This window comes from Apodemus sylvaticus, chromosome 4 (genome assembly GCF_947179515.1).
Source record: "Apodemus sylvaticus chromosome 4, mApoSyl1.1, whole genome shotgun sequence".
Lineage (NCBI taxonomy): Eukaryota > Metazoa > Chordata > Mammalia > Rodentia > Muridae > Apodemus > Apodemus sylvaticus.
This window is the reverse complement of record NC_067475.1, coordinates 103727751-103790395: the sequence shown is the minus strand read 5'-3', so window position 1 is coordinate 103790395 and position 62645 is coordinate 103727751. Positions and strand designations below refer to the sequence as shown.

The window sequence follows — 62645 nt, the reverse complement described above, 5'->3', positions numbered from 1 at the left end:
ACAGTAATCATCACCTTGTTTCTTAGGAAGAACTCTCTGATCAGTAGGGATTTCAACAGTGCACTTAGTTTCATGTTTCCTGGGTGCTCTTTTTATTAAGGAAAATGTTGAATTGTAAGAGCCAGTGGGGGTAGAAAACAGTGGGGAAACAGTGCCTTGATCATTTTGGAGGCTCCAGTGATATCTTCACAGGTGTCTTTATAGTGAGTGGCAGAAAGGGCTGCTTCACAGGAGTTAACCTAAGTGAGCAAGGCTGGATCAGTGTACAGGGGGTTCACTGATTAGCCACTACTAATGCCATAAATGACTCCCCAAACTTCTAGAAAAGAGCTCAGCTAGCACTTTGGCCTTAACACAGTGGAGCTGAGTTACACTTATGGTTTTCAGACCCACATCAGAATAAGTAGATAGAAAGTAAACAGAAAGATTTCTATAGTGGCAAACCATCAGTGATGATTGCCAAATGAACTAAAATTCAAATATAGGGCTGAAATAACCTGGAAATTCTAAAGTCAGGATAATTACAAATGTCTCGAGGAAACTATTGCTGGTCAAATTTATTTCTCACTTATAGCAATAAGTTAGAAATGGCAATAAAAGAAGCTAAATAATGAAACCTTTGCCCATGGAAAGGCTTGGGTTTTGTAAGAGCTCAAGGAGAATGATATCTTTCTGGATTCTCTGAACACAACAGAAGACGGACTGTTATTTCAACAGATTTTTAAGGATGTTTTTGTGTTTTTACATGTTTGAAGATGAAGTGTATACACCCCTTGTTTATGTTTTGCCATGCTTGAGCTACTGCACATATCATATTAGGATCTCTGGTAATCGTTTTGTGTGTCCTCAGATGCAGTTTGTACCCCAAACTAATCACTTAGATGGTAAGAACTTAAAATATTGAATAAATAAAATTACTGGTAATTAGATGATATTTTATCAAATATTCTGTTGAGTAGTATGAATTTAAAAAGAATGACAGATAGTAAGTTTGAACACCACACACAAAAATTTTTATGGAGTTAAACTATACACATCAGTGTTCCCCTGTGAGTTCAATGTATATGAATTGATAGTTATATCTAGTAATTGCATTCCTTATCTTCATTACAGGAGAAAAGGTCAGAAATTGCTGGCTGTTAGGAACCCAAGACTCATAAGGAACTTCTAATATAAAGGTGCACATTCCGGTCACTATTTTTGTCCAATTTAGCTTTGTGTATTAGTTGTGTATTATTATTTTTCTGTTCACAGCAGGATGAGGGAGAAACAGGTGTCTAGTTTTTTGTCCATGGCTACAAAAAATTCAATAATATTCCTGGTTCTAGAAGGCTCAGATGTCCATTCCCACACTTGCTCCATCACTTCAGTTTTGCAGGCTCTAGTCCTGCCAGTGTGCAAGCATTGAATTTATTTTGAAGAGCACAGCTTCATTCAACTTAAAAAGCTATTCCTGGTGGGAGCACACAACTTGCTCTGGTGGGTCTGCACCACAGAGCTTAGGTTCCAGTGTTGAGGCCTCTGGCGGGAGCCTTCCGATCTCCACTTCGGGATCCAGAACAGCCTGGACTTCAATACCACATCTCCAGGTCCTGCAAGAGGCCAGAGGGGCACTCAGGAGGACGGCTGGGAGGAGTCAGTGTGCTCTGGTGAGTCCAACAGGCCACAAGCAGTAGTCTTCAGGTGTCTGCTTTGGGATCTGACCAGCCTAGGCCACAGCACTCAGTCTCCAGGAAGTACAAGAGGCCCGGTGTGCACTGGGAGGCAGACTGGGAGAACACAGCTTGCTCCGGTGGGTTGGCTCCACAGAGCTTAAGTTCCAGTCCTGAGGCCTCTGGCAGGAGCCTTCAGATCTCTGCTTCGGGATCCAGAACAGCCTGGGCTACAACACCACATCTCCAGGCCCTGCAAGAGGCCAGAGGGGTACCCAGGAGGCCAGCTGGGATGAGTCAGTGTGCTCTGGTGAGTCCAGCAGGCCCTGGGCAGGAGCCTTCAGGTGTCTGCTTCTGGATCTTAACAGCCTGGGCCACAGCACCCTGTCTCAAGGCAGTGCAAGAGGTCAGCTGTGCACCAGAGACCAGCTGGGAAGAGATAGCTTGCATTGGTGAGTCCAGCATTGACAAGACCAACTAACACCAGTGAGAACTAGATGCCAAAAGGCAAACACAGGAACGTCACTAACAGAAATCAAGGCAATATGGCAGCATCTGAACCCAATTCTCCTTTAACAGCATGTCCTAGATACCCCATCACACCAGAAAAACAAGATTTGGATTTAAAATCGCTGGTCATGATGCTGGTAGAGGAACACATGAAGGACATACTTAAAGAAATTCAGTAGAAAATGGATCAAAAGTTAGAACCCCTTACAAGGGAAACACAAAAATCATTGAAAGAAATCCAGGAGAATACAAAAGCCAATAAGGAGGAAACGGAAAAATCACTTAATGAAATACAGGAGAACTTTGGTCACCAGGCTGAGGTCATGAAAGAGGAAACACAAAAATCTCTTAAAGAATTACAGGAAAAAACAAACAAGAAAGTGAAGGAGATAAGCAAAACCATCCAGGATCTAAAACCAGAAGTAGAAACAACTACGAAAACTCAAAGGGAGACAAGTTTGGAAATAGAAAACCTTGGGAAGAAATCAGGGGACATAGATGCAAATATCAGCAACAGAATAACAAGAGATATAAGAAAGAATCTCAGATGCTGAAGATACCATAGAAACCATGGACTAAACAGTTAAAGAAAATGCAAAATGCAAAAAGCTTGTAACCCAAAACATCCAGGAAATCCAGGACACAATGAGAAGGCCAAACCTAAGGATTATAGGCATAGATGAGAGTGAAGATTTACAACTTAAAGGGCCAGCAAATATCTTCAATAAAATTATGGAAGAAAACTTCCCTAACCTAAAGAGAGAGATGCCCATGAATATACAAGAAGCCTACAGAACTCCAAACAGACAGGACCAGAACAGAAATACCTCATGTCACATAATAATCAAAACCCCAAATATACTAAACAAAGAAAGAATATTAAAGGCAGTAAGAGAAAAAGGCCAAGTAACATATAAAGGAAGACCTATCAGAATCACACCAGACTTCTGACCTGAGACTATGAAAACTAGAAGATCCTGGGCAGATCTCATGCAGGCTCTAAGAGAACACAAATGCCAGCCAAAACTACTATACCCAGCAAAACTCTCAATCACCATAGATGGAGAAACTAAGATATTCCATGACAAAACCAAGTTTACCCAATATCTATCCACAAACCCAGCCCTACAAAGGATAATAGGAGGAAAACACCAATACAAGGAGGGAAACTTCACCCTGGAAAAAGCAAGATAGTAACCTGCTTTCATCAAACCCAAAAGAAGATAACCAATCAAATTTAAAAAATAACATCAAAAATGACAGGAAGTAATAATCACTATTCCTTAATATCTCTTAACATCAATGGGCTCAATGCCCCAATAAAAAGACATAGACTAACCGACTGGATACGTAAACAGGACCCTACATTTTGCTGCATACAGGAAACACACCTCAGTGTCTAAGACAAACACTACCTTAGAGTAAAAGGCTGGAAGACAATTTTACAAGCAAATGATGTCAGGAAACAAGCTGGAGTAGCCATTCTAATATAAGCTAAAACTGACTTTCAACCCAAAGTCATCAAAAGAGACTCTGAGGGATACTTCTTTCTGGTCAAAGGAAAAATACAACAAGAAGAACTCTCAATCCTGAACATCTATGCTCCAAATGCAAGGGTACCCTCATTCATAAAAGAAACTTTACTAAAGCTCAAAGCACACATTGCACCTAACACAATAATTGTGGGTGACTTCAATACTGCACTTTCCTCAATGGACTGATCAGGAAAACAGAAACTGAACAGAGACACAGTAAAACTAATTGAAGCTTTGGACCAATTAGATTTAACATATATAGAACATTCTATCCTAAAGCAAAATAATATACCTTTTTCTCAGCACCTCATGGTACCTTCTCCAAAATCGACCATATAATTGGTCACAAGACAGACCTCAACAAATATAAGAAGATTGAAATAATCCCATGCCTCCTATCAGATTCACTATGGAGTAAAAGTGGTCTTCAATAGCAATAAAAACAACAGAAAACCCACATACACGTGGAAACTGAACAATATTCTACTCAATGATACCTTGGTCAAGGAAGAAATAAAAAAAGAAATTAAAGACTTTTTAGAACTTAATGAAAATGAAGACACAACATATCCAAATCTATGGGACACAATGAAAGCAGTGCTAAGAGGAAAACTCATAGCCCTGAGTGCCTCCAAAAAGAAAAATGGAGAGAGCATACACTAAAATCTTAATGACACACCTGAAAGCCCAGGAAAAAAAAAAGATGCTATTTCACCCAGGAGGAGTAGAAGGCAGGAAATCATCAAACTCAGGGCCGAAATCAATCAAGTAGAAACAAAGAGAACCATACAAAGAATCAACAAAACCAGGAGCTGGTTCTTTGAGAAAATCAACAAGATAGATAAACCCTTAGGCAGACTAACCAAAGGGCACAGAGACAGTACTTAGAAATTGAACTTAGATTAACAAACTTAGAAATGAAAAGGGAGATATAACAACAGAAACTGAGGAAATTCAAAAAATCATTAGATCCTAATACAAAAGCCTATACTCAACACAACTGGAGAATCTGGAGGAAATGGAAAGTTTCCTAGACAGATATCAGACACCCAAACTAAATCAGGATCAAATAGATCATCTAAACAGTCCCATCACACCTGAAGAAATAAAAAGGGTCATAGAAAGTCTCCCAACCAAAAAAAGCACAGGACCAGAAGGCTTCAGTGCAGAATTCTATCAGACCTTCATAGAAGACATAACACCAATACTCTTCAAACTATTCCACAAAATAGAAACAGAAGGAACTCTACCCAACTCGTTCTATGAAGCCACAATTACGCTGATACCAAAACCACACAAAGATCCAACAAAGAAAGAGAACTTCAGGCCAATTTCTCTTATGAATATTGATGCAAAAATACTTGATGAAATTCTTGCCAACCGAATCCAAGAACACATCAAAATGATCATCCACCATGATCAAGTAGGCTTCATCCCAGGGATGCAGGGATGGTTCAATATAAGGAAATCCATCAATGCTATCCACTACATAAACAAACTCAAAGAAAAAAACCATATGATCATCTCATTAGATGCAGAAAAAGCATTTGACAAAATTCAACATCCTTTCATGCTAAAAGTCTTGGAAAGAAAAGGAATTCAAGGCCCATACCTAAACATCATTAAAGCAATATACAGCAAACTGGTAGCCAACATTAAACTAAACGGAGAGAAACTTGAAGCAATCCCACTAAAATCAGGGACTAGACAAGGCTGGCCTCTCTCTCCATATCTTTTCAATATAGTACTTGAAGTTCTAGCTAGAGCAATTAGACAACATAAGGAGGTCAAGGGGATACACATTGGAAAGGAAGAAGTCAAATTATCACTATTTGAAGATGACATGATAGTCTACTTAAGTGACCCAAAAACCTCCACCAGAGAACTCCTACAGTTGATAAACAACTTCAGCAAAGTGGCTGGTTATAAAATCAACTCAAGCAAATCAGTTGCCTTCCTATACTCAAAGGATAAGCAGGCTGAGAAAGAAGTTAGGGAAATGACACCCTTCACAATAGCCACAAACAATATAAAGTATCTTGGTGTGACTCTAACCAAACAAGTGAAAGGTCTATGTGACAATAACTTCAGGTCCCTGAAGAAGGAAATGGAAGAAGACCTGAGCAAATGGAAAATTCTGCCATGCTCATGGATTGGCAGGATTAATATAGTTAAAATGGCCATCTTTCCAAAAGTGATCTACAGATTCAAGGCAATCCCCATCAAAATCCCAACTCAGTTCTTCACAGAGTTAGAAAAAGCAATTCTCAAATTCATCTGGAATAACAAAAAACCCAGGATAGTTAAAACTATTCTCAACAACAAAAGAAATTCCGGGGGAATCAGTATCCCTGACCTCAAGCAATACTACAGAACAATAGTGTTAAAAACTGCATGATATTGGCACAGTGACAGACAAGTGGACCAATGGAATAGAATTGAAGATCCAGAAATGAGTCCACACACCTATGGTCACTTGATCTTTGACAAAGGAGCGGAAAACATCCAGTCGAAAAAACATAGCCTTTTCAACAAATGGTGCTGGTTCAATTGGAGGTCAGCATGCAGAAGAATGTGAATTTTTCCATTCTTATCTCCATGTACTAAACTTCACTCCATGTGGATCAAGGACCTCCATGTAAAACCAGATACACTGAAACTCATAGAAAAGAAACTTGGGAAGACCCTTGAGGACATGGGCACAGGGGAAAAGTTCCTGAACAGATCACCAATAACTTATACTCTAAGATCAAGATTTGACAAATGGGACCTCATAAAATTACAAAGTTTCTGTAAGGCAAAGTACACTGTTAAAAGGACAAAACAGCAACTATCAAATTGGGAAAGGATATTCACCAACCCTACATCTGATAGAGGGCTAATACCCAATATATACAAATAACTCAAGAAGTTAGACCCCAGGGAACCAAATAACCCTATTAAAAATGGGGCACAGATCTAAACAAAGAATTTTCACCTGAAGAAATTCGGATGACTGAGAGGCACCTTAAGAAGTGCTCAACATCATTAGTCATTAGAGAAATGCAAATCAAACAACCCTGAGATTTCACCTTACACCAGTCAGAATGGCTAAGGTCAAAAACTCAGGAGACAGCAGGTGTTGGAGAGGATGTGGAGAAAGAGGAACACTCCTCCACTACTGGTGGGGCTGTAAGATGGTACAACCACTTCGGAAATCAATCTGGTGGTTCCTCAGAAAACTGGATATGACATTTCTGGAGGACCCTGCTATTCCTCTCCTGGGCGTTTACCCAAAGGATTCCGCAGCATGCAATAAAGACACATGCTCCATTATGTTCATAGCAGCCTTATTTATAATAGCCAGAAGCTGGAAAGAACCTATATGTCCCTCAAAGGAGGAATGGATACAGAAAATGTGGTATATTTACACAATGGAATACTACTCAGCAATTAGAAACAATGAATTCACAAAATTTTTAGGCAAATGGTTTGATCTGGAAAATATCATCCTAAGTGAGGTAACCCAATCACAAAAGAATACACATGGAATGCAATCTCTGATAAGTAGATATTAATTAGCCCAGAAGCTCTGAATACCCAAGGCACAAATCGCATAACAAATGACTCCCATGAAAAAGTATGGAGAAGGTCCTGATCCTGGAAAGGATTGATCTAGCATTGGAGGGGAATATAAGATCCTGCTATACCACTCCTGGGCATATACCCAGAGGATTCCCCAGCATGTAATAAGGATATATGTTCCACTATATTCATAGCAGCCCTATTTATAATAGCCAGAACCTGGAAAGAACCCAGGTATCCCTCAACAGAATAATGGATGCAAAAAATGTGGTATACTGGTGGGATTGCAAGATGGTGCAACCACTTTGGAAATCATTCTGGCGGTTCCTCAGAAAACTGGGCATGTCACTTCCTGAGGACCCTGTTATACCACTACTGGGCATATATCCAGAGGATTCTTCAGCATGCAATAAGGATACATGCTCAACTATGTTCACAGCAGCCCTATTTGTAGTATCCAGAAGCTGGAAAGAACCTAGGTGTCCTTCAGCGAAGGAATGGATACAAAAAATGTGGTATATTTACACAATGGAGTACTATTCAGCCATTAGAAACAATGAATTCATGAAATTCTTAGACAAACGAATTGAGCTGGAGAACATCATACTAAGTGAGGTAACCCAGTCTCAAAAAATCAATCATGGTATGCACTCACTAATAAGTGGATATTAGCCTAGAAACTTTGAATACCCAGGACATAATCCACAAATTAAATGATGTCCAAAAAGAATGGAGGAGTGGCCCCTGGTTCTGGAAAGACTCAGTGCAAGAGTATAGGGGAATTCCAGAACAGGGACGTGGGAAGGGGTGGATAGAAGAATAGGGGGATGGAAGAGGGCTTATGGGACTTGCAGGGAGTGGGGACCCAGAAAAGGGGAAATCATTTGCAATGTAAATAAAAAAAATAAAATAAATAAAAAAAAGACAAAACCAGAACAGGGAAGTGGGAAGGGATGGGTGGGAGAACAGAGGGAGGAGGGAAGGGGGCTTATATGACTTTCAGGAAGTGGGGGACCAGAAAAGGGGAAATAATTTGAAATGTAAAGAAAAAATATATTGAATAAAGTTTTTAAAAAAAGATAATAAAAAAAGAGGACAGAAAAAAGAGGGTGGTGATTGGAGAATGGATGGAGAGAAGAAGATTTATGGGACATATGGGGAGGGGGGATCTGGGAAATGAGAAATCATTTGGAATGTAAACAAAGAATATAGAAAATAAAAATATTTAAAAAAAGACATATGGGACACAAACAGCTGGACATATTTTGAGATAATATGCTCTAACCTCCACAGAAACCTGTTCTGACCAGTACTCACCCAAATGTTGTGAGCTGTCCACCAGAAAAGATTACTTAGACACTGGTTTAAGCCAATAAAAACAGACAGTGGTTTAAGCCAATGAAAAGTTCTTATTAGCAGGCTGGTGATTACACTGGATTTTGGAAACTAGGAGCCATCCTAAGTCTTTCTTAGGCTGCTTTTTCAAGCACAAAAGCCACACCCTGTGTTGACACATCTTATTTAGCAAGAACAGTTAGCCAGAAGCAAAAACAAAGAAACAAACAAACAAAAAACAAAAACCAATAAAACAGAAGCCAAAACAAGGTTAGTATATTTAGGAGCAGTCCCAGAACTACAGACTTTGATGTATTAGTTCTTTTCAATGAACAGTGTCTTTGCTAGATTTAGGGAAACTTTGGCTGTCAAGTCTAGACCATTGTCACAGTCCTGGGAAAGAGGCAACTCAAACTTATTGTAATGTTTGGGCCTGAATAACTCAGCAGTTTTAGGGTGGCCTGGTAGAATCTGGTAATCATCTGTCTTCAACAACACCCAGGAGTCCCTTGTCCAACAAGAACCAATACCCATTTGCCTCCAGTTTGGTATCTCTCACTTTTATTCACTTAGTTTCTTTGTGTATAGGTTGGGCTCTGGTACATTTCAGGTTCAGACAAGGTAACCAATATCTGGAGAAGCTCTACCGATGGGTGGACAAGTCTGCTACCTTTTCCCTTGAATTTCTGGGGATTCTTTCTTTGATATGCTTTACAGGGTACTCTTGCTACCCCTCTTGGAAGCCAAATGACCTCTAGTAGAGCCAAGAGTTCATTGTCATTTTTAATTTTCTTGTTTTGGCTGACACAAAGAACCCCCTCTTTTTTTTTCTTTTTTTTTTTTTAATTTTTTTATTCGATATAATTTATTTACATTCCAAATGATTTCCCCTTTTCTAGCCCCCCACTCCCCGGAAGTCCCGTAAGCCCCCTTCTCTTCCCCTGTCCTCCCACCCACCCCTTCCCACTTCCCCGTTCTGGTTTTGCCGAATACTGCTTCACTGAGTCTTTCCAGAACAAGGGGCCACTCCTCCTTTCTTCTTGTACCTCATTTGATGTGTGGATTATGTTTTGGGTATTCCAGTTTTCTAGGTTAATATCCACTTATTAGTGAGTGCATACCATGATTCACCTTTTTGAGTCTGGGTTACCTCACTTAGTATGATGTTCTCTAGCTCCATCCATTTGCCTAAGAATTTCATGAATTCATTGTTTCTAATGGCCGAATAGTACTCCATTGTGTAGATATACCACATTTTTTGTATCCACTCTTCTGTTGAGGGATACCTGGGTTCTTTCCAGCATCTGGCAATTATAAATAGGGCTGCTATGAACATAGTAGAGCATGTATCCTTATTACATGGTGGGGAATCCTCTGGGTATATGCCCAGGAGTGGTATAGCAGGATCTTCTGGAAGTGAGGTGCCCAGTTTTCTGAGGAACCGCCAGACTGATTTCCAGAGTGGTTGTACCAATTTGCAACCCCACCAGCAGTGGAGGAGTGTTCCTCTTTCTCCACACCCTCTCCAACACCTGCTGTGTCCTGAATTTTTAATCTTAGCCATTCTGACTGGTGTAAGATGAAATCTCAGTGTTGTTTTGATTTGCATTTCCCTAATGACTAATGAAGTTGAGCATTTTTTAAGATGCTTCTCCGCCATCCGAAGTTCTTCAGGTGAGAATTCTTTGTTTAACTCTGTACCCCATTTTTTAATAGGGTTGTTCGGTTTTCTGGAGTCTAACTTCTTGAGTTCTTTATATATATTGGATGTTAGCCCTCTATCTGATGTAGGATTGGTGAAGATCTTTTCCCAATTTGTTGGTTGCCGATTTGTCCTCTTGATGGTGTCCTTTGCCTTACAGAAACTTTGTAATTTTATTAGGTCCCATTTGTCAATTCTTGATCTTAGAGCATACGCTATTGGTGTTCTGTTCAGAAACTTTCTCCCTGTACCGATGTCCTCAAGGGGCATGGGCAAATGCATACCAACTGTCCCTGTTCTCAGCGATGGCTTTCCCCTTCCTCCAGTGAGATACCTTGATTAATGCAGAAGCTGAGCCCTTTCTGTTGAAGTTCCTTAACCAAGGACTCCCCTGTCCAAGGTGACAACTGCAGTTTACCACATCAGATTTTATTTTAAATAAAACTGCTGCCCCCCAGTGTATAGTACCTATTGCACTTCTCATGTCTGATAAATTGAACTACATCAGTCATTATCATGCAAAGTAGGGATCAGGAAGTGTAAATAGAAGCTGAGGATCTCAGCACACAAGGTTGAGAATGGACCAAAGCAGTGGATGTATGGAGCAGCTGCAGCCACAAAAAAAAAAAAAACAAAAACAAAAAAAAAACAAAAAAAACAAAAACAAACAAACAAAAAAAAACCAAACTATTCCTGTACTTTGAAGTCTATCTCAAAATCATGCTTATGTTCTCTCAGTGGGTGTGTTGAGTGAATCAATGTTATGGTGTGACTACTTTCAACCAAATACTCCTCTGAGGAAATAAATCCAATGTAGGGGAGCTTTGGCACCGGAATAGTCGGTAAGATAGCCATAGTAATTCAAATTACACTCCGTTATTATTTTATTCACTGTTTCCCTCATTTAAACTGCATATGAGAAAGATCATCATGAAACAAAATGATGCCCAACAAATGCACCATTTCTTTATCCCTTCAAGAAATTTTCAGTTTGAATAATAATAAAATATTCAGTTTGAATAATGTGAAGAAGATTGAACTATGGTTTCATTTATATACATAAATTAGTACTTCTCTAGAGGTTGATAATCTTCCTTGTAGTGTTAATTTTCAACATTTATAGAGAGAATTTGAAGTACAAAATCTGAGACTACTCTGTGTGTGAGAAGAGAGTTAATGATTTAACGAGATTTTATGGCATTTGGTGCTTGAGACACAGCTGGTCCACGCATGGCCACGGTCTCTTGAGTTAGCATTGCCTGCTCCTTTGCTTTTCAATTCTATGATGAATATATGGAAGATACTATTAAATAAAACTTTTGGGAGAATATTTTTTAAGGTAAAGGAAGAATTTTGAAAAAAAAACTCCCCCCCCCCCCCATATCATAGTATTTTAGGTAACCACTGGTACATGAATGGATGGGATTTGTCCCTGTACAGTTAAGTGACTGACTACCTCACACATGTCCTTTCTGTATGATGGTACATTTTCTACAGTACTTATGTAATCAGGAGAAATTTTGTAGTTCTTCCCTTGATTGAATTTTAGTAACATATTTTCATTTGGCTTTTGTCTACAAAAAGAGTGGCTTGTATATGTTGTTCGTCATGACCTGGATCCTGGAACATTGGCTAGTGTTGGTGAGAGAAGAAAGAAGAGAAAGACGCACAAACACATGTATATGCAGTGAAGATAAGGTCCAGTTGAGTCCTGTACCACTACCTCTGCAACCTGGGCAGTCAGTATGATTACTAGCTATAGCATGGGTTAGATTAATCTAGTCTTGATGAAATCACTTTTAGTTTATAGTCTCAGGCTATAAACATGTATAAAGTGGAAGCTGCAGGTTCTAGTCTCTCCACACATAGATTAATTGTCCATAAACATGGCCTCCTTAAAATAACTCTCATTCCATTTGAATCTAGGTAATTGCTTTACCTAATGTACCTTGGGTTCAAGAACTTCACATCCTCAGCATGGTCTTGCTTATATTAAAATATTCATTCATCTAAGGGCTTACTCAGAACCTCTCATGTTAAAACTTATGAAAAAAGTAAAAACAGTTCTATCTTTTGTTCCCCTCCAACTTCATACTTTAAAAATAATACTCTATAAAATTTCAGAATCAATATAAACATTGTAGTACCTTAATATGCCTACCTTACAGTGATATTAAAATTAGCAAATGAAGCCAGGGAAGTAATAATAGAGAAGGTGCAGACACTTATTTTTTCTCAATAATCAGCTGAATATATAAGTGTTTGTCCCTTCTAGTCCCTCTTCAACAATTTATCCCAACTTACCTCTTGTGACACACTTAGCTTTGAGTTTCCAACTCTCTCTCTCTCTCTCTCTCTCTCTCTCTCTCTCTCTCTCTCTCTCTCTCTCTCTCTCTCACACACACACACACACACACACACACACACACCAAAATATCACTATTTGCAGATTATATGATAGTATACCTAAGTGACCCCAAAAATTGCACCAGAGAACTCCTAAAGCTGATAAACAACTTCAGCAAAGTGGCTGGATACAAAATTAACTCAAACAAATCAGTGGATTCCTCTACTCAAAGGATAAACAGGCTAAGAAAGAAATTATGGAAACAACACCCTTCATAGTAGTTCTAAATAATGTAAAATACCTCGGTGTGAATCTAACCAAGCAAGTGAACGATCTGTGTGACAGGAACTTCAAGTCTCTGAAGAAATAATTGAAGATCTCAGAAGTTGGAAAGATCTCCCATGCTCATAGATTAGAAGGATTAATATAGTAAAAATGGCCATCCTGCCTAAATCAATCTACAGATTCAAAATTCCAACTCAATTCTTCATGTAGCTAGAAAGAACAGTTTACAAATTCATTGGGAATAACAAAAAACCCAGGAGAGCAGAAACTATTGTCAACAACAACAAAAAAAGAATTTCTGTAGGAATTACCATCCCTGACCTCAAGCTGTACTACAGAGTAATCATGATAAAAAACTGCATGGTATTGGTACAGTGACAGGCAGGTAGATCAATGGAATGGAACTGAAAACCCAGAAAGTGGAAAAAAAGAGCATTTTCAACAAATGGTGCTGGTTCAACTGGAGGTTACCAGGCAGAAGAATGAAAATTGATCCATTCTTGTCTCCTTGTACAAAGCTCAAGTCCAAGTGAATCAAGGAACTCCACATAAAACCAGATATGGTGAAGCTAATAGAAAAGAAAATGGGTAAGAGCCTAGAGCACATGGGTGCAGGAGAAATTTTTCTGAGCAGAACACCAATAGCTTATGCTATAAGATCAAGAATTGACAAATGGAAACTCATAAAATTGCAAAAGTTCTGAAAGGCAAAGGACACTGTCAATAGGACAAAATAGAAACCAACAGATTGGGAAAAGATCTTTGCCTCCCCTACATGTGATACAGGGCTAATATCCATTATGTACAAAGAAATCAAGTTAGACTCCAGAGAACCAAACAACTCTATTAAAATTGGAGTAGAGAGCTAAACAAATAAATGATATATCAGAGGTCAAACCTCTACTCTCGCCTGAATGCGTGTTTAAAAAGAAAAAGGAGGAACTGTAGGGAGCTGCTTGCCCATTAACTGTCATTAACAGTTAACAAGTCCTTATTTGGGTGGAGCCTGTTGAGTCTTGTGCCTTCCACATGGATACAGCCTATCAGCAATGCCCACGTGGCTAAACTTGATTGGCTGGCTATTAGTATTTAAGGGCTAGGCTGATTCTCTCCAGAGGGAGAAGAAGAAGTACAGGGATCCTGAGTAAACTGCTTGAAGAAGATCTTCCTGTGTTGCATCATTCCTTGCCGGCGAGGGTGGTCGCGACAAAGGATAACATTTGAAATGTAAATAATGAAAATGTCTCATAAAAAAGAGAAGTTACAACTAGGAAAATGCAGAAAAAATAATAAAAAACAAATAATAGAGACTGCCAAAGAAATAGATTAAATGGGGTGTTGGTTCTGCAACTATGAAAATTAGGATGAGGCTTCTCCAAAAAATAAAAACATACTAATCATATGACCTAGCTATATCACTCCTGGGTATTTATTCAAAGGACTCCGTATTAACATATCGCATAGTTTTGAATATCAGTGTTTATTTTAGATTATTAACAATAGCTAATGAAGCCAACCTAACAACAGAGAAATGTGTAAAGAATATTTTATATTTTTATTCATATTTTATTATGTATATAGTTCACATAATTACATATGTATACACTGATGAGCTTTGATATAGAAGTATCAATTGGTCTTGGGCTCCTCATAATTGCTTGATCTCTGCATTGCATGCAACTTTTGTTTCTTACATTGGTCTCCATTGGATGTAAGAGAAGCTTCTTTGATGAAGGGTACATTTATCTGCTCTTATAAAGATAAAATGTAGAATACATTAAGGTATTTTGCAGGTCTATCAAAGAGGTGACAATATATTCCTTTCTAAGGTCCATGATCTCACTAGACCTGAAAAAGTGGCTAGGTTTCTAGAATCAGGCATCATTTTTACCCTGTTGAGTGCAAGTAAACAGGTACTGGTTATCACCAAAGTGTGAGTGCCACTATCGCACCTTTAGGTTTATCTTTTTTTTTTCCACCAAACTCCCAATCCCATCCCCCCTCAACCACTTCCCCTTTGCCTCTATGAGGGTGCTCCTCTTCCCACTCATACACTCCCGCCTCAACCGTCTACCATCCCCTTATGCTGGGGCATTAAGCCTCCTTCTACGTCCATTAAAGTCAGATAAGGCCATCCTCTGCTACAAATGTATCTAGAGTCCTGGCTCACACCATGTATATTCTTTGGTTGGTGGTTTAGTCCCTGGGAGCTCTGAGTTGTTGTCCAGTTAGTTGATATTGTTCTTCATATGCAGTTACAATCCCCTTCATCTCCTTCAGTCCTTCCCCTAACTCTTCCATTGGGGTGCTCAGGCTCAGTCCAATGGTATCCACATCTATATTGGTCAGGTGCTGGTAGAACCTCTCAAGGAACAGCCATATCAGGCTCTGGCAAGTGCTTCTTGGTATCAGCAATAGTGTGGGGTTTGATGTCTGCAAAAGGGATGGATCCCTAGGTGGTGTGCTCTCTGGATGGCCTGTCTTTCAATCTCTGTTCCATTTTTTGTCCCTGTTTTTCTTTTGGACAGGAACATTTCTGGGTTGAAAAATTTGAGAAGTATGGGTGGCCCCATTTCTCCACTGGGGGCTGTGCAGTACTAGTGAAGGTGGGCTCTACAGTATCTCCCTTTTGTTGGATATTTTAGCTAAAATCATCTCCATTGGCTCCTGGGAGCCTGCTCCTTCTCTGGAGTCTTCCTAACCCCCCCCCCTTTTCCCTCCCCCTCCTTTCTTTCTCCTTGTACCCTCCCTCCCTCTAGCTCATGTGATTATTTTGTCCCCTGCAAGATATCACTATTTATGAATAATATGCTAGTATACGTAAGTAACCCTCCAAAATTCCACGTGAGAACTCCAACAGCTAATAAACAACTTCAGCAAAGTGGCTGGATATAAAATTGACTCAAACAGATCAGTAGCATCCTCTACTCAAAGGATTAACAGACTAAGAAAGAAATTATGGAAATGATACCCTTCACAATAATCACAAATAATATAAAATATTTTGGTGTGACTCTAACCAAGCAAGTGAAAGATCTGTATGGCAAGAACTTCAAGTGTATGAAGAAAGAAATAGAAGACCTCAGAAGATGAAAAGATCTCCCATGCTCATGGATCAGTAGGATTAACATAGTAAAAATGGCCATCTTACCAAAAGCAATCTGCAGATTCAATGCAATCCCAATCAAAATTCCAGCTCAGTTCTTCATAGAAATAGAAAGAGGAATTGTCAAATTCATTTGGAATAAAAATCCCAGGATAGCTAAAATCATTTTCAGCAACAAAAGAACCTCTGGGGAAATTACCTCCATGACCTCAAGTTGAACAATAGAAAAATAGTGATAAAAATATAATGGTTTTGGTATAGAGAAAGGTAGGTTGATCAATGGAATAGAATTGAAGACCCAGAAAGGAACCCCAACAGCTGTGGTCACTTGATCTTTGATGAAGCCAAAACTATCCAGTGGAAAAAAGACAGCATTTTCAACAAATGATGCTGGTTCAACTAGTGTTCTACATATAGAAGAATACAAATTGATCCATTCTTATCTATTTATACAAAGCTCAAGTCCAAGTGGATCAAGGACCTCCACACAAAACCAGATGCACTGAATTGAATAGAAGACAAAGTGGAGAAGACCATTGAATACATGGGCACAGGGGAAAATTTCCTGAAGAGAACATGAGTGACTCAGACTCTAAGATCAACTATGGACAAATGGGATCTCATAAAATTGAAAATTTCTATGAGGCAATGGATACTGTCAATAGTACAAAACAAAAACTCACTGATTGGAAAGACCTTTCTGACCCTACATTCTATAGAGAACTAATATTCAATATATATAAAGAAGTCAAGAACTTGGATTCCAAAGAAACAAGTAACCCTATTTAAAAAATGGGATACAGAGCTAAACAAAGAATTCTCAAACGAGGAACCTCAAATGACTGAGAAGCACCTAAATAATGTTCAACATCCTTAGTCATCAGAGAAATGCAAATCAAATGATCCTAAGATTCCACCTCACACCAATCAGAATGGCTAAGATCAAAAACTCAGGAGACAGCAGATGCTAGTGAGGATGTGGAGAAAGAGGAACATTCCTCCATTGCTGGTGGGACTGCAAGCTGGTAAAACCACTTTGGAAATCAATTTGAGGGTTCCTCAGAAAAATGGAAATAGTTCTACCTAAATACCCAGCTATACCACTGCTGGACATATACCCAAAAGATGCTCTAACACAAAACAAGGACACATGCTCCACTATGTTTAATGCAGCCTTATGTATAATAGCCAGAAGCTGGAAACACCCCAGATGTCTCTCAACGGAGGAATGGATAAAAAAAATTGTGTTATAGTTGCATAATGGTATACTACTCAGTCATTAAAAAATGACTTCATGAAATTCACAGGCAAATGGATGAAACTATAAAATATCATCCTGAAGTAACCCAGATACAAAAGAACACACATTGTATTTACTCACAATACCCATGACACAACTCCCAAATCATATGCAGCTTTATACGTAATTTCTAAGTATGTTTTTGATTTTTTTATAGGATGCTTCTGAAAGCACATTTTGAATGCTGTTCTTCCCATGATGTTTCCTTAAAGAAGAGAAAGCAGGGTTCCTGATGGCTTGATAATTTTTTTCTTGTGCCAGACACATGCATTTCTAGAGGCATTTCCTCCATTGTTCAAAAATAACAATGATTGAAAATCTTCTAGAGAAGAAATTGATTTTCTTTTATATATTTTATATGAGAGAAGTATCTAGTGTATTAATGCAACAGAAATGCAATAGGAATACAGTGACTCCACAGAGTTAGATATTTAAAAGTTGATACAGATGATGTATGGTAAATAATAGCAAGAAAATTAACTTGAAATAACAAATTACCCCAGCACTGGGCAGCTCAGGAAAAACCCAATATATTAGTGAATCTCACAACCAGTGTGCAGTTTAAAATAAAATTCACAGGAAATCCAATATTCCACCAAACTTGGATAATACCACATTAAGTATACTATGTTCTCTCCATATACATGCACTGGTAATATATTTTAACTTATGAAGTAATTTTAGTAAGAGATAACAAATAATAACTAATATAAAATATGTTTAAAACATATATTATAATAAGATAATATATTTATACATACATATATATATATATATATGTATGTGTGTGTGTGTGTGTGTGTGTGTGTGTATTTCTATTTACAAAAGTCACTGCTCTGCATTCATCCTTCTGAGAAAAATTTGAAACTTTCCTCTAGGCTCTGTTTGCCACAATCTATCCAATACCTGTACACATAGGTAGAGTGTGTGTGTGTGTGTGGGGGGGGGTATTGTGAAATTGCCTAAGGGGTAAGTGCTTCAAGTAGACATTTGAGTGAATTAAAATGTAAACAACCTTAAGATGAATGTTGAAATAATTTAATATTTTACAGTCAATGAAATTCAGAAACAACACATCCTCCAACTTCCATTTCATGCACCCTTCATTTTCATTTCTAGTAGAATGACAGTTTTCAATGTGAACTTGGGCTGAGTATCTCTATCCAATTTTCCCTGTAAGGTATCCAATTCTGAAGACATTTTAGATTTGAGAAGAACCTCTGTTATCCTTGATCTTCCTAGGCCTTCATGGAGAGTCAGTGAAGTCCAGAGTATGTGTATTATTGACACAACAGCTGTGTTGAAGGACCCAAATGCCTTCCAACAATGGAAATTAGCAAAACCTTAACTTTGTGGAAATGTTTGCTATATTGCTATAAACCCTTTCCTCTTTCTGGGTCACAAAGTGATCTGTAGAAGGGTCTTAGGCTTGCTCACATGTGTGGGAAGCCTTTTGTAAGATTGGGAAATGAGCTGTCCAGGATACAATCCACAGAACTCAAAAAGGTTAACAAGCTGAAGAGTCCAAGTGAGGATGCCTCAGTCCCACTTGGGAGAGAGAATAAAGCATAATTGTTCCTGTCTGAAAAACTGCAGGGACAAAAGTGGAGAAGAACCTGAGGAAAAGAAGGTCCTGCAACAGGTCCCAAGTGGGATCCAGCTCAAGGGGAGATCCCAAGACCTCACACTATTACTGAGACTATGGAGCCCTCACAAAAAGGGACCACCTATCACAAGTGCCCTCTGAAAAGAGCCAACAAGCAGCTGAAAGAGTCAGAGGCAGATATTTGCACCCAACCAATGGACAGAAACTGCTGGTCCCTGTGGTTGAATTAGAAGAAAGCTGGAAGAAGCTGAGGGGGAGAGCAAGTCTGTAGGAGGACCAGTGGTCTCAATTAATCTGAACACCAGACATCTCTTAGATACATGCTCCACTATGTTCATAGCAAACCTATTTATAATAGCCAGAAGCTGGAAAGAACCCAGGTATCCCTCAACAGAAGAATGGATGCAAAAAATGTGGTATATATACACAATGGAGTACTATTCAGCCATTAGAAACAATGAATTCATGAAATTCTTAGGCAAATGGATGGAGATAGAGAACATCATACTAAGTGAGGTAACCCAGACTCAAAAAATGAATCATGGTATGCACTCACTAATAAGTGGATATTAACCTAGAAAACTAGAATACCCAAAACATAATCCACATATCAAATGAGGTACAAGAAAAACGGAGGAGTGGCCCCTTGTTCTGGAAAGACTCAGTGAAGCAGTATAGGGCAAAACCAGAACAGGGAAGTGGGAAGGGTTGGGTGGGAAAACAGGGGGAGGGAAGGGATCGGATGGGACTTTCGGGGAGTGGGGGTCTAGAAAAGGGGAAATCATTTGAAATGTAAATAAAAAATATATCGAGTAAAAAAAAAAAAAAAAGAACGTCATCCTCTGCTATATAACAAGCTGGAGCCATCAGTCCCTCCATGTGTACTCTTTGGTTGGTGGTTTAGTCCCTGGAAGCTTTGAGGTGTCTGGTTGGTTGGTTGCAAGCCCCTTCAGCATCTTCAGTTTGTTACCTCTTGAGACCCTTTTCCTAATACTGGATTGGTTGCATTATAGAGCCTTAAAACAGGGGAGGTGCTTAGTCTTGATTTCTTATGTTTGATTGATATCCATGGGAGGCCTGTCCTTTTCAGAATAGAAAGGAAGGAGTTTATGGAGTTGGGGTAGATGTGAGGTGGGGGATGGGGTTGAGGACAGGGTGGAGTGTAACTGTAGTTGGGATGTAAAAAAAATCATAAAAATTTAAGGAAACTAATAGATTGAATAAATGCTTATTAAGTAATTAAAATGCAAAAACCATGAAAACTATAACCCCAACTTTAATACAGAAGACAAAAATAAAACTGATCTACTGAAATATTTTCAAAATATCAATACACTACACTAAATTATATTAAAGTTCTCATGTATTTTGTTATAATATAAATTCTCTAAATTTGAAATAAACAACATGAGAAAACTTATGCTACTCTAAAAAATTGGTTTCAAATATAGCAAAAACTTTAGGTGTGCTGCAATTTTTTAGTGCCTGAAAAAATACATTTCTCCTCTCTCTCTCTCTCTCTCTCTCTCTCTCTCTCTCTCTCTCTCTCTCTCGACTTTATATATATATAAAATATGTCAAACCAACTAACCCTTCTCTCTCTCTCTCTCGACTTTATATATATATATAATATGTCAAACCAACTAACCCTTGAAGATTCAGTCTTCCAAAATAATGCTGAGTTCTTTGGAAGAACAAGTTTATATGTTGTACTTGTGAATTTGTATTCTCCAACCTTGACAAAGGCAATTTCTCTATCATCGTCCATTTGCTAGTTGAGAATATAATATCCACTTTTTATGTCCCCACTTCTATCAAGGTCTATTTTGCTTCCATCATGGGTAGTAAATTCCATATCCTTAATGTATTTCAATAGCTAATAAGGAAGAAGAAGAAAAAAGGAAAACTGAAGAACAACTTGTATTTAATTTCTAAGTATTTAAGTACTTAGAAAGTATTTATAAAGCAAGTAGATTGTAGCTCATATGTAATTAATTCATAGTAATTTTTTTGCCCACCGCCAGTTTTTGTTAACCACTTTGATATCTATTTGGCATAGATGTCAATCCAAGCATAAAACTTGGTTAGATAAATTGAGATGCTCTGTATGGAATATAAAGATGTTAAAGGGCCAGGCAGTGAGGGTGCATGCCTTTAATCCCAGCACTTGGGAGGCAGAGGCAGGTGGATTACTGAGTTTGAGGCCAGACTGGTCTACAGAGTGAGTTCCAAGACAGGCAGGGCTATACAGAGAAACCCTGTCTTGAAAAACAAAACAAAACAAAACAAAAAGGTGTTAAGGAATGGACACTATCTGACTAATACTTTCACATTATTATATCATAACAACACATGAAATTATGATAACAGAATAAATAGAATTTTAGACACACTGGATTAAATAACTTGTGTAATTCAGTTTTACCTATTTTTTCTTAACTTTGGCCACTGGATTAAAGTTGTATGCTTTTGTTAGACTTATATTAAGCTTATGCTAAGGTTTAACAGTATAATATATCCATATCAAGAGACAGGAGAATATTTAGAATATTTTAATTATCCTTACCCCTTATTCAACTTTCCCTTTGAAAAGATATAGAGTTCCACAACTATTACTTTCTTTTGAAAATTTCAGTTTAGTAGAGTAGGGACAATCAGGTACTAAAATTTAAATTCATTAGAGTTTATGTTGCTATTGTGTTATAGTTTTTTTTGTCCCAAATTGAAACATTTTATCCTTTCAGGATAGTGTTTTAAGCAGTAGGGTAAATAACTCAAAATAGCAACACAACAGGAAGTCCCTGAAACTGACCAGATTCATTAGGTTGCTCACTGACATAGTAAGCAAGAAAAGCTAAGAGTCCTTTTCAAACTATGGAAGACTCAGACAAGACAAGTCAGGAAGATTCTTGAGACCCATCCACCTGCTAGGGAGAAACAGAAACCTGCTGAGGAGCCTGGAAGTTATTTAGACCAACTTGGGAAAGACACACTTTTGAGCTACCCAAAGGCTGTGTTCCAGATTCCTAGTTTTTGTATGCTGCCACCCACCTCGGGTGGGCCTTGGTGAGGCATCTGTCTTAGAGTCATTTCTGCTCCTGTAAGTAAGCCCTCACCAATATTCCTTTAATTATCCCCAATAAAATTTAGTGGTTCACTAAATTGGACTATGGTGTTATCTGAACTGTGGCCTGTTTTGGGCTCCCTATCTAGGGTAAGTAGGTGTGTATGTTGAAATTTCCACAGGAAAAGTTTTGTCACATAAAAGTTGCTATTGTAGAAAGAATGTTGAAAGGGCATAGGGGAGGTAATGGATGATTGACATAAATTAGAAATTTTTCATTTTTCACAATGAGTCCACTTTAGCTGGACTATAAAAGATTATCAGGAAATGGCCTTGAGAGTATGCCTCTGCATTCCAAACTATATATCCACAAATCCAGATACAAAGAGACATGCGCGGTATGTACTCACTAAAAAGTGGATGATAACATTAAAGTATTACAGTATTAAAGTATTACAGTATTAAAGTATTAAAGTATTAAAGTATTACCAGGTTACAATGTGCAAACCCAACAATGCTAAATATCAAGGAAAACCAAAGAGAAGATGCTTGAATCTCACTCAGAAGGGGAAATAAAACAGACAACTGAAATAATTGGAGGGAATGAACTGAGTAGGAGAGGGTAGTGAGGAGAACAGGGATCATGATCAGGAGTGGGGAGGAGAGAAGGTTGAGAGAGAATGGAAATCAGTTGGGGGCATCTCTGGGAAAGGGCAGGCTTCCAGGAGTCTACGCAGATGACCCAAGCTTAGACCCCTTCCAGACTCTAGTAGTCAGGTAGAGCTTCCAGTGGAGGAAGGGTGCCAGCAACTCACACACAAAACTTTCCACCCAAAATTTCTCCTGCCTACAAGAAGTGCAAGAATGGAGAAGAGACCCAAGAAATGGGCAACCAACAACTGGCCCAACCTGAGGTCCACACTGTAAGAGAGAGCCAGTCCCTGACACTATTAATGATACTCTGTCATTTTTGCAGATGGGAACCTAGCAGAACTGTTCTGAGAGGCTTCATCCAGCAGCCGTGGAAAGAGATACAATGATCCACAGACAAACAGGAAATAGAGCTCCAGGAGTCTTGTGGAAGAGTGCAGGAAAGGGTTGAAAGAGTCAGAGAGATGGAAGACACTATAAAAAGACCTACAGAGTCAGCTAACCTTGGCCCCCAGGGCATCACAGAGATTGAAACACCAACCAAAGACCTAGCCCCACTACACATAAGTATCAGGTGTGTAGCTTGTTCTTCATGTGTGTCCCCTAACAAATCAAGTGGATGCTATCTCTAATTCTGTTGCCTGCCACGGGATCCTTTCCTAAACTAGGCTGCCATGTTTGAGCTCAGTGGGAGAATGCACTTATTCCTGCTTCGACATGATGTAACAGGTAGGTTGGTATGCAAGTCTGGGTTCCTTATTTTCTAAAGAAAAGGAGACGAGACTAGGAGGAAAAGACAGAAGAGGGCTGTGATCAAGTTACAAAGTAAATACATTAATTAATGAGGAAAAATACATAGAATTAATGATATTGAGAAGAGTCCCATAAGAAAACCTTTGTCTAACTCATACTTTACCTTATTAACTTTAGGTAGGTAAGAGGATTTTTCTTTTCCATAAACATAATCCATCACACTGAACATGTCCTTCATCTTCATCTACACTACCTGATGCACTTGGATTTCTCATCCAAAGGATGTAGTGTGGTCACAAGCCCTTCACAAAACAGAAAAAAAGCAGAAGCTGGTCAAAAGAGCCTATATGGTTGAGTCTAAAGATCTGGAGTCTCTTGATTATGTTAAATATTATGACCACTGTCGCGACCACCCTCGCCGGCAAGGAATGACACAACACAGGAAGATCTTCTTCAAGCAGTTTACTCAGGATCCCTCTACAAGCTTCTTCTGACCCTGGAGAGAATAAGCCAAGCCCTTAAATACTAATAGCCAGCCAATCAGGCTTAGCCAAGTGGGCATTTCTGATAGGCTGTATCCACGCAGAAGGCGCAAGACTCAACAGGCTTCACCCAAATAAGGAGTTGTTTACGACGGGGAGCCCACCAGCAAGAAGGCAGAAAGCAGAAACCCGGGCCATTTTAAGGGCAGGGTAGCAAGCAGCTCCCTACAGACCACAAGCAAGGCACACAGTTAACGTGGATTATTTGACAGGTGTGCAAAGAGAAGACAATTATTCTTCCAAATCTTTGTCATGGGGATTAAGGATATATACCTTAAAGAACATACTAATTGAATATACCAAGAAAGTGTTTCAATCACCGTTCATTCCTGGACTACTTTTTTTTTTCACCTGGCATCTTAATTTTCTTCAGTCTCTTTTTCTATCTCTTCTTCTCTACTATAATGAAAATCTGTGCCAGAAATCATGAAAATTTAACTTTTATTGTCAAGTCCGTGAAATATTCTTTTTACTTCCCTTGTCAAAAAGAGTCAAGCAATTAAATGGTCAAAGACTTACAAAGATCAGCCTTCTTATAGTTTCACTCGCTACTCATTTTAGGATAGTAGAACACAGTTCTCTACCATTATATATTTCTCAAGAATTTAGAAATGCCAATTGGGTATTAGACATGTGTCTAATCTCAAACTGATACAAGGCGCACAGTGTAAACTTGGATCAGGAGGAAAAGGAGGAGAAGAAGCAGAAGTAAAATAAGAAGACAAAAAAGGCAAAGGACATTAGAAATGTTCAAGTAAATAACAGAATTTCAAAGGTCTTCTAGCCTTGTCTATTGGTAGAATAAGCTTGAAACATAAGACTGTGTATTCATTTTTGCTTCTTTTAAAAACTTTATATTTATACATTTTCAAGACTTTCTTGTTTATATGTTATTTTCTACTATAAGGACTTAAATTGTTTTAACTTGTTGACATACAGTGCTATATGGAGAAGAACAACCTTTGATATGAACAACTGACATTAATGTAGACACTATGTGGTCCCTACTCTATCTTTAAAGCCTTTCACCTGCAACAATTGTCTCATTGAGCAAATTTAAAGTTAGTGTTTCAGTGGTAAGATAAGCTATAGGATCATTATTCAGTATTCAAGAGTATTCTTTATCATGACAGAAGTATTCAAAGGACTTATAGTAAAATCATATTTTTGACATTAAAAGGGTATTTAATTCATCATTGTGTATTAATTACAGCTTTCTTAGTACAAGTGAGCATATCTGTTGTTCTAGTCTTGTTCTGTTGCTGTGACAAATACCATGACCAAAAGCAATCTTGGGGAAATAAAGAGTTATTTGGTTTACATTTCCAGATCTTAATCTATAGTCAGTATGGAAATCAGGTTAAGAACATGCAGGCTTAACCACAAAGAAATGTTGCTTATTAGCTTACTCTCTAGCATTTATGATAAGCTATCTTTCTTATAAAGTCCAGTCCCACCAGCCTAGAGATGGTGCCACTCAAAGTGGTCTGAGCCCTCCTACATCAGTCATTAATCATGACAAGCTCTTATAGACATGAGACAATCTGATCTAGGAAATTCTTCAATTGAGATTTCCCATTCCGAGGTGATAGGGTGGGTAAAGCTGACAATAGAACTCTAAATAGCATCTTTTGTATTCAGATCCTGCATGATTTCTAAAACTGGAAATTGGACACCCTACAGATATAGCTGACTTTGAAGCTGGGCTAGACAAAGTAAAAAATTGGAGCTATAATATTCAGAGAATTCAAAAATAGGAATTTCTTAGAAATGATAGAGGGGATGTCAGTAAGCTGAACAATCACCTTCTCAAATTCGGCTCAGAACAGTCAAACTGTGAGCTTTTGGAAGCAAATAAATAAAAATTATTGACTGACACACATAGAAGAAAATTTTCCTGGAGTTTCCTGGTATCTGGAATTGGTAGAAGAAGAGTTGAAATCCAGATAACATATGGATAGAATGAGAAGATGGCAATAGTGTCTCAGTTAGGATAGAAAGCATGAGTCACATGAGTGGCAGATAAAAATGGATAGAAGGTATGAGTGACTACTACAAGAAAATTATTAGTTTATAAGGAAACATAGTACTTTCTAATAAGAAAAATGGTGGCATCATTTAACAGTAATAATGACAATTGTATCATTTGACCCTGATAAACAACAAGGCTGGACAGAAGGCTGGAGTAAATGCTCAGATATTTATAGCATTTGCTGATTATCCAGACAATGATATTTGATTCTGAGACCCATAATTGGCTACACCCACCATCTCAAGGGATCCAATGCCCTTTTCTGACTTCTGTTGACACCAGGCATGCATGAGATACACATACATACAAGCAGAAAAAACATTTAAATACATAAAATAAAATAAATCTAAAAAAGACACAGGACCATTTCTGTTATTGTTTTCTTTTTTTTATTCGATATATTTTTTATTTACATTTCAAATGATTTCCCCTTTTCCAGTCCCCCACTCCCCGAAAGTCACATAAGCCCCCTTCCCTCCCCCTGTTCTCCCACCCACCCCTTCCCACTTCCCTGTTCTGGTTTTGCCCTATACTGCTTCACTGAGTCTTTCTAGAACAAGGGGCCACTCCTCCGTTCTTCTTGTACCTCATTTGATGTGTGGATTATGTTTTGGGTATTCCAGTTTTCTAGGTTAATATCCACTTATTAGTGGATACCATGATTGATCTTTTGAGACTGGGTTACCTGACTTAGTGTGATGTTGGTGTTGGCGAGGATGTGGAGAAAGAGGAACACTCCTCCACTGCTAATGGGGTTGCAAATATGTTATTGTTTTCAAACAATATATATGTTCAATCAAACCAGGATAAAAATTAGATAAGCCTAAATTGAAAATCGGTGTAAAAAGACCTGACTAACGCTGATTAAAATTATGAGGATAAGGGACTGGAGGAATGGATAAGTGATTTAAGTTGCTTATGCTGAGAACCCAGATTTGATTCCCAGCACCCACATGGTGAATGAAACTTTTACTCTAGTTTCAGAGAATTTGAGCTTCCTCTTCTGCCCTCTGTCACATTTCATGTGGTGCACATAAATGCACAAAGGCAAACACACACATAAAATAAAATATAACTTTCAAATGAGATATCAATGATCAGAAAGACATTTTTTAAAAAAGAATAGTCACAGACTGGATAGTAAGGGGTGGGGTTTGTGAATTGTGTTACTGGGAAAGTAGGTACAGCTAACATGAAATGTGTGGGCCAACATGAACATGAAATGGAAATGCAATGGGCCCAGCTACTGTGGTCTCAGTTAAATTGACACCGTGTTATAGAAGAGTAAGGTAATGATGATCAGGCAAGGGGGACTTACTGCAGGGCCAACAGGGCAAGAGCAGGAATGTTCAAGTTGTATATTTCCAGTAAGAAGAAGGTAAGGACAGAAGTAAGCAGGTCATCTTAAGTGAGACCACTCTCGGCAAGATGGCTCAGGTTACTGGGTACCAACATTTAAATTGTTTGGCAGTAGGTAAGGGATGAGAACTGTGAATGTGAATTTCTAAGGTAAGCCCTACAATTTTTAGCTCTTGTCATACATCCTTTTGTTTGCCTCTTACTGTATTGTATGAATAACTTATTCTCTAGTATTTCCTTCAAGATACATAAGAACAATGGTTAAGATAAAAGTTCTTGAGTCTAAGGGAAATTATATATAATGTCCACAACTCATTCTAAACTGGAGACACATATGTCTTTGCTTAACATGAAGTTTTGGAACCCAAGTAGTTATTTTAGATTGCAAGTTGTTAATTGTATACAGGAAACAGACCAAAGGAAGTAACCAGAGTCACTACCTCAAGCTTTACTCCTAGATAATTTACATTTTCGTTTTTTCGTGAACTGCTTTTAAAAGACTATTTTTAAAAGGCGTTGTGTGTGTGTGAGAGAGAGAGGGGGGGTCTGTTATCATTAACAGACCTAATAATTTGGTAACAAATGAGCACTTAAAATGAACAATCAAGTCATCAAGGCAAGTGTTGATGATACAAAATTATATGGAAGCAAATCAGCAGTTTCAGTGAACTTGGCAGTAAAACCCTGATTTTATCTCATGCTATCTCATAGGGTCAAATGACTTACATCAAAGCGGTCATAGACAGGTATTTGTGAGCATTCTATGTCTGGTTGCATTTCATCACATCTGCTTTCAGGGCATGAGCCATTAGATACACAGCTTGTTTGACATTGTTTGTGATTCTTAGCTGAGATGTATCCAGATAGGTATTTTTCAGATCTTCCAGCTTCTCCTGTCCAGTGCAGAGCTGATCAGACATGTCGTACAATCTGTCTTCTTTACCAGTCATATTCACTCTGTGGTCCACATTGTAAGGCACACTGCTGTTGGGCCAGGTACAGTTAAAAGCAGTTTGCCAGAATTCAATGGTCAAGGTATCATTTGGAGCCTTGCTAGGGTGTACATTATAAAAAAATTCTTTTAGTCCTGGTATAACACTTCTTGGTACTGCAAATCCAATGGTTCCACCAAAATAGGGAAACTATTCAGGCTTTGCAATGAGAGCTGAGGTAATCCAGGCTTCGCTGGCTATCCATGTCTTGTCAGTTATGTTATGATGAATCACTTCCAGTACAAAGGGGCTGAGGTCAATGTCAGTTGAATAAAGCACAATGACTTTGGCAGTGGAACTCTTTACTGCATCAACAGCTACTTGCATTTTCTCATTGGAGTAGACTTTTCGAATGGTTTTGGAGAAAGCAACACAGAGGTTGGCACTCTTCATTTTTTTTCTTAAAGGATTTTACTCCATATTTTCCATAATCATCATCAACTGCAATAGCATTTACCCAGACCCAACCAAAGTGTAAGATTCACCATGGCCTCAGACTGGATCTTATCACTGGGTATCATGTGATGAAAAGTTGGAAACCAGAAACGGTCACTAAGAATTGAGGAGGAAGAAGTATATCCCACCTAAAATTGAAAATATTTATAGATAGTAGGAAGCAGGAGTCAAATTTTAAATGACATATTCAAAATATTGGAAACGATGGCCCTCACATCCTTCTGTAGACAATGATTTTCTACTGGATGTTCTACTTGTTGGAGATTGGGACTATTTGACAACACTTTGGTTACTCTTTCAACACAAAAGCATCAGGGTTGCCATTTGTTAAGATGAAGACACTCAATATCACTAGTTTTCACAGGTGAGACCACAGCAGTGTCAGAAGGTAACTTATATTCCCCTTCATCCTGCTGGACATTAGTGTATTCCCTGAGTCAGGATATCCAGACTCTTCATCAGATTTAGCATCTTATGTGCAGAGATAATGAACTGAGTTCAAGTTCCAATCTGCTCAGGAGCATTAGTCTCCTGTGTGCTCTCCTGGTCTCACCTCTACTTCTGCACTGTTCTTTCATCTCTCTTTAAATTTTCTTTTGCCACCAATCTTCTGAGTTTGTACGTCCTAAGACTTGAGAGAGATGATAAATGGACACTGTTTTCCAACAAAAGTTACCAGAAACACTTTTTAATGTAAACTTTTATCCCTAGTATCACAAGAGAAAGGGAAAGAGAGGAAGGAAGGAAGAAGGCAGAAAAAAGAAAGAAAGAAAGAAAGAAAGAAAGAAAGAAAGAAAGAAAGAAAGAAAGAAAGAAAGAAAGAAAGAAAGAAAGAAAGAAAGAAAGAAAGAACAAAGAAGAAAGGACAGAGAATGAAAAAGGAAAAAGATGAAAGTAAGGAGTGGAAGACAGAGGAAGGAAAAATGAGTGAAATATTCCTATAAGCCAGCATCATCAATAACTTTGCTCACCATTCCTATTAAAACACTTTAACACTTTAGTGACACAGCCATTGGAATACTTCTAGATCTTTTAATGTCGCCTAATGTGACATTCCCAGGCCCTACAATGGGGATCAGTGTGATGCATTTGCACATGACTCACAAGCATCAGCAGATACTCGAAGAAAAACCTGTGCCTTATTCCAGGCACCAGTCGGTCACCAAGTATTTATGGATGACCTCTGCTATGCTCCACACAGTTCAAGGAGCACATTGACTGGTGGGATGCTAATATCCACATCATTGCATCACGGGTCATTCAGGCACTCAGGATACTCCAGGAGATTGAACAATCTCAAGCAAACTCTAAATAGGCCGTGGTGTGTACTGCTAGGGCTTGGTTGAACAGAGTAACTGGGAGAATCCAGTCTCATTCTATCTTATCTCTGTAGCTTAAATCAGAATCTCCGAACCTCAGTGTTATTTGTAATACTTTTCTCTTTTTTTCCTTTTGAGTTTTTTGAGACAGGATTTCTCTGTGCAACAGCCCTGACTATCTTAGAACCTACTGCATAGACCAGGCTGGCCTTGAACACATAGAGATCCACCTTCTTCTACCTCCCATGATCCTGTACTAAAGGCCTGTGCCACCCCTCCCAGCACAGTGTTTGTATTTCTTTCCAAGTACATAGCACACAATTCCAAAATACCCAAGGCAAGTAATTCAACTCCATAATTCTTGAAGAAGAAACTGGCAATTATTTTGAAGAAGCAACTGCTCCAATAATTCCTGCTAGATATTTTCCAGAGCTGTTTCTAAAATAGGGCTTGTATTCTTCCTGTCCTGTAAGAAACATGAAAGATGACTCCACTGTTTTGGAGATGGAGAAACGGGTGTCAAATATCTGGTAGCCCAGAGTGTGGTTGGGCAAAATGTCCTTCCTCTCATTAATCTCCTTGATGTGTGGATCATGGTTTTCATCCAGCGGAAACCCTGGAAGTTAAACCTGGAAAGGAAAAGCTTTTGTGAGGCACTGACCACCATGTTTGGGGGAAATGGCATTGAGGAGGTGAGGGAAATGGGAAGCTTTTCAGGAAGGGATTTTCAGTTTAGTGATTATAGCTTTTTGCTAAACAGCAAAAAAACCTGTCAATTTTCATAAATGACAGGACAATTTAAAGATTCTAGTATTAGTATTATTCAGTCTTGGGGATTGTTTTACATTTTTGGCATCAATATATCTTTTACACATTAAAATATTTTAAATTTCTAGGTATTTCAAAAATTATTTTTCTAGTCACAATTCTCTTCACCAAACACACCTAAGTATCCTTTCGAACAGGCTTTCTCATTTCATTGAAGGTCCCTAGGGATATGATTCTTCTCTCATTCTGGCTTACATTCTTTTGAACATTAAATATAATGATAAAATAGTTTAAATACAATAAATACATGTGGCAGTAGATATTAAAAACAGCACACAGATTTTTGTATACAATGATCCAATTGCAGCATGCATCTTACTGAGAGATGTTTAACTAAAGTTGTCTTCTAGCTGTTCTCGTGTAAAAAAAAAAGATGCATATGAGTCTCCTATTTTTTATCAGCATCCATTAAAAGGGAAATACTTCCTCTGTAGGTCATCACCATATTGTTTCAAAGCCTTCTGCATGAAATAACACTAAATCATCCTCGTCTAGTCCTCTTTTTCTCCTGAATTTTATCCTTCCTTTAACAAAAATTACGGAAAGCAGTTATGTAACTGTTCTCTTGCTATCCTCTCTAACTATACTACATAATTTTATAACTTTAATTTAATAAGTATTTTAAATTAAATACCTAAATGTAAATGTAGGTATTTACTATTCACAATTTGGACATTTCCTTTCTGTCTGTATGAGTGCACAGTCTGATATGTGTGGAGAAGAGAAGTCAGTGACAAGTGTCAAGCAGTCACTCTTCACCTTATTGTCTGAGACAGGATTCCTCATTGATCCTGGGTCCTGATATAGCTAGCCCAACCTGCCAAGAAGCCCTAGTGACCTTCCTATCCTTGCCTTCTGAGAACTTGGTTTGTAGAATGCCAACACACTGAACTGTTTTGTGCATATCTTGAAAATCTAAAATAGGTCCTACCTAATGAGACACCTCAGACCAGTCCTTTTTATTTGTGCTTTGGTTTAGATTTGCTTTTCATTTAGTATGCAGCTGTTGAGTTCCACCGGTGTTGTATACTATAAAGAAGGTCTTGTCAATTTTTTTAATCTAGAAAATGTTGATCAATTTAAGAAAAAGAATAGTAATCAAGCAATGAGATTTTAAAGAGACAGTGATGGGAACAGATATATGAGAAAAGGAATTCAAAGAGCATGCAGCCTAGACTATAACAGCTTGCAGGATGACAGAAAGATGGGGACAGGCTGCAGACAGCTAGTAAGAAGTTACTACAACTGGAAAAAGTCCCCAACTAGAAAAACATTCAAGGACTGAAGAGGTAAGTAGTTATGAAGGCAGATTGTAGATGGTAACACAGTAAAGGAAAAGCAGAAAAGAAAAGAGACTTGAACACAAAGGGCTTCACCGTCCTGTTACTTAGTTTCAAAGTTCATAGTGATGGCATTATATTTCAGAATAAGTACAGTAGTATCCTTTAAAGTAAGCTAGAATTTCAGTACAAGAGTTAGAAAAATATCTATCTGCTTTGTAATGCTACTTTTAAATTAGCTAAAAAATTAATTAGTCCTTCCTAAAGGAAAAAGGCTGCTGTCCCAAACTGAGTTATCTACAATATTAGAAAAACTGGAATAATCCTGGATATCCAGTGGTGGCTTATCAGCTATGTGGGAATATTTTCTATTATTAAAAATCCTTGATTAGATATATGATAGAGTAGTGTGAATAGAATAGGCACTGAAATGGCAGTAGTATCTTACTATGAGGAAAACTGCATAGAAGAGATGGGGAGTCCTTAAAGACTAACAAGGAGAACATCTCAATGTAAATAGGTGAGGTTTAGGGAGAGTTTTCTTCATTCAATGGTTTCTATTATGATTCTCACAGTACTATTACATTCTGTATGTCAGGTTTTTCTTCAAATATTTTATAAATTTAACTTGTGTGTGCCTTAACTGAAGCAAGATATAAAACAGTCTCTCCTTTGTATCATTTCATTGTAGTATTTTCAGAATAATATAAATCTTCTTTTCTATAATTTAACCAATGGTCACCTGAAACTAGTATCTTGCAAAAGCTGTTGATTTCAGAATGAAATTTCTCCAATTCCTGAAGCAGTTGCTGTTATAGTAAATGATAACACAGTGAAATTAACATTAGATTAGATCCATCCTAGCTTCTGGACACTACATGGAGTGAGTGTTGTTCAGGAGAATTTGTGCTACATGGAGAAAGTGTAAACTACTTGAAGAACAATTAGACTAGGAACAAATAGGGGACCTGTGGACTGTTAATGATAAAAATGAATTATATGGAATAATTTTAAAGAAGTATATTTAAAAAACATAAAACTAATGAATATCCACTCAAATCATAAGTATTAGAAATTAGGCAGATTTCTAAATAACCATAGTGATAAAATTAGATTTTTAAAAACATAGTTCTAGTTTGTACATCATTTCTGTCATACGACATACAAAATTAGTTCTTTTTCATAATTGATTTATTTTATGTACATTGGTGTTTTCCTGTGTGTATGGCTGTATCGCAGACAGTTGTGAGTTGCCATGTGAGTACAGAATATTGAACCTGTGTCCTCTGAAAGAGAAGCTAGTGCTCTTAACAATTGAGTCATCTCTCAAGCCCCACAAAATTATTCCTATGAGGCAAAGGATTCATATTGAAAAGTTTGAAAACCTAAGTATGGTGGCATATACTTGATATCACAGCACCCATAGGGCAGAATGTGGATGAATTCTACAATACAAGGCTAGCCTAGTCTACTTTGTAATTCACTGACAAACGAGGGTGAATGTTGAGGCCTATCTCTGTAATCCAAAGAGTATAACAATATTACTTAAATGTATTTATTGCATTTTCCATCTGACCTTTTGTAGAAAATAAACTTCCAAAGTTCCAGTAAAAACTGGATACTAATTCAAGTAATTCAAATCATGGAAATTTAGTGTAGGGCATTATGATAGGTGACAGCAATGATTAAGTGATGATCCGCTGCTGTGATCACAGTAATCGCTTACTTCTTCTTGTGCCCTTCACTGTAAAAATGGGCATTTTTTTACATGATGAAGTGCCAATTAGGGACTCATTACAAACCTCACTTTGTCAGCAACCATACTGAAGATTGCTCCTTCCAATAATGACTCAAATATGGATCATGGAATGGTATAAAAGGAAAAGAGTAGGGACTGGTATAGATTCATGATGTAAGAAATAGGAAAAATATTTAAATATGCATCTACAGCTATAATAACAGCATCATGGGAAAGCCGGCTGTATTAGGTAAAATGTCCAATATAAACAGTGCCTGTGCTAAACTCACCCTATTTAAAATCATGAGTTTATTTTTTTAAAACATAAAAATTGATATAAAAATTTTAAAGTGCTGGATTTTGATGGGAATGGAATTGTAGCCGATTGTTTTTGTAATTAAATTCTGCCATTCTATTCATACCTAAACATCTCTTTCTCCCTGTGTGTAGTATATCTATACCTATATCTATCAATACCTATAACTCTATCTCTATATTCCCAGATATTAGTTCTATCCCAACTATTTTTCTCACAATAATTGCTATATTTGAGAATTAGGAATCCCATTTTTATATGATAATTTGGAGAAGACACCAGTAAGGACAGAAGTTTTCCTGCAGGTCAGAATCCTATCACAAACATTTCCTCAGACACAAAGCAGCGTTCCCAGACTGCACACTTGAACTTGAGTGTGTAAAGCTGTAGCACACTGTGCAGCACCTGTGCTTCTCAAACCTCAGTGCTCGCACACAGCACAGAGGTCTTCTGCACGTGGAGATTCTCTTCTGCAGATGAGGTGTGCAACCCCTGGTTTTACATGCCTAACAAGCGTTTATATACTGCTGCTGCTGGTCCAAGAGAATCCTCTGAAGAGCGACTTTCTGAGAACCTAGCATAGAAAACCATTCCCCCTATAAACTGAGATGAAGTAAGATAAAACCAGAATCAAAGAACTTTAAGTGGAATCCAGGCTCCATGCTAACCACTCATCTCTGGCCACCAAATTAATGTGGGAAAAACAAGAGATTTAACAATGTCTTACCCCTCACAGGTGGCTGATTCTGGCTCCTCATCAGTCACTTGTTGGGGTGGTCCTGTAGTGAACGGGAAATAGCCCTCCAATAACCATGGAATGTTTTTCACTCTCTGCATATCCAGTCAAATTAAACTTGTGAAGCAACCTGCATGTCACATTCTGGTCTTCATTTTGATCATCCGATTCAACCCATAAAAATACAGTTAATTGGAGAATCAAGTACTTCTTTCTGCTAGCCATTTTAATATGGATAATTTTGAGGATAATGAAATTTTGAGTTTGTAGATAATCAAAGTGTTGAAATTATACAACATTTAAGGAAGCAGTTTGATAGTGTTAGTGTGTATGTGCCTAACCCAGTGACCAGCTTGCTACCCCTTGCTACATAATTTCATGTTGTAATTATGAATAACATTATGATGTCACAATCACTTACAGTTTGTGGATCTGAAATAGGAGCTTAACAGTCCTCTGGGTGGAGACACTTGGATATCTTGTGTGCTTTGCAATGGTAAATAATGACAGAATCACGGGTTCAAATTTGAAATTTATTTTAATTTGTGAAACTGTCCCATCTTATTTGCCACTGTCAGCTTCAAGTCTCACTGCAGGCAATAACGCCATGGTCTTCTTTACCCCAAAGAAAAGGAAACATCCCATGCTTCATCATAAATTATCAAAATAAACAACAGCAGGTTGAGCTTTGTCTTCCAGGTACAGAAACAACGGAATGGAAAACTGTCAGAAAATTGTATTTCTCTAATATTATCTCATTGAGTATGAGACCATAGTTTCTATTTCTTTTTTTTTATTGGATATTTTATTTATTTTCATTTCAAATGTTATCCCCTTTCCTGATTTTCCCCCCAGAAACCCCCTATTCCATTCCTCCTCCTCCTGCTTCTATGAGGGTATGCCCCCATCCATCCACCCAGTCCTGCCTACCTGCTCTTGCACTTACCTACACTGGGACATTGAGCCTTCACAGGACCAAGGGCCTCTTCTCCCATTGATGAGCGACAAGACCACCCTCTGCTACATATATAGCTGAAGTTATGGGTCCCTCCATGTGTACTCCTTGGCTGCTGGTTTAGATCCTGGGAGTTCTGGTTGGTTGATATTGTTGTTCTTCCTATGGAGTTGCAAACCCCTTTCAGCTCTTTCAGTCCTTTAACTCTTCCTTTGGGGACCCATGCTCAGTCCAATGGCTGGCTGTAAACATATGTCTCTGTATCTGTCAGGCTGTGGCAGAGTTCCCCCAAAAGACAGTTATATCAGGCTCCTGTCAGCAAGTACTTCTTGACATCCACAATAGTGTCTGGGTTTGGTGCCTGTATATGGGATGGAGTCCCAGATGGAGCAGTCTCTGGATGGCCTTTCCTTCAGTCTCTTTCTATAATAAATAAAATTATACTAGTGAAAGAAATCACATTTCATTTTAAAAATAATTCTTCTACACACGCTCTTCTTACTGTAACCCTAATGTGCATATGTTTTTCACATGATATCCTTAGGATCACCAGCCACCCTGGCTACACTTCACGATGATGCACATTGACTACCTCCACCTTATCCTCATTGTAAGATTTCTTAGTTGTTAGTTAAGCACAGTCCATCTCCTGCTGATTCCAGAGTTTCCCCTCTCCCCACCCCAAAAAGGCTCTTATTTATAACTCACTGGTGAACTAGGACCCCAAGCTCATTTCCCCAAAGCTAACTTTACCTTCATAAATCACCCTGCACTGACACTCCTATCTTTTTTTTTTAATTTTTTTTATTCGATATAATTTATTTACATTTCAAATGATTTCCCCTTTTCTAGCCCTCCCCACTCCCCGAAAGTCCCGTAAGCCCCCTTCTCTTCCCCTGTCCTCCCTCCCACCCCTTCCCAGTTCCGCATTCTGGTTTTGCCGAGTACTGTTTCACTGAGTCTTTCCAGAACCAGGGACCGCTCCTCCTTTCTTCTTGTATCTCATTTGATGTGTGGATTATGTTTTGGGTATTCCAGTTTTCTAGGTTAATAACCACTTATTAGTGAGTGCATACCATGATTCATCTTTTGAGTCTGGGTTACCTCACTTAGTATGATGTTCTCTAGCTCCATCCATTTGCCTAAGAATTTCATGAATTCGTTGTTTCTAATGGCTGAATAGTACTCCATTGTGTAGATATACCACATTTTTTGCATCCACTCTTCTGTTGAGGGATACCTGGGTTCTTTCCAGCATCTGGCAATTATAAATAGGGCTGCTATGAACATAGTAGAGCATGTATCCTTATTACATGGTGGGGAATCCTCTGGGTATATGCCCAGGAGTGGTATAGCAGGATCTTCTGGAAGTGAGGTGCCCAGTTTTCGGAGAAACCGCCAGACTGCTTTCCAGAGTGGTTGTACCAATTTGCAACCCCACCAGCAGTGGAGGAGTGTTCCTCTTTCTCCACACCCTCTCCAACACCTGCTATCTCCTGAATTTTTAATCTTAGCCATTCTGACTGGTGTAAGATGAAATCTTAGTGTTGTTTTGATTTGCATTTCCCTAATGACTAATGAAGTTGAGCATTTTTTAAGATGCTTCTCCGCCATCCGAAGTTCTTCAGGTGAGAATTCTTTGTTTAACTCTGTACCCCATTTTTTAATAGGGTTGTTTGGTTTTCTGGAGTCTAACTTCTTGAGTTCTTTATATATATTGGATATTAGCCCTCTATCTGATCCTATCTTGACTAAGTGATATTGTCCAAAGTATCTTCAGGTCTTCATTTTCCATAGTGTGGGTGCCTCACATAATCTCCCTTACATTTTCAAGATGTTGCTGATCAGACTTAATAGCCTGATTCTCAGAGCATATTTCCCCTAGATGCTCTTCAGAGTTTGGCTTCATCTAATAAAATGTCTCACTGGGTTAGTGGCCACTCCTCAGTGCTAACAGCATGAGAATCCCTCCAGAGCTTTCAGGATTAGTCCACAACCTTTCTGTAATGCCTCATTCATGCTTGGCTTCTCTTTCTTACCAGGAAAGCAGCTGTTTCTGAGCAATTACCCTTTGTTGCCAAGGATACATGTTGGAAAAGATGTGTTTATTACCTGCAGTGACTTATCCTAATCCTCTTAGGAAATGCTGTTCTCGAGACCAAAAAATTATCAACATAGTTTAAGTACACTGTTATGTTAAAACTAGTATTTTAAACAGTCTCTTTATTCCTTGGTCTTACTGAAGGTCAGATTTGGGTTGAGGAGCCTTCTGATTTGTGCAACAGCATCTGGTATTTGGTTTGAGAACCTTCAGAATATTGGCATATTTCTATCAAGGATATAGTAATTGCACCTTCCAAATCTATAGAAGTCAACAAAGATCAAGCAAAGGTGACAAAAGGTCACCTCAGGACTGTCAATGGAGGGGTCTTGTGAAATGCAATTGATGGGTGTTCTATGTCTCATTTCCTAGTACACCACCTCAGGTAACTGTTTTGATTTGTTTTATTTCATAAATGAGCATACATGAACTCACATGGTAAATGCATGCTGAGATAGAGGCATCAAAGCCCATGTCCCTTTTTAGACCCAGGAAAAGAAAAAGCATGGGTAAAGTCTAAGAACTTAGATTCTAGCTCCAGTCTCTTCACCAGCTGGCTATATCTTCCTCTATTGGGATTCTGGGCCCCTTGGGATCATGTGGCAGAGCTCTTTACACTAAATATCCTTTTTTATATGGGCAATTGCTTTTGTGCTTGGATTCTGAGGGTCCTAATAAATCAAAAATTCTCTGGTTGTGGGTGAATCTTTTAAAAACTCAAACTCAGTAGCATACTACCAACAAAATAGCCAGAGCTAGCAGTGAGAGAGCTTTACTGTCTATTAAGGTGAGATTATTTTTTCTCACATAGTATTTTTAGCTTAGGTTTAAGAATCCCTGACTCAGGCAAATGATGTTATATGGATGATGGTACAAATAGCCATGGTGAACATACACAGTGTTCTGGTTTTGAGATGTGATTGTATGTTCTTACATGGTCCATTGCTGTGTTTCATCCTGGCACATCTCTAAGGGTATTGGCAATAGTGAGGCTCCCCTTAAGAACAGAGACAGATTGTGCCCAGACTTGTGTTCTTGTATTTGCCTGTAAGCAACAACAACAACAAAACAAAACACACACACATGAACCCACTACACTCACATTAACACAGACAAAGAGGTATGAATTTAGGGAAAGCTTATGTCCCAAGTATACTGTGGATAAACTTCGGTTGGGTTTTTTTTAGATGATATTGATGATAGAGATGAAATGAGATCCATTATGGTAAACTCATATGAGGCCAGCCACAGCTTATCAGACACTGAATGTCTTTACAGTACCCAATATCATTTATTCAGATTTTTGACCAGCTTGATTCCCAATTAATGTTAGGATTCCGGTAAATGCTTGTGCCATGACAGTATATGCATGGACACAGTAATCTCCATCTTGTTTCCTATGCATAACTCTCTGAATCAGTAGGGAATGACTGAGTCAACAGGGGTTGACTGCTCTAGTCATTCCCTGTTGTATAAAACAACGTTTTTTTTTTTTTCAAAATTCACTTTGTCCTAAGACACTTCATTTTACAAGCAGCATTTGATTCCATTTGAGAATGGAAGATGTCAATGTACCCAGGTAAACAATCGTATAAAAGAGATTTGGGGGACCGTTTGTTTGAGGAGTAGCTAACACAAAATTACACTTGAAAAATGAGCTTCATTAGGAGAGAGGATCTTGCAACTTTGGAAGCAATAATCAGGCTTTGAAGTGAAAGAACAGTACACAGGGTGAATATCATACTTGAGACATTTGTCATGAGGCATACAGAGAAAGAGAGCCTTCCCTTTAAAGCAAGGGAAGAGCTTCATTAAGAGGAATACCTTCCAGTAAAAGAATGATGGCCACCACAGAGAGTGTGCATCCTGGGTAATTTTTACCAACTTGACTCAAATGAGAAGCACTTGGAAATTTCTATCAAGTTCTTGCCTCCATCAGTCTTGTGGCTATATCTTGATAGATAATTGATATGGTAGAGTCTATCACACTATGGAAGATATCATCCTTATACCAAGGCATCTGGGTTAAATAAGACAGGTAGCTGAGAAATTCAGGAAGAACAATCAAGTAATCAGCATTCCCCTGTGGTCTCTGCCTTCATCCTTACCTTCGGATTCCTACTTTGGTTTATCATTAATATCAGTACTATAGTGATGACTTGTAATCTGTAAGCCAGATCAACCCTTTCCTTTCAAGTTGTTTTGATCTTGTTGTTTAACACCACAATGGGGACTCAAACTAAAGCAGGTCTAAAGGGTAGACCTGGTAGATTAAATTGAGACTACTTAAACTTGAGGTGGATCCAGTTTTCCTCCTTCCTGTAAATCCCCTCAGCCTCCTCTTGTGAGACCATTTCACTTCTTTGTTTCAAATGTCAATATCTACATCACTGTCTACCTGGCAACCCAGTGGCCACACCAAGGCCAGTAGTCATGTAGGTGACACATATCTCATTGTGCTGGTACCTAATTAGAACCTTCACCCATACTGGTACTAGAAGGTACTACTCAGTGTACTACCAGATGAGAAACATAAACACCAATGCCGTTATAAAGTCTTCTATTATAATGGTGGCCTGACTGCAAGATATTGTGGTGCTGCAGTGGCACAAACATTGTAAGAGTAACCAATCACTCCATGGTGGATTTTAAGGTCTACCCTTTGAGATGGAACCCATGTCTGACACTACTCAAGAGAGTCAAAAACATGAGAGTAGATAGGCCAGGGACCTAGTGGAAAGTCAGTTGCTCTCCAAAAGGAATGTATCTGTAAATTGATTGCTAATGATATCTTGCTGTACCCATAGATCAATGTCTCACTCAGAGACATTTCCTCCTCAAAGTACATGGGAACACATACAGTGACTCACAACTGGACAATGTGCAGAGATGAGTGATTTTGCAACATTTAGTCCTGCGGGAAGTTTCCATCAAATCCCTCCCCTTAGGGCTTAGGGACTTATGTAGACAAGGAGGCAGAAAATATGTAAGAGCCAGTGGGGATGGAAGACACCAGGGAAACCTTACCTTGATCACTCTGGAAGGCCCAGAGATACCTTCACAAGAGAGTAGAAAGAAGGCTACTGTCCAGGAGATAACCTAAATAAGCAGGACTGTCAGCCTTGAACCACCTAGTGAAGATCAAGAAGTGACTCCTTAGTGTCCCGCGCTACCGTCTCGCCAGCAAAAACGACTCGGCACACTCAGGATCCTTCTGCAGAAAGCTTTAATGCATCTTGAGAGGGAGAGCATAAGCTTACAGAGCGGAGACTCCAACTGTCTGAAAACTCATCTCTTATATAGGCTGGTAGGCCCGCCTAGGATGTGGCACTTCCTAACTGGTTGCAGCTCATCGGCCCATATTACGCCACGAGGTAGGCAGAGACCGAAGGATGGAAAATCACTTCAGGCATGTGCACTGACTTGTTTGCCACTCAGCACAAGTGATGTGAGTGCCATCTTGTAATGGAGTTTGCAGGAGCAGCGGGTGGCTCCCCACACCTTAGAAATTCTAGGAAGCAGTACAACTAGCACTTTGACCTTAACTTAGTGAACCTGAGTTATACTTAATGGTTTTTAGAAATATAACATAGTAAGTCTGTGTTCTTTTAAGTCACTGAATAGTAAGGAGTTTAACATGGCAGACAGACAGTGATTAGTTGGAAACAACCTAAAGCCCAACTACAGGGGCTGAAATAGCCTGAAAACTCAAAAGTATGGGTTAATATAAATGTCTCCAGGGTAGAATTGCTGATAAAACTCTTTTCTAATTTTCTTTAATTTTCCTTTCTCTCTTCTTTTCCCTTTGCTTTTGTATGCATAAAAATGATGTTGTATGCTATTTCCAAGCCAGTAAAGCACATAATGGAAATACTTTAAAACTATTTTTATCCATTTTTAATGATCCCATAGATATATTATTTTTATGGCACTAAGTGAGAAATGGCTGTGAAAGAAGCTAAGTAATGAAACACCTGCACAATGGAAGACTTAGGTAGGTATTGTTAGAACTTGAGAGGCGTGACTTTGTTTTAAATTCTCTGAACACAGCACAACATGTACTGTTACTTCAACAGCTTTTCAAGAAATTTCCTATGTATGTCTGAAGATGATATCTGTCCCTAGTTCACATTTTCCCACTGCCATACATATTATATTACAGCCTTTGCTATGGAAATTGCTTTTGTGTGTCCTGGAACATAATTTATAGCCCGAACTGATTGCTTAGGTGTTAGCAATTAAAAAATTAAATAAAATCACTGGGAAGTAGGTGATATGAAATCAAATGTTCTGTTGAAGAGCATGAATTTAAAAAGGATGATTAGGTAGTATGCCGCACCACCACCCACAACAGTTTTTATGAAGTTAAATTACACAAATCAGCGTTTTCCTGGGACTTTAAGGTATATGAATTGATATTTGGATCTAGTAATAGTCATTCTTTATCTTCATCACAGGGGACATCATGACCAGAAATTGCTGACTGACATCAAACCAAGGCTCAAAAAGAATTTCTAATGCCAGCGTAGGCATTCTGGTCATTATTTATCATCTAATTTGGCTTTGGGGGTTGCATGATGTAGGAGAAACAGGTGTCCAGCCTGTGTCCCAGACGTGACTTCTAACGTGTGTTATGCACAGCTATAAAGCATTTAATAATATTCCTGATTCCAGAAGGCTCAGACGTGCATTCCCACACCTGCTCCATTGCTTCAGCTTTTCAGGCTCCAGTTCTGCGGCAGGCCAGTGTGTCAGCATTGAATTTATGTTGAAGAGCTTCATTCACCTTTAAAAGATAGTCCTATACTTTGAAGTCCATCTCAAAGTCATGCTTATAATCCCTCAATGAGTGTGTTGAATGAAACAATGTTATGGCATGACAACCTTCAATTAACTGCTTCTCTTTGGTAATTCAATGTAAGGAAGTTTTAGCATAAGAATAAATTTAGCCATAGGAATTCAACCTGTACTTTTTTTTATTATTTTCTTCACTCTTTCACTCATTTAAACTGTGAGAAAGATCATCACGAAAGTCCAGTTTGAAACAAGTTGATGTACAACAGATGTGCAATTTTTTTCTTTTTAAGAAGGTATCATGTAATAAATTTATTATGTTTTGTTACATTTTCCAGTTTTCTCTTAAATCCAACTGTATACTATACAACCAACTGCTGCTTCAGAAATAAAATGCTTTTAACATAAAAATATAAATTATGCTTCTTGAAGGGGGCTTAAAAAGAGAGAGGGGTTTAGAGAATGTGGCACGGTGGTGTGGGGTGAGGGAGTAGCTAGGCAGGCCCATGCCCAGACACCTCTTCCCACTGAGGGACCACACACACACAGACATGGTATAGAATAGAGTTTATTCAGGGCAGAGAATGGGAGTTAAAGAGGCAGAAAGAGAGAGATAGAGAGTAGAGAAGTGGAGGAGTGGAGGCCAGCTATGACCACGTGGAGAGAGGGGAAGGAGAGGAGCACCCAAGGGGGAGAAAGGTGAGAGTGCTATGAGAGAGAGCAAGGAGGGGCAAGTAGCCCCTTTTTTAGTGGGCCAGGTCTATGGGGTGGGGCATACCTGGCTGTTGCCAGGTAAGTGTGGGGTAGAGCTTAGACAGAATACCAACACTTCTTAAAAGTATGTACACCTGGAATAATAAAATATACAAATAAATAACAGAAGGCAGTGACACACTTCATACACTAGGCGTAACATAATTTAAAATGTAGAATACACTTTCTTCCAGCCTACAGGAAGGATACTCTGTTGTCCTTTTACTACAAAATTAAACTTATACAGAGCTCACTAGTGGTGGCTTGTGAATGACACCAAAGCTCTTTGTGTACAGTGACATGATATGCAGCTTTTAAGACAACTGGAGAAACATACGCTGGTGCAAAAACACAAGAGAATCAAAACAAAAACAAAACAAAACAAAACAAAAAAACACATTTTGGTAATGGGGCCTGAACTCAGTTTTCACCAGTGGTGAGAGGCACAGTTGGCAAGCAGACCTACAGAACACAAATGCCTACAGGAAAATGCAACAGCAGCAAGAGCAGAAACACAGCACACACACACCCCCCCACACACACACATCAGTCTGGGATAGCACCTAGCAAAGTTCATGCTGCAGAGTTCACAGCAGCAGACAGCTTGACTCTGGGAGGCTGTGCCAAAGCTCTCCTAGCACTGATATTTTTCTGATAGCCTTAAAATACAGACCATGTCAGATAAACTTTTTGCTGCAGCCTGATACTCAAAGAGCATCCACACAGTGGATTATTCTGAAGATGATATGGCGCATCTGGCTCACCACAGATTAAATCCACAGATTAAATCCAAATTTCATGTGCCTCTGTAAGTAATATATACTACCACATTTCTGGTTAAGTGAAGGACTTTGGGGTTAGGTGAGTGTGGCTAGGCGGCGTGGGGGAAGGTGTCCAGGTGGGCCCTTGCCTGGGCACCTCTGCCCCTGAGGGACCACACTCACACAGACATTGTATAGAATAGAGTTTATTCAGAATAGGGGATGGGAGTTAGTGGTAGAGAGAGAGAGGTGGGGGGGGGGAGTGGAGGCCGGCCATGACCACGTGGGGGGGGGGGGGAAGAGCCCCAGGGGCAGAGAGGTGAGAGAGTATGGGAGATCAGAGAGCAAAGAGAGAGAGGAGGAGCAAGTAGCCCCTCTTATAGTGGGCCAGATCTCTGGGGCGGGGCATACCTGGCTATTGCCAGGTATGTGTGGGGTGGAGCTTAGACAAAACCCCAACATTAAGTATTACATAATTTTTTAAAATTACATTAAAAAAAAACATCAACAAGGGCTCCAAAATAATTTGAATAAAATGTTTCACATTTGTTTCAAACTAAAAATTCCGAATAGGGAAGACCTAGAGGGGAGTGAACCTGAGCAGGGAGCCCAGTGCTGCCTGTGGTTTATAAGGGTGCTGTCCGAAGCAGGGCTGGGTCTGCAAGGCTGGGCAGCTTTCTGCTGTCTTCTACTACATTTTTTAACCTGGAACAACTTCCCTCTGCTGCATGGGTTGGTGTCTGCAGAGAGGCTCTGGGAATTAACTCAGACCCCTCAGGGGCACTCTGTTTGTCACCAGCAAATAAGGACAATCCCTAGACACACAAGCATAAAACACTTCACACTTCCAAATCAGAAAGCCCCCCAAAACACAAACACCCTCATTCTAAGCCAAGGATTGACACCTTTTAATTTTCTTGTCCAGAACAACTGAGTTCTTCCTGAGTGCCCTGCATGGCAGTGATCATTCTCACCATAAACTGTTGGCAAAAAGATGGTGTACCACATCCTTCAATTCTGACCACAAACAAGAAGAGAAAGTTGCAGAAACCAGGCAGTGCTAATTGGCATCAAAAGCCTGAGAGCTGCCCAGACATTCCAAGTCCCTTGGTGATACAAGTGACCTCAGGCGAATTCTCCAGAATAGGCCTGGGAACAGTAGATGTATGAGATTTGAAGGCACCTTACAGATGCTATGAAGCTACTGCCCCTGCCTCTGCCCCATGGGAAACAATGGTTTTAAATAAATGTGAGATGGATCTAGACCCGATTTCACTGTACAACATTACCATATATTCCACATACTTTATCTTACTGACACCAGAATGTGGGAAACTCCCAAATCTTCCTTAGTAGCTCCAAGTCTCTACAACAACACTTAAAAATAGTTAGCACCGTGTAAATGCCGGGGACAGCAATGAAAGGGACTGCCCACAGTAGGCTGGGATGGAGACATCTCAGAAGCCCACAGCAGCTCCTTGTAGAAAAGGATGGTGTTGGGGACCCTGAGAAGCAGGACACACATCCCTCTAGGGGACCCACCATCTGAAATAAGGGACTGCCTGTAGTAGGCCTGGATGGAGACATCTTCAGTAGCCCGTGGCAGCTCTTTGTAACAACAGTTGTTCCATTTCTCCTAACCTTAGCCCTCAACAACAGCTGTATAGATTTCATTTGTAAGTTATTGTTTTTCAGTTGGCCTTGGTGTGCATAATTATTCTATTATATCTGACTTTTTTACTTCTTTCTCCTTCTGCTCTGGTGAGTTCTGTGAAACTGGATGTTCCCTGATGTAATGATTGTTAAACAATTAAAAATTGATTTGTGTATAATAAGTCTGTGTATACTTATTACGTGCCTTCCAGATTATGCACAGTCCTAATGGCCCAGGTGCACGCTGTGTGTTCTCATCTTAGAAACGATGCAATAACTGCACAATGGTAATTCCAGATTAACACTTGACTTGCAAACAAAGTTTGACAAAATTATTAGAAAATGAATTAGAGTCAACATTAGGACCCCCCCCCCCAAAAAAGAAAATCTTATTAAAGTTAAGAAATGAGTCCTGCACAACATTTGAGAGTGGTTCCTGGATGAGCAAGTACAGAATATGTTCAATCTTAGATTAGTAAAACTAAGTCAAAACCCTGGGACTCTAGGAAAGTCATCGAGTGCAATGAGTAGAAGCAGAAAGCTAGGGGAACTGTGGAGTTAAGGGTTAACTGGATTCTTTCCGGCCACTGCCTGGCAGCTTTGCCCATGTCTTTTATCATTAGAGCTTCACAAGAGAATGCAAGTAGCTGGCCTCGAGCTCTGAGCTCTGAAGTATAATAGTTAAAGTTTAAATAATGATAACTTTGCAATTATTATTATTTTGGCTATAGGCCTAGGAATAGGGAAGCTTGAAACTTTGGGGAACAATTGTAATTCTTGATCTTTTGTGGGACTTGGTTATTCTTTTGAATTTGATTTGGCAATGATTATACAATGTCTTTTATCTGGTTTTGGAGCATCAATAAAAGCCTGGGGCAAGAAGAAGGCGAGAGAGAATGCAGAGAGCATGCAGCGGCAATGCAGAGAGAATGTAGAGAGCATGTAGACAGCATGTAGAGAGCATGCAGTGAACATGTGGAGAGCATGTAGAGAGAATGTAGAGAACATGTAGAGAGCATGCAGTGAGCATGTAGAGAGCACGTAGAGAGCATGTAGACAGCATGTAGACAGCATGTAGAGAGCGAGTAGCGAGCATGTGAAGAGCGAGTGAGAGAGCGAATGTGGAGAGCATGAGAAGAGCTTGTGAAGAGTGAGTGAAGAGAGAATGTGAGGTGCGTGTGAAGAGTGGGTGTGCGAGTGAAAGGAGAGTGCATGTGGTGTGTGTGTGTGAGAGACGTGCGTGAAGAGTGGGTGTGTAAGTTAAAGGGGAACACACAGAAGTGTGTATGAGCGAGAGAGTGCAAGAAGAGAAAAGCGCACAGGAGAGAAGCAGAGTGCGCAGGAGAATGCAGAGAGTGTGCAGCCTCAAGCTGCGAGCGAATGAGCAGGAGAGAGAGAGAGCAGAGAATGAGAGAGAAGAGAAACTAAGCCTTGAAAAATTGCCTGTCAGCTTGTATCCCAAAGCAGTCTGTGTATATTTATTATGCGCCTTCCCCAAATCCCTGCTTTTAGCTGAGAACTCTGATCCTATGTCGAGGCTGGACCCCGGCATGTAAAGCCACACCTCTCCATGTGGTGATGCAAGAATACTAGAAGATATAAAAAATTAAAATCTATAGAAAATGGCAGGTTATTTCTTAGAACAAAATACTTTAGGAAAGTCTTTAGGCTAAATACAATATAAACACCAGTGTATGTTCAACATGACCAAAACACTCCAGCTTGCAAAATACTATTTTATACACAATCTTAGCAATGGCCAAGGAGATTGGCAAAAAAAAAAAAAAAAAAAAAAAAAAAAAGATGCAAAGCAACCTCTCATCCATGCTCACCCACACTGATGATTAAGCCACATTTTAAAAATTACAAATTCAAAAATAGCACTCTAGAATTTAAGAGTTGTCCCTTTTCTAAGACTCGGTGTTTAGTTTCTCTGCTTGCTTTTGAATCAGTTGCTTGCACAGGTAGTATGAGCACGCTCTCTGAGCTAGATGGTGGGCGTGCACAACTGTTTTCTTTACTCAGGGATAAAGATGATTGGTCATGCTCAAAAGGCAGCTGCAAAAACAGCTTGGGGTCTGATCAAAAGGCAACATGGGACACCGAGCAGTCACTGAAATAAAAGCATCGTGTCCCACCTGACAGGTGCAGTCAGGTTAAACATCAAAGAACTCTTTTTAAAACTAAAGCAAACATGGCCTGCACACTAGCAGCTGAGTTGTTTTCATAGTAGGCACTGGTTTGTCAGTAAATTTTGCCCTTCTCAACTCCAAAATATAAACTTCAATGCACCTCCAAAATGTGTTTTAAGAAAACTGAGCTTATGATTTTCAACCTAGCTCAAAACCTAACCCAGAACATTATCTCTGTATTCGATGACAATCTACAGAGGAAACTGTAGCTTCACCTATTTAGTAATGTCAAAATGCAATGTGATGTCACATGCCCTTCTACTCAAAGAGGATATTTGAGATGAGCTTTGTTCGTAACTCTTTAATCTACATTCCCTTAAGCTGCCACTACTGCTCCCTTTACACACTAATCCTATTAGTTTTATTATAGTAAATTTAGAGAGACTGACAATGCCTCCCATCCCTCAATAAACTCCACATCCATCTCATACAAATACCGAGGGCTATAGCATTTTTAACCACTACACAGTACAGACAGTCCAGTATGAAGCAGTGATAAACAAGGACACTTTACATTTCCAGACTTTAGCTGGCCAGAATTTACCAGTTTGTTTCTGCTGATAACTATCACTCCTTGACACTAATTTGGTGTCTTCCATGATATCACTGCTGAAGCTTTCTGCTTGCTTCTATAGGCAAAGCGGGTCCAAATGAATGAATGATTAAAGGATTCGATGTGTTCAATGCAACCTGATTGCTGCACAACTGTGGCACCGCAGAAGTTTTCAGTTTAAATAATAAATGTTAAGATTATTAGAATATAGTTATTTTATATACATAAATTACTACTTCTCTAGAGGTTGTCTTCTTTGTATGATTAATTTTCAACATTAATAGAGAGAAATTGAAGTACAAATCTTGTGACTACTCTGTGTGTGAGAAGAAAGATAATGATTTAAGGAGACATAGTATTTAATGCTGGAGACACAGCTGGCCCATGCACGGCCACTGTTTCCTGAGTTAGCATTTCCTGGTCCTTTTTTTGAATCTACACTTAAGTGTAGGGAAGATACCATCAAATAAAAACATTCTGTATAATTTCTGAAGAAACCTTTTTCATTCTTAAGGGAGGCAATTTCATTTAAAGGAAAAACCTGTCTATATATATCACAGTATTTTAGGTAACAACTGGTACATAAATGGATAGGCTTTGTCCCTGTACAGTTAAGTAACTGACTACCTAATACATGTCCTTTCTGTATCATGGTACATTTTCTATAGCATTTATATAATCAGGAGAATTTTTGTGGTTCATCCACTGATTATTAGTCACATATTTTTCATTGGGTTTTGTGTATGAGAAGAGTGGTTGGTGTGTTTTGTCCTCATGACTTAGGTCCTGGAAACCTGGCTAGTGTTGGTGAGAGAAGGAAGAAAAGACAGTCACACAGACACATGTACTTAGAGTGAAGCTGAGGTCAGGTTGGGCCCTGTACCTCTGCAACCTGGGCTGTCAGTACAATTACTAGCTATATCCTGGGGTGGGGGAATCTAGTCTTGGTAACAGATCTCTGTAAGAGAGCAGTCTTAGGTCATAAAGATGTAGAATGTGAAGCTGCAGTTGCTAGTCTCTGCACAGATCAATTGTTCATTAGCACTCATACTTGGCCTCCTGAGAAAAGGTTGTCATTTCTTTTGAGCCTGGGTAATTACTTTGGTTATTGTCCCATGGGATCAAGGCCTTGGCATCCTCAACGTTGCCTTGCTCATTTAAAATATTCTTTCAACTAAGGACTTACCCAGGCTTCCTCTGTTCCCTACATAATGCTTCTCATGTTAAAACATAAATGTTTGGTGAGGCCCATTCTTCTTGTCCTTCAACAGTCTATCCCAGGTTACCCCTTGTGATTCAATTAGATTGAAGTTTTAACCTGTTATGTCACTTCTCCCCATCCTCCACCCCACCCCCATGTTTATGCACCTATGTCTCTGTAAGTAGCAGCTGAATATTAAAACATTCTAAGAATCTTTCCTGAGTGTGGATACAAACCCTATAACCCTGCCTTCTGCAGCCTGTTCTTTTTGGGGAGATGAGTAAGTTTTCTATTTCCCTTTCATATCCTTTACATTTTGAATAGTTCTAAACAATGACATATTTTTAAAAAATACTTATTGAGGGTTTTCTTGTAGTAAATACTATGTGATGCAATTTACAGGCAACATATCATTTCAGATCTGTCAAGAGCTAGAAAATATAATTATCACTATGTGCCAGTGGAGGCTATTTAAGCAATTTAAGCTGATCAGCTTTAAAAACAGAGTCAGCGAGCTGGCGCCCTTCAGGCAGCTGCCCTCCTTACTAGCTTGCCAAGTTGTTCCATCTACTCTTTCCTTTCCTGGAGTGACCTTATGTCTTCCTGTTCTTTGTCTTTGATGCTAAACTTCTACTCCTCCCTGCGAGCCAAGACTAAAACACAGTCTACTAACCATGCTTCTAGACAGGATTCATGCCGTCAGTTTCTGTATCTATAATATTGCTCCCACCTTTTATAGGACCTATTGCATTTGTAGTTTTTCTGCCTAGATGTTTCTCTGGGTAGATTTTTAACAATTCTGTGATGTTTTTTCATAACGTGTATGAAGTTATATCAAGAATACCCTGGGCTGAAGAGATGGATAAGAGGTTAAGAGCACTGACTGCTCTTCTGAAAGTCCTGAGTTCAATTCCCAGCAACCACATGGTGGCTGACTGCTCTTCTGAAAGTCCTGAGTTCAATTCTCAGCAGCCACATGGTGACTCACAACCATCTGTAAAGAGATCTGACTCCTTCTGAGTATCTGAAGACAGCTATAGTGTACTCACATAGTAAATAAATCTTTAAAAAAATAATAAACTTTAAAAAAGAATACCCTGTGCGTTTATTTGAATAGGAGGTCCAAGTTGCTCCTGGACCAAAGACCTTGCTATTGAGAAGTGGGGCAGTTTTCAGCACAAGTAGTATTGTTGAAGGGAGAATATGACCACTCAAATATATTCATTGAAAAGCTATACCTGGGTGTAGGTACTCAAGTGTTCTTTTTAAGTTTGAAAAATAAACAAAGAAAAAACAAAGAAATCACTGTTATTGTAATAGTGGTTTAAGTTCTGACAGGTGACCCAACAGTGTAGAAACTGGGTAAGATCAAAGAACATAAGGTTGAAGACATCAAAAGAGCCACAGTTTTGTGCAGACTCATTGAACCAAGGACTGAAAAAAAGCTAGACCTTTCAGAGTACTAAGCTTGGACTAGGGATTTGTTTATTCCAGGGCTGGGAAGCATATGGCTGGTTAATTGGAGGCCACAAACATTCTGGTCCTAAGTTAGCATAGTCAGTTGTTTTTAACATCTTTGTTTGCACTATCTTTTGGATAAGTGAATATTTTCTTTGGAAGGTTCCATAAACTTTAGGACGTATTATTTAGTAGGAAGCAGGTAACCAGGGACTTATCTTTGTGAGTTAGATATCACGCTGGCCTCTTCTCTCCATTTTCTCTTCCTATCTACCATGGTCTGAACTGCTAAAGTCTGCCACATTCTGTCCATTATGATGGAGTGGCACCTGAAATACTGAGTGAAAACAAATACTTCCTCTACTGAAGTTGCTCTGTTAAGGATTTTTGTTACAATGATGGCAAAAAATATAGATCACTTTTTCCATCTCACGGTGGAGATTGAGGCTTCTGACATACACCTGGTTACACAGAAAAGGAGCATAGCTGATTCTGTTTTCCTACTGAAAGGTCCTTGACTAGAGAACACTAAGACCCCAGCGGAATAATGAATTCTTTCAGAAAGCCTGGCCAGACTTGACTTTTACTTTCCTTTTCTCTTTCTCTTTCTCCTCTCTCCTCCCTCTCTCCTCTCTCTCTGTCTCTTTGTCTCTGTCCCTCTCCCTCCCCCCCCCCTCCAAATATCCAAGTTGTCTTGTATTTTGGTCCCTATCAATATTTCAAAGAGAACCATGTTTAGCATGTTGTTTGTTAAGGGTCTTGATAGAAGGCTGTTCATTTTTCAAGTCTACTGATGTCTCCTAAAATCAATTTACTATCCTCTAAAATTTTGTTCTCCCTCTTTCCTTTAAGAGGATACTTAAAGCTTTGAATGTTTACCCTTTTCTTGAATTTTTCCCCATTAATAAATGTGTGTCTTTTCTCCCAAGTTGCCTTTTGTAAGTTCATTCCAACAAATCCTTGAAAGGAATGAAGAGCTACACAAGGTAGGGAAGAAGAATCCAGGAAGATTCTAACATTGGACATTTGCTGTTATTAGTTGAGTAGCATGGGATTAAGAGTGGTGGTCAGAATCTAGAGTCACCTAGGAGACAGACCTCCGGCATGCTTTTGAGAAATTTTCTAGACTGCATTAATTCAGGCAGGAACATTCATCCTGAATGTATATGGTACTATGTGACCCATAGTATCACAGAACAGATAAAAAAGAGAGAAAGAGAGTAATGTGAACACCCATGGTCATCACTTCTGGTTTCTGACGGAAGACTGAACATGCAGTGTCCCTGCCTGAAGCTCGTGCTGCAATGCTTTATCTACAGAGGTGGATACCCTCAAGTGGTGAGGCAAAACAAACGCTTCCTTTTTTAATTTGCTTTTGTTAGACATTTTAAAAAGTAATCAAGATAGATAGGGTAGGATTCAGGAGATTATTTCAGAGTTTGCAGAGTCTGAGATACAGGTAATCTTGACAAGCAGGTGGCTGGGACAGGAATCAAACTTACTGGCAAGTCAAGATAGATACATTGGTGAGCACATTTAGTTGCAAAATTTCCATTACTTTATAATAACTTAGTAACCTGGTTCCATTGAATAATCGGTAGTACAGAAAAATAAAATTATATATATTAAAAATGATAGATTTATCAAACTTCAAAGTCAAGAGCAACCCCAGGAAAACAGATTTTCATTTCATTCTCTGTACACACCTTGACTTATTCTTACAGATGGTTCCTTACAGACAAGAAAACTAGGCTTCAGTGGCTATAATGCCTGCTCTGTGTTAGCACCATCCCATGGAGATCAGATTCTAGACCAGATTTTGTAGGACTCTTTCACCAGCCCACCTCAGCCTCTGACATAACATTCTCAGTTCCAGTTTCCTGCAACCATGACAAATCTATAGGAAGCTTATTTCTGCCAAATATCTGTGAGGTTTCTTGGGATGCTTCCCTCAAACAGAATTTGCAATGACACAGTCTGCATAACACAGCTTGACATGCGGCTCCTATCTCACCCAATCAGTTGCAGATGAATTCTGTAGTGCAATTCCACCACAGCGGCAATTTCCTCAGCATAACATAAGCGAGCTATGCACGATGCTCCTGTGTCCTTGCTCATTTTCCCAGCCCCTGAGTCCTGACTTAAGTCACTGATCCTTCTGCTCTGAGAACAAGAAGAACCCACTGATTTCAGGTAGCAACCAAGGAATCCATTCTTTATGGAGCTGCTTCTTTTTTTGTTTGTTTGTTTTGTTTGGTTTGTTTTTTTGGTTTTTTTTTTTTGGTTTTTTTTTTTGTTTTTTTTATTCGATATATTTTTTATTTACATTTCAAATGATTTCCCCTTTTCTAGCCTTCTTAAACAATTACTTTTTTAACATCCCTTTAAAACTTACAGCAATGGATTATGAGAGAGGATGGTCAAAAGTGGAGTTATTAAAATCCTCTTAGAGTCATAAGAGCTTAGCTCCAATGTCCTCTTGAGTAACATCTATAGGACGTCTTTGAACGATGACTTAACAGGATGCAGCACATTCTTGGCACTGGAAGTTTTCTCTAACACAGTGTCACTGGTTATATCAAGCACACGCAAAGGCAAAATCCATGACCAGAAGTAGTTGGCCAACAGACACAAAATGAAGTGTGTGTGTGTGTGTGTGTGTGTGTGTGTGTGTGTGGTGGTGTGGTGTGTGTGTGTGTCCTTTTGTTTCATTTGTGCATTTTGTTTGTCTTATTGATTTTTGTCTGGTTGGCTTGATTTTCATTTTTTTAAGAAAACAAACATGAAATTGGGTGGGGGAGGAGATGAGAAGGATCTGAGATGAGTTGGAGGGAAGAAAAGGAATATAATTTGTGGGAGACCAAACTGTGGAAAAACAGACCTTCAACAGCTCTCACCTTGAGAGTCCACTGACTTTGCGGTTTACAGCTGAACCACCCCCTTCTTCACACAAGGCTGATCAACTGGTTCTTATCCTGGCTGAACACCTGGGGTTGTCTAGGCAGAATCAGCATTCCAGAAATGCTGCTGGATGCCACAGCCAGCATCCACCCCATGAACTTTCCTCCTCCTGTGCTTTTAGCATTCCCCTCAGCCCCTCCCTACTTCCTCTTATAGTGTGTTCAAAACTAGGCATTTTGCTTTTCATTAAAGAGGCTTTGACAAGACACCCCCTTTTTGCTTGGCCTCACTCTTCTTTCCCGCCCATTTCTCTTTCAGGCTCGGTCCTCCTCAACTTCCCGAATAACTAGGTCCTGTGGGATGGGATAATAATTAAAATATATTTTATGAAAATTTTAATTTAAAATGTAATTAAAAGTATGAAAGTTTCATGAGGAAAATAACAAAAAAGGGATTCATAGTATACAGCATTCATAGTGTACAGCATTCATAGTGTAAACTCTTCTGCTTTCTCATCTGCAGGCATTTCAAGTATCAACTCATTTAGTGCTTGAATGTGTTTCATGGATGGAGAGTTCAGGCATGCTTTCTCATGCAGGTAGGAAGAAAGGCTGCTCAACTCTGGCTTAGAACCAGCAAACCTGTTATTGTCACACTGATGAAAACTGAAAACAAAACAAAACAACAAATAAACTAACCCCATTTGCCAGGCAGAGCCAATTGCCATGGCTTCCATTGGTTTATAAAATGTGTTTTACTTGTCCTGAAAACTGCTAACTTTTCTAGGAGTCTCCCACTAAAAGGGCGGAGGTCAAAGTTCTACAGGTCCATAGCTGTGGAATATCTTGGCTCCACCACCTTCTGCCCTTGCTCTGGGCCTCATTATGACCATTTCTTTTCTCTGTCTCCCTCCTGGTTTGAAAGCTTCTTTTGTCTCTGGCATGTACCTAATGTCACCTTGGACAGTAGTTGGTTGTCAGGGAAATAGAAACAGTAATGAAAGTTATAACATGATTTTACTGTTGTGGGTTTTAGTGAAGGGGTAACATGGCATAAGCAAGGGGAATTCTTAAAATTTACTTTGCCAAAAGTTCTGATCCTTAAAAGTGAATTTATCTCTAAGGTTGTCCCTGGTGGCTTAAATGATAACAAGAATTCCCACTTTAAGCCTGAACTATAAAGTAAGGCAACTGCTAGCCCGTATTGGCTGGTACTCACTTGGAATGGGTGACACAGGTGAGGAGTAGAATAATGTTATTAAATTTTAGTCATGTTAAAAGTCATGTCCCTAGCTGGGGTCTAAGACGGTCAGGCCCTGGACTGCCCCCAGCCCCTGGGGCTGCTCGGTGGGCCATCTGTGTGCCGACCCAGCCAAGAGGTTGTTAGACCAGCAGACTCTCCCAGCACTCTCAGGGAGCGCACACACACCACCATCCTGGCCACCTGACAGACCCAATTAACACTCACAGCTGAGGGGAACTTTGCTCAGACATTGGCCTGCCATGCTTTTGCCTAGATTCTGGGCCTGAGCAGCAAGGCTAGCCTTGTGTGCATCAACCCGGTTGGGAGTTCTGCTGGCCAGCAGAGTGATCAGCACACAGAAAAGGTCCCCCATACACCCCTCAGCACTCCCTGAAGGAGCAAACAGGCACCATCTGGTTCACAGACACAATCTGGGGCAAAACACACTAGGGCTGCAAAAGCACCCAAGAGGAGGACAACACATCAGCAATCTGCAACAGGGGAAACCCTGCCATCCAGTGTTGCAGAAATAGCCCTAGAGCCTCTCAGGAGGCTGAAACACCAGCCAGAGACAAGACCAACTAGCTCCAGAGAACAAAATGGCAAAGGGCAAACACAGGAACACTACTAACAGAAATCTAGGCAATATGGCAGCATCTGAACCAAACTCTCCAACATCAGCAAGTTCTGGTTATGCCAACACACCAGAGAAACAAGATTTGGATTTAAAATCACTGTTCATAATGCTGCTAGAAGAACACAAAAAGGACATGAATGAATCTCTTAAAGAAATACAGGGGAACATGAATAAGCTGGAAACCCATATAATGGAAACACAAAAATCTCTTAAAGAAATGCAGGAGAATAAGGCACAAGAGATAGAAGCCAATAAAGAAAAAAGGCAAAAAAAAAAAAAAAAAAAACCTTAAAGAAATGCAGGAGAACTTGAGTCAACAGGCAGAAGTCATAAAAGAGGAAACACAAAAATCTCTTAAAGAATTACAGGAAAACACAAACAAACAAATGATGGAACTGAGCAAAACCATCCTGGATCTAAAAACAGAAGTAGAAACAACTAAGAAATCACAAAGGGAGACAACTGTGGAGATAGAAAACCTTGAGAAGAAATCAGGGGCCATAGATGCAAATATAAACAACAGAATACAAGAAATGAAAGAAAGAATCTCAGATGCTGAAGATACCATAGAAACCATTGACTCAACTATCAAAGAAAATACAAAATGCAAAAAGCTTGTATCCCAGAACATCCAGGAAATCCAGGATACAATGAGAAGACCAAACCTAAGGATTATAGGTATAGATGAGAGTGAAGATTTACAACAGAAAGGGCCAGCAAATATCTTCAACAAAATTATGGAAGAAAACTTTCCTAACTTAAAGAGAGAGATGCCTATGAATATACAAGAAGCCTACAGAACTCCAAACAGACTGGACCTGAGCAGAAATACCTCCCATCACATAATAATCAAAACCCCAAATACACTAAACAAAGAAAGAATATTAAAGGCAGTAAGAGAAAAAGGCCAAGTAACATATAAAGGAAGACCTATCAGAATCACACCAGACTTCTCACCAGAGACCATGAAAGTTAGACGATCCTGGGCAGATCTCATGCAGACTCTAAGAGAACACAAATGTCAGCCAAGACTACTATACCCAGCAAAACTCTCATTCACCATAGATGGAGAAACCAAGATATTCCATGACAAAACCAAATTTACACAATATCTTTCCACAAACCCAGCTCTGCAAAGAATAATAGGAGGAAAACTCCAATACAAGGAGGGAAACTACACCCTGGAAAAAGCAAGAAAGTTACCTTCCTTCATAAAACCCAAAAGAAGATAACCACTCAAATATAAAAATAACATCAAAATGACAGGAAGTAATGATCACTATTCCTTAATATCTCTTAACATCAATGGTCTCAATTCCCCAATAAAAAGACATAGACTAACAGACTGGATAAGGAAAAAGGACCCTACAATTTGCTGCATACAGGAGACACACCTCACTGTCAAAGATAAAAAATACCTTAGAGTAAAAGGCTGGAAGACAATCTTACAAGCCAATGGTCACAGGAAATGAGCAGGAGTAGCCATTCTAATATCAGATAAAATTGACTTTCAATCTAAAGTCATCAAAAGAGACACAGAAGGAGACTTCTTGCTGGTCAAAGGAAAAATCCACCAAGAAGAACTTTCAATTCTGAACATCTATGCGCCAAATGCAAGGGCACCCTCATTCATAAAAGAAACTTTACTAAAGCTCAAAGCACACATTGCACCTAACACAATAATTGTGGGGGACTTTAACACTCCACTCTGCTCAATGGACCGATTGGGAAAACAGAAACTAAACAGGTATACAGTAAAACTAATTGAAGCTTTGGATCAATTGGATTTGACTGATATTTATAGAACATTTCACCCTAAAGCAAAAGAATACACCTTTTTCTCAGCACCTCATGGTTCCTTCTCCAAAATCGACCATATAAATGGTCACAAGACAGACCTCAACAAATATAAGAAGATCGAACTAATCCCATGCCTCTTATCAGATCACTATGGAGTAAGAGTGGTTTTCAATAGCAACAAAAACAACAGAAAGCCCACATACACATGGAGGCTGAACAATACTCTACTCAATGACACCTTGGCCAAAGAAGAAATAATAAAAGAAATCAGAAACTTTTTAGAATTTAATGAAAATGAAGGCACAACATACCCAAATCTTTGGGACACAATGAAAGCAGTGCTAAGAGGAAAACTCATAGCCCTCAGTGCCTCCAAAAAGAAAATGGAGAGAGCATACACTAGCAGCTTAGAAACTAGAAACTCCTTGCTAAATATATATGACATCTTGTAATTAGGCATATTGATGTCTAGGTGAAATGAAGGAATTCACTTATTAACATATGCCATGATCCTGATTTAATATTGGGGAAGGCATGTCCCCTATGTTTTTTCCACAGAATGCTGCAGAAGATATGCTGGCTGTGCTTGCTGAATGCCCAGACCATGGTAACATAAGAGCTATATTGGGTATATGTTCTTGACTTACCTCAATTGTCAAATGTCCCAGGTTAGATAAATTGCCTAGCTTCAAGCTTTTAGACTTTGTGGGACAGAACATGGAGACTGTTAAGCTAGCTTAGGAAAAATTAATCTAAAGAAGAGTTAAAATGACTCTTCTCCTTATTGTGTTCAGCTGACTCAACCATAGACTGGTCTAGAAATAATTCGAATATTGAAGATTCCAATTTTGAAGATGGCTAACAATTTTCAGCCAGCTGTATTAATTTAACATATAGTCTCCACTTTTCCTGAGAAGTAACAGCTTATTTCTTGATAAACAAGGCTACCTCTCCCACCTCAGAGGCCAAGCTTTGGGTCCTTAAAGTTGTTAATTTGCAACTGAATTGGATACTTCAGGGACAAGTTAATCCTATTCCACCTTTAACTCTTGACCTTGTTTGTTAAGCAGACTGGCTGTCTCCACCCAGGCTCACCTGGATGGAGAGATTACATGTCTGTTAAAGACACTTGCAGACCCCCCTGGCTTCAAAACTTACACAAGTGGATCTCCAAAGAGGGAGCCACATAGAACTCAGATCTATGTGTGTTTATGAACAAACATGGGTACCAGTGAGACGTGCGAGGCAAAGCACTGCATGGGGAGGTGAATTTCTGCTTCTGAGTCCCCAGGAAGTACACCTAATTGCATAGGGGTTAACGTCGAGAGGCTGTCCTTAAAATAATAAGGGAGCCTATTACCCCTCCTCTGAAAAAGACGTTATACAATATTTAAGAGGAATTACGGTCAATGCTTCCCCTCCTGGTTAAGGCCCGCCTTCTTATGAAGGATATTTATCCACTTGTTTTCTACCTCCTCGTGTTCTAATTAATAAAAAAAAAGGGAGGACATGTACAGAGCCATATTGGGGCAGTCATGCACTTGGTCAGAGTTTGACTTTGGTCAAGGTTAACTTCTCCCAGATAGCCAGGATCCTGCTCCACCTAGGGCCGAGTGCTGGAAGTAAAGGTTAAGTTCATTGTTCCTCCAGGTCTAGGAATTTCTGAATTAAACAGGTGACCCACCCAGCTGCAGGAGCAGTCAAGACGAGGACCTCCAAGAGAAGCTAGACAACTTCCACCGGAACTCAGCCTGGAGTCTGGGGGGAAGTGTTTGCCCAAACTGTTAAAAGGTCTGGCGCCATTAAAGTTTCCGGCTTTGATCAGTGAATATTGTCTTAGCCGTACTTCTTTTCGCCCCTCTTCCCTATTTATTCCTCAGCTTCTGTTCCAGAAACCCACTTCGAAATAGCTGCAGGCAGCTATAGAACCCTACATATTGGCGCCAGAACGTGGGGCAACCTGGTACGGGAGAATTTCCTGAGGTAACCCTATCCAGCGAAGCTTCGCAGAAAAGGTGAAAAGGAATGGTATCCGCACGGTAAGCAACATAGAGGTCAAAACTAGTGCTAGTGAAAAATTGTGTCTATCGTTGTGAGTGCAGAGGGATACGGTTTTTCAAACAAACTGTGTTGGCCCGGCACAGTGGCTGCTTGGGTTGAAAAGATAGGGAAATATGGGGAAGGAATTTGGTAGGCATTTGCCCAAAGCTCGTAAGAGCTGATTTCGGCGAAAAAGAAGGGGGTTTTAAAAATAGGCATATGTCCACAGCCTCTAAGAGCTGTTTGAAGAGAAAAATGGATGTAATTGCTTAACAAGTGCGCTTAACTTTCTGTGTATCTTTCCGTGTTTGTCCCGGTGCACCGACTGTTTGTCTATGTGTATGTTTATGTCCTCTCTGTGTCTTTGTGTGAATGACTGTTTCATGTTAAAAAGAAAAATTGGTAAGGATTTCATCTGCTGGTAACCTCTTGAGCCAGCCACAGTTTGTGTGGAGATTGATTTAAAGGCGCACCGCAGCAGCACAGCTCACTCACCCAAGAGGCAAGCATGGCTGGGGAAAAAGCCGCTTTTAAAAGCCCAGAAGCCTCAAGATTTGGGAAGACCTTGGTTTGGCTTGTGAAATTCATGTAGTCGCTTTATACTTGTTTCTAATTGGTTTTAATGGTATAAGGCTTTACATTTCTTGACTAAAGAGTTATAAATTAATTGGTTATTATTTAAAAGGTATAATGTTGTTAACAAAAGTTAGGTTAAAGCTGGTAGTTTAGGGTAGTCGCCATTTTTAAACAACACGTGGCATGACGCAATCCAGGAAATACAGGCCTTTAAGATGCTCCTAAATTGGCATGGTGTTTCATGTGAATCTTGGCCTGGAGATTGGACTTAATGAAGATTAAGATTTAAAATATTGTCTCTTTAATAAGTTACACTGACATACACTTGAACATAAGAACTGGCAGACAAACCTTGTGCTGTAAATATGTGTTTGCCATTGATTTTAAAGAAAATAGATTGTTTAAAATTGGGATTTGCTTCCAAAATTGCAATTGTGCTCTAATATTGCTAGAAAACATTGAGTTACAATAAAAATCAGTGTGTCATTGGCTGCAGTTTTCAGTTTGCAGGCTCGTAATTGTTAACATTTTGTAATTATGATAATTTTGAGAGTGATACAGCTATGGGTTTTAGAGGTCCATTGCCACTTTTCCACAAGTTTATAGGCTACAATGGTAGGAGCAAAATTTAACCCTCCAAGATTAAAAAGGAGATCTCTGTGGAAATGTATTTGATATCAAGTAGGTTCCTTTGACCATGGAATTACAGGTTTCTTTTGTTTAATCCTCAAAACGTCCTAGCAGGTTTGGGTCTGGTCTTAGATAAAAGGCTCAGATCTAGTCCTTGCCAAGGACTAAAGGTGGATCCTAGGGCAGATAAAAAAAAATGTTTTGTTTCTGTTTCAATACTAGAAGTTAAGATCTTAAAATTTTCAGTGTATAATGTTCATAGAATGTTTGTTATAGGCCCTTGCTCCTATGGACTTTTAGAATTTTTAGGTAAATGGCTTTCAAAAGTTGTTAGGATATATTAATTGGCTTTATCTTATATTTACCTCATTTTAAGCTTGCCACAGAAGGTCTTAAACCTCTGTTTTCAAGGAGAGAAACGTTTGTTCCTTGCTTCAAGCAGCAATCAAATTTATTACTAATGGTTGATCTATTACATGGCAAACATTTTTAGGCAAAATTAATAATTGTTATCCAAAAGATAATTTGTACTATCAGATCACATGTTTATTCCTTTAAGTTTCTCCCTGCTTCAACACAGATACCTGAATTGGGTGCTATAGCAGCTATTTTTAAGATGTTAAAAGTCAAGCTTTTAATAATAGTAGATATATATATAGCTCATGGTTTATAATTGCTTAAAATTGGTCCATTTTTAATACTGCTAATTCTTAATTTCTACAGTTTATGCAAATGTGATTCAAAATTCTAAGAACAAAGGATATGTTCTCTAAATGACTGTCATTTAGGTATTTGAAATAATTTTATATTTTGTGCACATCAAATTATAAAGATTTGTTCTTGATGTCCTCAATTTCTACCTCTACCACATAATGGTGTTAATCCTAGAGGACTTAGTTATTACAGATAAATGATACTCATATTTCTAATTTAGAAGATTAAAAAATATGTGCATGTGACTAATGATTCATTTTTAGGCTGTCTAGTTGCAACTGCTCTAACAGAAAAAGCAACTAAAAATGCTATGTTTATTTTATATAATTACATAGTTATTGCCTATGTTATGGTTTATACTTTGTGTTCCAACTTAAATTAATAAAACAATATCTTCTTGGAAGAGAGAAGAGAGGGGAAATTGTGTCCCTGTGCATATAATTTAAATTATGCTTGCATGTTTTTAAGAAAATTTTAAAATTTGGATGCCAAGAAACTCCTTGCTAAATATATATGACATCTTGTAGTTAGGCATATTGATGTCTAGGTGAAATGAAGGAATTCACTTATTAACATATGCCATGATCCTGATTTAATATTGGGGAAGGCATGTCCCCTATGTTTTTTCCACAGAATGCTGCAGAAGATATGCTGACTGTGCTTGCTGAATGCCCAG

General features: G+C 39.0%; 1 pseudogene; it reads right to left on the bottom strand.

Moving 5' to 3' along the window:
* Window positions 1-18428: 18428 nt before the first annotated feature.
* LOC127683677 (vomeronasal type-2 receptor 1-like) lies at window positions 18429-35233 on the bottom strand (annotated as a pseudogene).
* Between the last annotated feature and the right edge of the window lie 27412 nt (window positions 35234-62645).